This window comes from Macrotis lagotis, chromosome 3, assembly GCF_037893015.1.
Source record: "Macrotis lagotis isolate mMagLag1 chromosome 3, bilby.v1.9.chrom.fasta, whole genome shotgun sequence".
Classification (NCBI taxonomy): Eukaryota; Metazoa; Chordata; class Mammalia; order Peramelemorphia; family Peramelidae; genus Macrotis; species Macrotis lagotis.
The window spans coordinates 285,631,829-285,701,724 of record NC_133660.1 but is presented as its reverse complement, the minus strand read 5'-3'; the positions used below and the strand labels follow the sequence as shown (position 1 = coordinate 285,701,724).

At 38.6% G+C, this 69,896-nt stretch overlaps 1 protein-coding gene across 1 annotated transcript; it reads left to right on the top strand.

Annotated features, from left to right (window-relative positions):
- The first annotated feature begins 40,968 nt into the window (after positions 1-40,968).
- Positions 40,969-69,659, top strand: LOC141516641 (steroid transmembrane transporter SLC22A24-like). Its single transcript, XM_074227647.1, has 10 exons — positions 40,969-41,730; positions 44,095-44,198; positions 52,833-52,987; positions 53,065-53,233; positions 56,498-56,615; positions 59,054-59,169; positions 60,680-60,894; positions 63,246-63,348; positions 67,557-67,763; positions 69,409-69,659. Exons 1-10 carry the CDS (start codon positions 41,329-41,331, stop codon positions 69,473-69,475), a joined length of 1,656 nt encoding a protein of 551 aa, XP_074083748.1. The 5' UTR covers positions 40,969-41,328; the 3' UTR covers positions 69,476-69,659.
- The last annotated feature ends 237 nt before the right edge of the window (positions 69,660-69,896 follow it).

Here is a 69,896-nt window from a genome sequence, read left to right as displayed (position 1 = left end):
TCAAGGAATTTATAGTCTCATTGGCAGAGACTATTTAAATAACTAAGTACATACAAGACAGATATAAATATAGATCTAGCTGAGATAGAGACAGATTCAATGTAAATAGGAGGTAACAGGCAAGTCATTTGAGTTTTATGGATCACAATTTTCTTCATCTTTAAAATGAGGGGGTTGGATTAGACTGGTTTCTAAAGTCTCATTTGGTTCATGATGTAGTGGAAAGGGATTTAATTTGGTGTCAGAAGGGTCCTGGATTAGAATCTTGCCCCAGATATTTCCTAGCTTTGTGACTCTGGGGAAATCATTTTGCCTCTCTGGGTCTCAGCACTCTCTTTCGTAAAATGGAGGTGATAACACCCATGGTGCTAACTGTTGAGGGTCTTCAAGGAAATAATGTCTGTAAAGGTCTTTCTAAATCTTAGCAGGATCTTCATGCCAGCTCTCTTGGCTACTGTTGTTACATCACCGAGAGGCTACATAATTTTTGGAGGAAGACAAGGGGGTGATTTTGTTGAATGGTTAACAAGATGAAGCCATTTCCTTTTGCTGTATAAGATATTATTATTAGAGGTTGCTTCAGGGCAGCTAGGTGGCACAGTGGATAGAACACCGGCCTAGGAGTCAGGAGGACCTGAGTTCAAATTTGGCCTCTGACACTTAATAATTCCCTAGCTGTGTGACCTTAGGCAAGTCATTCACCTCATTGCCTTAAGTAAATTTAAAGAAATTGAGATTGTTTCGTGGGAATTCACCTTGTAGTGTACCCTGGTAAGTCTTCCCATGACCTATGTGTATGGACCAACAGGCACCAACAACATGGGACCAGAGGATTAAGGCTTTGATGGTTTCAGTGGGTCATTGGTTTAAACCTGAAAGAGACCTAGGAGATCAGCTAATTCTTTATCCACCCATTCATTCATTCATTCATTCATACTTATTTAAGGCAATTAGGGTTAAAAGACTGGCCCAGGGCCACAGGGTCAGTAAGTATCTGAGGTCATATTTGAACTCAGGTCCTTCCAACCCTAGGCACTTTACCACCTAGCTGTCCCTTATTTTACAAATAGGAAACTAACCTCACTTAGGAGTTAGGATTGACCCAAGATCACCAAACTAGTAGAGTCAGAGAAAAAATTTGAATCCAAAACAATTTGGAGGTCAAATCTGGTGTTTTCTACTCTATATGCTCTGCCCCTGCCCCTGCCCCTGCCCCTGCAGTTTATTTCATCTGAGCTTTATTTTCCAAGTGAGGAAGCTGGAGATCTAGAGTGCAGATATAGAAAGAGACTTTTTCCAAGGTCATCTAGTGAGGAGCAGTACCGGGATTTGAACTCAGAACTGATCTTCATTCCCTCTCTCACTCTCTCTGTCAGGCATTTGGTTGATGGGGAAAGGAGAAACAGGGGAAACTGCTAGAAGTTCTGAGAGTCCAGGCAAAATGTGTGCAACCCCAAAATCTATTTTTCAAGAGCTGTGTGTGGGCCAGGCCTGAGGATGTTTCTAACCTGTGTGAGTCTTTGTGTGGAGGTGGGGATGGAAGATGCTGGGCCAGAGAGTTATAAAAGTTCCTCATTTTCATAGAAAAGATCTGGAAACGCAAGTGAATTAAGGCATGTGAGACAGTGCTTTGTAAACTGTAAAGTGTTCTCCTCGGAAAGAGTTGTTACTATATTTAAACCTGCAAGCTCCATTTGCATATGTAAGAAGGCACATTAGTGCCACATTAGAGAGGAGGGAGAAAAGGAGAGGGATGGGGAAAGGGAAAGTGAAGAGAGAGGGGGTGCAAGAGCCAGTGGGATGGAAAGAGGAGATGGGGGAGGACAAAGAAGATGGTGCAGGGGCAGCTTCTTGGGCTGGAAAGACCATTGAAACTGGGGGCAGGGGGCCTGGGTATCAGTCAACCAGTAAATATTTAGTAAGTGCCTACTATTTACCAGACACCTAGGACATGCTGACTAATCTCTCTCAGCCTCAGTTTCTTCTTTTACAAGATGGGAGGTTTAGACTAGGTGAGGAAACTCCCTCCATCAAAGCAGGGCAGCACTTGCTCTCTAGTTCATGGTCTTAGACAGTTGCTCAGATCAAGAAGAGAGGAAGGGATTTGCCCAGCCTGGGGTAGGAGGCAGGAATAGCATCTTGAAGATGTCCATCACCAGTCATCTTGACTTTAGTGTTGCTACTGCCACTCTGGAAGACAGTGAGGTTGATGATTTCCTGCAATTCTGCCTCATTTAAATCCAATTCATAAGCCAGTCAAGACATCAGCTTTGTCCCCTTCAAAAACAAAGCACCACCACCTCCACCACCACCACCACTTCTACCACAACACCACCTCTTCCTCCTCCTCCTCCTTCTCCTCTTCATCCTTCTCCACCAGCACCATCTCTATCACCTGCAGCACAACATTACCACTACCTCCACCATCACCACCACCACCACCACCTCCACCATCACCACCACTACCACCATCACCACCATCACCACCTCCACCATCACCACAACCACCACCATCAACACCACCATCACCATCACCACCACCTCTTCCTCCTCTTTCTCCAGTACCACTACCACCTCCACAATTATTCCCACCTTCTACTCCTCCTCCAGTACAACCACCACCATTTCCATTACTACTTCCCACTGGTATTTTTTTTAGGGACTTTTTTTTTGCAAGGCAAGGGGGCTAAGTGACTTGTCCAAGACCACACAGCTAAGTAATTATTAAATGTCTGAGGGAGGATTTGAACTCAGGTTCTCCTGACTCCAAGGTTAATGTACCACCTAGCTGCCTCATTCCCACTGGTATTTTAAGTTTGATGTTCTAGGGCAACAGTTCTCAAGGTATCATCCAAGGATGCCTAGGGGACCTAACATAATGGTGCTCCCTACATGGAGTGCTGGACTCAACCAATTGGGCTTGTTCCAGAGTCCCTAGTTGCTCTTTGTCTCTCTTTTCTCTAGCATAGACCTTGTGAACATCAAAAGGTCCTGAAAGGCTCCTAGTGAGAAGGTAATGAGAACCAGCAACATCTGCCAGTGACTTTCATTCTAGGAGTGGCCTGGAGCCAAGGGAGGAATCAGAGCCAACCAATCAAAATTTATTAAAGACTTACAAAGTATTAGGCCCTATGCTAAGGGCCAGATTATTAAATATAATATTATTACATTCTAATATATTATTAATACTATATAATAATTTGTCACATAGATACATATAACCTAGTGTATTATATAATGTAACCCCTGTCCTAAAGCCCATTGATGGGTATGGGACTCTCTCCTTATTGGTGGAAATGAAAGCCGGGCAGAAGTAAGATAGACTCTTCAAGCTTCAAGTCTTCCCACAGTCTTCCTTCAGGAGCCTGAAGTAGGTTTGGCCTCTTCCATTATCTCTCTCTCAAAACTAGAAGCAGACTTAACAGCTGGAGAGCCTTGAGAAGGACTCAAGGACTCTGGTTTGAAGAATCCCCAAAGATGGGAGTGGTTGAGAACCGAAATTCTTGTCTCTCATCAATTCTGTCCTGCCCTTCATGTGGGGTGGGACATTCATTTCCACCATAAGGATACCAATGGGGTTACATTTATTACATTACATTATATTGTATTATACCATATTGCATGATATTGTGTCTGAATTAGTAACATTTTCCCATTCCTTTTTTAAGCTTAGACAATTAACAAAATAAATGAAAATCTAGTCTTGATTTGGAGCATTTGCAGATTTCTGAGACATAAAGGTTCAAATTGAAAACTGAACAGTTTCTCCTTAGAGCAGGCTCCAACATACTCCATGCACTTCCCCTTTTGGTAAGTTAAGTTCCCCAAGGACCAAACACATAAAGGGCTCAGCTCAGAGTAGAGGGGAGGTAAAGTCCCCCAAGCCCCCATGAATCTCATGAGTTTTGAGGAAGGAGAACACTGGGAGCTCAGGGGATTAGGAAAGGGAATTTTGTTGTTTGATGTAGAAGCGATTTAACATAACCTGGATCTTGAATGAAATCAGGAATTCTAAAAGATGGGATTAAGGACAGCGTTCCTGACTGCCATCAATATGACATGGGAGAACCCTGTGTTTGGAAAAGCGAGGAGGCTGAACCATAGGCTCTAACAAGAGAAGCAAAGTCTAGGTATCACAGAAAGGTTGATCAGGGCATGGTTATAAGAGTTAATTGCCAAAGAGAGGATTTCACATTAAGCACGGACAAATACAGCATTATTAAACATTCACGAGGCATTAGGCACTGTGCCAAATGCTGTGAATACAAATACAAACATAAAGAGAGACATCCCCTGCCCTTGAGGAGCTTATATTCTAATGTGAAGAAAAGAATTCTTCAAGGGATCCTGAAAATCAGGTTATAAAATGGATGGAGATCCTAGCCTGGAATCAGGAAGACTCATCTTCATGAGTTCAAATTCAGTCTCACACATTTACTAGCTGTATGATCTTGGGCAAGTCAATTCACTCTGCTTACCTCAGTTTCCTCAGCTGTAAAATGAGTTGGAGAAAAAAATTGAATTTTAGTATCTTTGGCAAAAAACTGCCACATGGGTTCACAATGAGTCAGATACAACTGAATAGCAACTTTTATGAAGTAATACTGATCCCAACTGGGTTTGACATGGGCACGATTGGCATCTTACTTCCTTGGCTCCAGGGAGGAGCTCATTAGTCACACGGAAAGGTCACAGGGGTAATAGGCATTGTTATAAGAGAAGGAATGGTGGTTGCCAACCTGCTTTTGAGGTTTACCGAGAATCAATTTATCAGCAGAACGGTAGGTGAATAGAGAGGCCACCGTAACAATTCAGCCAAGAGGTGATGAGAGTCTGTGCTAGGATAAAAGTGTGAAGAGAATAGGATGTATTCATGAGTTTCGGAGAAGCAATGCTGTGTTTTGGCAACTGATTGGTCTTGTCTGGTGAGTGAGAATGAGGAGTCAAGGTTGCCTCTAAGCCTTTAAGCTGGCAGATTTGGGTCATTAGGAGGTTGTGGTACTAGGAAAATTTGGCAAGGGAAAAAGAATGTTATGGGAAAGTTCAGGGGAGGGAAGAATTTGGGGACAAAAGATAAAAAGTTTTATTTTGGATGTATTGAGTTTGAGTTGCTTGAGAGATTGAGATGAAATATTTAATTGATCTGAAGCAAAAGAGAAACTGAGTACTATACACATAATTATTATTTTTTTTTAGGTTTTTGCAAGGCAATGGGGCTAAATGACTTGCCCAAGGCCACACAGCTAGGTAATTATTAAGTGTCTGAGGCCCGATTTGAACTCAGGGACTCCTGACTCCAGAGCCAGTGCTCTATCCACTGTGCCACCTAGCCACTCCTAGATTATAGAATTATAAATTGAGAACTGGAAGGTCATCTCCTCCAACTTCTGCATTTTACAGATGCATTTATGACTGCTGGGGGAGAAACTGAGTATGGAAATTACAAGAAGACAGAGTCTTTGGGACAAGAAGAAAAGATGGAGGGAAGCCCAGATGGAAATGGGGGCCTCTTCTTGAGTTCACTTTCCTGCTTCAGTAATGATGTATGGTGAGGGGCTACCATGGTCCTCCTGTACAACCTTGTCAATGAGCAGCTACATCAAGAACCACCCAAAAAGAAAGATCAAAGGATGCTTAGAAGAGAAATCGAGGCATTGGGAATCATTTTACACATCCCTGAAATGAGTTGATCCTTACTCCCTTGGAGGCCACAAGTGGGAAAGTCTTACAGTGATTCCTGGATTATGAGGAGGAAATGTCTGGGAAGCAGGAGTGTTCCCTAAGGAAGTATGGGGAAGCTCTGACTAGGCCCTTTTGTTTATTTCTTTTTTAAATCCAGGGCTTAGAGACTGACTAAGGACTGCCAAGGTCGGGAGGAATTACACATGGAACCCCACCTTAGTTGTTTTACTATATGATGGTTTTTATTGCTTGTGTTGCTTCTTTGGCAAAGAGCAAAGTCATTAAATATAGCAATCCTTCTGGGACTTGGTTAACCCTTTTTATGATGTCCATACAAGTAGAATTCATTAAGACCCAGGAAATGAAGAAGGGTGAAGTTTTTCAGGGGATAGGGATACAACCAAGATTTAAACTTAATAAATCTACACTAGCCACTTTCTTGAATAAGGTGATGAGTGGCCATCCTCAAACAGGAAGACCTTGGGAGTAGGAGCAATGACCTTCTCAGAACAAGAGAGAATTTGGCAGCTTCACCAATGGAAGCCTTCTGATTTTGGGTGGAACTTTCAATTTCCAGGAATGAATTTGACTAGAGGATTGTTCTTAGGAATTGGATGTGATAGATAAACTATGGCGTCTGAATGCAGAACAAAGCATTCTGTGTTCACTTTTTAAAACTTCTTTTATATTTTTTCATTTATTCTTTCTCATTTTTCTTTTCTTCTACCCCTCCCCCAGTTCTAATTCCTTTTTCACAAGATGACTAATATGGGAGAATATTAAACTTGATAGTAGTTGTACAATTTTTACTAGATTGTTTGCTGCTATGGGAAGGGGAGAAAGGAGTGGGGAAGGTGATATAAGAATGTGGAACTCCTAAAATTGCAATCAGATGAATGTTGAAAACTACCTTTGCATGCAATTGGAAAATTAAATAAATAATACAAAATGAATTAAACAAAAGAATTGGATGTGATCAGCTTCCTCTTGATTAAACTTGTAGAATACTTGGACAGTTAGGCAGTGCAATGGATAGAGGACCAGATTTGGAGTCAGGAAGACCTGAGTTCCAATTCAACCTCTAACACTTATTTGCTATGTGACCCTGGGCAAGTCACTTAACCCTGTATGCCTTAGTTTCCTCATCTGTAAAATGAGTTGGAGAAGGAAATGGCAGGTCATTCCCTTTTTAGATAGTTATAGTAGGAAATTGTTTCCCTTCTATCTACTTCTACTTTTACCCTTAGGGACCAACCAGAACAAGTCAAATCCCTTTTTCAAATGATAGCCTTTCAAATACTTAAGACTAGATATCTTGTCCTAACCAATAGGGGGTATAGAACCAAGAAATAGCTTTGACTTTAGAGTCATCCCATCATCTCTGATGTGAAATCTTTTCAGGACTGCTCATCCACCTTTGGTGTCTACCTGCCGTCCCAAAGCTGCAGCATGTAGCCCAGTAAAACCCTCTTGGTTAAAACCATCTTGGCAGATGGACTAAACTTGTTTGAGGGTAACTGATGGACCACAAACCTGTGGCTGAGTTAGGGGCATGTCTATCCCAAACATGTGACTTTTCCACTAGAATGGGCAGATGAGAACAATTTGTTCCACTGGCCATGAAAGACGCTGAAGCATGGTCTTTGGAGCACTTAGAGCTTGGTCAGACATGCAAGATGCCAAAGTTGCCTAATGCATCCTGGCTATCACCAGTTGGGTTGTGGCCATTGTTGGAGCCACAGATGAGAGTTGGATGGCAGTTGGATAACAAAGGAGGATGAACAGCCCTATACGGATGGCTTCAGAGTCAAAGCTGCTCTATGCTTTATATCCCTTATTGGTTAGGACAATATATCTATTCTTAAGTATTTTTTTTTAGTTTTTTTTTTTTTTTTTTGCAAGTGGCTTGCCTAGAGGATTGTTAAGTGGCTTGTCCAAGGACACACAGCTAGGTGATTATTAAGTGTCTGAGGCCGCATTTGAACCCAGGTACCCCTGACTCCAGGGCCGGTGCTTTATCCACTACGCCACCTAGCTGCCCTATCCTTAAGTATTTTGAAAGTTATCATGTGACTTTTATCTAGCCACCAGACTGCGATGACTCTGGAAGAGAGTGAGAATGAAGACCTTGCACAATTCTGCCTCACTTAAATTGTATTCATGTATAAGACAAACTATCACCAGTGATGTTATTGGCCTTCCTCCAAAGGAGGGACAAACAGCAGCAACTACAACAAAGGACCCGGGATCAAACACAGCCCTTGGAGCTTCTACTAGTATCGCCTTGGACAAATTGGTTTATCTTCCTGGGCTTGAGTTCTTCATGTGTTGCATGCAGGGTAGTAGGATGGAGGGTACGAGAGATTGCGGGGGGAGGACAGTGGCGGCAGATGACGCGGCTTCCTGGGTCCCTTACTGCTCTATACTTAGGGTCTTTTCTCCTTTCTAGTCTTCACTTGACTTAAACCCTTCCTAAAATGTGACATCTGGAACAGATGTGCTGTGACTTTGCAAAATAAAATAGGATCGTCACATCCCTAGTCCCGGACACCAGGCCTATCATGCATGATAAATGTCTTTAAATATTTAAGGAAGTCATGTGGAAGAATAATTAAATTCATTATTTTTGACTCTGGGGGGAAGATCCTAAAACAAAGGGCAGAGGATAAAAAGATTAAAAAAATAGGTTTAATAAAAAAGAGAAGTCATCCTCATAGTTGTCTTTGACTCTTTGTGGCCCTATTTGGGGCTTTCTTGACAAATACTGGAGTGGTTGGCCATTTCCTTCTCCAGATCATTTTACAGATGAGGAAACTGAGGCAAGCAGGGTGAAGTGACTTGCCCAGTAAGTGTCCAAGGCCATATTTGAACACATGAAGATGAATTTTCTTGAATTCAAGTCCAGCGTTCTATCTATTGCGCCACCTAGCTACCCCTCATTATACCATATTGTTTTCCCTATAATCTATCCAGCTGGACATGGACATAGAAAAAACATTTCCAGTTTCTAAAATAAATCCTTGGAAGTCTACATTTAGACTCTCATAGGGGAAGTGAACCTTTATTTCCTAAATAGATGTTGCAGCTGTTTAGAGATAAAAGCCCATTGTGAAAACAGTAGGAAAGAGTCCACTTGGGGAGAAGAAATGAGACTGGGCAAGGCCTCCGAGGAGAGAGTTTAGGGCCATCAAGCTGTGCGATGAGATTGCAGGTAGTGTAATGGAATAATACAGCTCTTGAAGCTTTTCAAAGAAAACCTTCACTTTATTAGAGGCCATTCTCCAACTATCTTTTAACTTATGTTTTATTCCCTTCAGAGAAAAGGCAGCAAGAATGGAACTAAGATGGAGCAATGGGAGCTGTCCTCCAGGGTCAAATGTAGAATTTAAAATCCTTCTTCTGTATAGTAACAACAGAGATTAGTATCTAATCAGCAAGAATTATGAGTTAGAATAATAAACTCTTAGGATGAATTCATTCTATCTCATCCCTATTATGATCTCCAAAGAAGTAGCATTGACCAAAGGTCTCTCCCCTTACCCTAGTGTGGATTCTAATACCTTTTTTTTGGCAAGGCAATGGAGTTAAGTGACTTGCCCAAGGTCACATAGGTAATTATTAAATTCCTGAAGCTGGATTTGAATTCCTGTCTTCCTGAATCCAGTGTCACTGCTCTATCCACTGTGCCATCTAGCTACCCCTATTTACAGGAATCTTCAAAAAATAAAAAGACCAGAGTATGCTAAAATAGAATTTGAACATTCTAATAGAAAAATTAGTCATTAAACACTATTGAGTTTGTTCTTTGACCTTTCCCCTCAAGTGTTCTCCAGGAATAATCAGAGAATTCATAGTCATCTGCCATAATTCTTTCTGAAAATGGAAAGAGAGGACTATCCTTAGGTGGGTCATAATGTCAGTTTCTTCAGGAGGAATTTTAAAATGAATTCTACATTTGTTTACCTCTCTTATTCTATTTTCTGGGCTTTTCTTCTTTTACCTTTTACACATTTTCCTAAAGGTAAAAGTCTGGGAAGGATTATAGATAAATATTTCTTATTATTTCTCTTGAAATAAAAAGAAATTTTTTAATATGCTTCTACACTATGATTCAGACATTGGGGGATACAATATCCCCATTCCTTCCCCTTTCACAAAAGGTGAGATCTTTGATTTTAATATGCTTAAAATGGAATCTTTGTTGCTGTTCAGCCATTTCTGACTTCAGGAGCCTATTTTTGGTGTTTTCTTGGCAAAGTTGCTAAAATAGTTGATCATTTCTTTCTCCATCTCATTTTACAGATGAAGAATGGAGGCAAACAGGGTTAAATGACTTACCCAGGGGCTTTTGTTTTCAGAGAACCAATGACATCATGGGGTGAAGTCTTGACTTGTATGTGATTTGGAGCTGTGCAAACTCATCTACCTCACTTTTCTTTTCCAGAGTCATTGGAGACCAGTGACAAGATAAAAGTCAGAATGACTGACAATGATGCGGGATGCAGTGGATTATGTTGGCATCTTCTATGTTTGACTAAGCTCTAAGTATTCATCAGAGTCTGCTTCCACCTCCTTCATGGGCATTGGAACAAATTGTTCTCATCTGCCTCTCCTCCAGGGAAGTCTTCACATGTTTTTGGTAGCCACCTCCCTTCACTCACCAATGAATCTGAGGCCTACTGGTTCCTCTTAACCTGGTTTTAGCTCATCTACTGGGATGATTTACTGGTGTGTGGATACTGTGTATGTTATAACTTCTTGGTTCTCAAAGGTGAGAGTTAGGTGGCAAGGAGACACCAAAGTTGTATGAGCAGCCCAGAAATGGGGTCAGGAAGCCCTCACACCTGGGTGCTAGACCTCCCCGAACACCACATCTATCCTAAGGTCACCCAGATGGTAAGTGTCTGAGGCCAGATGTGAACCCATGAAGAGGAATCTTCCATTTCCAAAGCCACTCTTCTGCACCAGCTACACATGCTCACTTAAGCAATCAATCAACAAATTTGTTAGGTCGGGCATTGGGATTGGTGCTAGAGATGTAAAGACAAAAATAAAACAGTTCTTTCCCTCAAGGAGTTTCCATTCAATCAGAGGAAACAATATATTAGAGGACCTGGAGTCTATCCACAATGTGCCCTTGTGCCCCAACTCCACAACTATCCAGTCTGGAGATGCCAAGGGATCTGATGCCTGGAGAGCAGGGATGACGTGGATTGGAAGTGCCTTAAGAAGGCTTAGCTATGATTAGATATCCTCTAGCTGCTACTGGTCTGCCAACCATGTGGTCAGGAGAAGTTTTTTTTAATTGTCTGCACAACCAGAATTGGATTCAGCTGTGTTCTTAGTGGATCTGTTGGACTCTAATGATATCATTGAAAATAGCTAATGGCCAACTTTTCTGTAGTATTTATTCTGTGATAGTCACTGTGCTAAGCATTTTTTTTCTAAATTAAAAGAAAAATTTTTGAGGCAACTGAGGTTAAGTGACTTGTCCAAGGTCACACAGTTAGTATTTGAAATTAGTTTTGAATTTAGTTTCTTCTGACTCTGGGAATCATGATGCTCTATCCATTTGACTTTGACAATAAACCTGGGAGAGAAGTGCTATTATTATTTCCATTTTACAGAGGAGAAGAGTGAGGCAAAATATAGGTAAAGAGACTTGCTGTGAATGACTGAGGTTGGATTTAAACTTAGTTTCTCCTGACTCCAGGGCTGGGGCTCTGTCCACTGGGCTACCTAGCTGCCCTAGCTTTAAGGGGAGAGGCTTTAATTAAACATCTAAACTTCCAGTTTTAGGTAAAACAAGAACTTCATCCTGATCTCCCAGCAACCAGTTCACCATTGTTGAGTAGAGGAGCAAGGACTGAGCTTTGAGATCCAGTGCAGGGTGACTCAGGGAAGGAGTCATCCTACAATCTTGCTTTATCTGTACATCATCTTGGTGGGATCCTGCTATGGAGAGACTGAGCTGAGGGTGGGTCTGCTCCCCAGGACACTGGTGTGGGTGAAGGGAGAAGGTGGGGAGCAAGTGCTTTCAAGGTATTAGGGAAGGTTTGCGCTTTGTTCTTGCTATATCATGGAAGTAAATATCACTTTCTAAAAGCTAATCCATAGTCAAAAGGGTAGTGGAGCCAGGAGGAAATTTTGTTGATGGGGGCTTGAGTTGGTGACAGGGGCAGATGACAGAATAAGGCCAGAGTATATATGTAGGCATGAGACTTCATACAAAGTAGATACAAGGTAATTTCAGCAGAGAGACTAACATTATTTCCCAAGACATTTCTTTTCTTTTTAGTTTTTTTAAACAAGGCAATGGGGTTAAATGACTCACCCAAGGTTACACAGCTAGGCAATTATCAATTATCTGAGGTCGAATTTGAAGTCAGGTCCTCCTGACTCCAGGACTGGTGCTCTATCCACCTAGCTGCCCCTCACATTATTTTCTTCCATCCTTTTGAAACAAGCCACATGGAACAGATGCTCAGTTTCATATACAATTATCTTTATTTTTTTCTTGAAAGAAATAATGTGCATTACTTTCAAAACAATAGTCCAAAAATTCTCTGTCCCTTTCTGAACTTTGTTTTTGTTTTCTTCTGATTTTAAATGATTTATTGATACTCCCTTTCTTTCTCATTTGCATCTCTATCACAACCTACTAATTTACCCTTCTCTACTCCAAAGAGAAGGTATCCCTTGTAATAACTTAGGATAATCAAACAAAACAAGGCAATATATTGGCCATATCAGAAAACAATGCCACATTCTGTATTTCTGGGGGCAATTAGGTGGTGCCAGTGTGGATAGAGCAGCATCAGGGAGACTTATCTCAGTTCAAATTCGGCCTCAGATTCTTACTAGTTGTGTGATCATGGGCGACACGCTCAATCCTGTTTGCTTGTTTCCTCATCTGTAAAATGAAGAGAAGAAAATGACAGATCACTCCATCATCTTCTCCAAGAAAACTCCAAATGGGATCACAGAGTCTGGCATACCTGAAATGACTAACCCATAACAACCTCTCTGCTTCGTCATGTTCCAAATAACAATTGATTGAAACATTGATTAGAATTTTGTAATCTCTCACTGTTTTTTCCTTTACATTTTTGTGTCTTGCTGTAAGTTTTTCCTTGTGATTCAACTCATTTTGCTCTTTTCAAGTTTCTCTAAATCTCTTCTATTTATGTTTTCTAATAGTGACAGAACATTCCAACACATCTATATTGCATAATTTGCTCATTGCTCAGCTCTCCTCCAATCCATGGACATTCGCATTGTTTCTAGTCCTTTGATTTGCCATATATCTTTTCCTCTATCATTGATCTCTTAGTACTGGTATCATTATAATTTTGGTAAATTAATAGTTTTCCAGAATGGCTAGACTAATTCACAATCCGTCAATAAATAGTGCATCACTGTGCCTTTAATTTTTTTCCCTATGAAATAGCCAACACAAAGGGAACAAAAATATTTCTGTGAAGTTTGGGCATTGCATAGAAGGATATGGCACTAACTCACATCCTTTGTTGGACTTTGTCGCCACCTGCCGGTAATCACGTTTCCTCACCCCCCCCCCCCCCCATTCTTTAACCATCTGGGATCCTGAAAGTGATGCCCTTTCCTTGTGTTTTTTCTCTGCCCTTCTTCTTCCTTCTCTCTGTCCCACAGTTCTTCCTTTTCTAAAAAATGTAATATATTTAAGGCAATGAGGTTAAGTGACTTGCTCAGGGTCACACAGCTAGGCAATTATAAGTGTCTGAGGCTGGATTTGAACACAAGTCCTCCTGACTCCAAGGCTGGTGTTCTATCTACTATGCCACCTAGCAGCGCCTTTATGAAGGCCCACTCAAGGTCTGAGAGCAAGGAGAGGACAGTTATGAGCCTACTATTGGTTTCCATGAGTCGTAGAAGAAGACTGGGCCAGTTTTGGGAGGAAATCTCACAGAGGAACCAAGATGTAATTCAATCAGTCAATTAGTAAGCAACATGGATAGGGTATAGCTTCAAAGTCATGAAGACATGGGTTCAAGTCCTGTTTCTGACATATACTGCTTATATGATTATCACCATGTGAATATATCAATGGTGTCAGTGATGATTTTAGAAGATGTAGAACAGGGCAATCTTCATTCCTCATTGGCATTATAGCAGAATATAAGCCCCGTTAGGAAAAATACTCACATTTTTCTTTGTAACTTCACTACTAATTTGTAATAAGTACCTATTGTTTGGATTAGCAATCAGACCTGTGATTTCATTCTCATGGGCCAGTTTCTGGACGAGGAAATGAAATCAGTTTAGAGCATTAAGAGTTCGACTTGCCCAGGATCATATCGTTGTTGCTGTTTGCCCTTCATTCTCGATTCTTTTTTTTTCAAGGCAATGGAATTAAGTGACTTGCCCAGGGTCACACAACTAGGTACTTATGAAGTGTCTGAGGCCAGATTTGAACTCAGGTCCTCCTGACTCCAGGGTCAGTGCTCTATCCACTGCACCGCCTAGCTGCCCCTTGTCCTTCATTCTCAAAGACCACCATGACATCAGGGAGGTGATGTCATGGCAAGCATGTGAACTGGATTTGAGTGAGGGGCTAATGTGATAGGTCACCAGTCTCACTTTCTCCTCCAGAGTTATCTGGGTCCAATGACCAGATATGAATCAGGATGATTGGAGATGGCCCTGGATGTGAGGCAGACAGGGTTAAGTGACTTGCCTAAGATCACAGAGCTATTAAGTAACTGAGGTCAGATTTGAACTCAGATCCTCCTGACTTCAGAGTACTCACTGTGCCATCTAGCTGCCCTCAACAATTGCTAGCATGTCCACTGAACCCATGTGTTCTGCCAAGGTTCTTTCTGTATGGGCATGTCAGTGTCTGGGTCAAGAGAAAGGCTAACAGGATTTATATAAATGGTAGCAACTTTGGAGATCATCTGGCTCAGTGACTTTTACATGGGAAGTGACTTGCCAAATCACACAATTACTAAAGTGGCAGAAGTGAAATTCTCTTAGAATTGCTTCAAAAATTCTGGACTCTATATGCCTCCCTTCCCCTCCAAATTTGATATTTTGATATATACTCAGAGACTAGCCACTGAGTCTAGCTTGCTATGACCTTGCACAGTGTTCACGATATAATTCCCCATGTAGAAAAGGGAACTGTTTCTAGGAACATTGTGATAACATGGAAGGGAAATGCCATTGAAAGACTTTGGCGTATAGGCAGATGGATGGAACTGGTCCTGGCTGTGATGACGCGGAGCCTTTTGGATTGATTTTGCCGGAATAGCTAGACCTAGGGCTGCTCTCAAAAGGTACTGTTTGACCAAGTCCTCACCTCTTGGCTTGATATCTTAGCCTGCTAATTGTTGGTATCCAGTGAGAGGATGATGCTGTAAGGGGAGAGGTCACTAGATGGCACCCGCCTTCACGGAGTCGCCTTCTCGTGTCTTGATGTCTCCTGAGCTTTCCCCAAGTTTTAATGTAAGACTAGTGATGAGATCTGGGAGATGCTCCCAAAATGATGAAAAGTGTAACAACTATTTTCTCTGACTTATGAATGCCCCACTTCCATGGTTCCATCAATGAGGAATCCTCATGTGAATAAGATTCACAAATTTGTTGTTACTGGCCATGCAATTTATTGGCATAATCAAGAATAACAAAACTCAAGCTAGGAATAATCCAATAAGCCGCTGTGTTGTCTATGAAGGAGCTGAGAAGGAAGGCTAGGAACCAGGTGGAACCAAATGAGTGTTGATTATTCTGAACAGTCATCAAAAAGGGAGGATGACAGGTAAATTTGAGTATTCTTGGGACTAAAAGTGACAATCAGTGATAAGAAAATCAGTTACAGAGAATCAGTACAGAGAAAAAAGAATGAAGTCCCCAGTCTCATTTGTGATTGCCAAAGGAGTAAGGGAGGTGAAAAAGGAGATGTCACACTGCTAAGAAGTATCTGAGATCTAATTTGAACTTAGGTCTTCCTGGCTCCAGGGCTGCTGCTCTATTTGCTGTGGTGTTATTGAGATACCCATGTTCTACTGTTCTTTATTCAAATAATTATTTATTTTAAACTTGTTCTTTATCTCTTATTATTGCCTTTTATCTTTCTCTCATTATTGCTTCTGTTCAAATGGTGCCTTTGCTTATGGTCTTCATATGTGCATGTCTTGTTTCTTTGTAGTATGTTTTTTATTACATGATTATAGTCTTTTATGATAGTGGCTTTTTATTATAGTCATTTCAAAACAAGTCTTGCATAATACACATTTTTTTTACCAATTCAAATATTATTCCCATGTATTACTCTTATCCATTTAATAATTTTTATGCTGTGAGACCATATACCCAATACCCTGGGATCAGAGCTTGACCCCAACATAAAGATAAAAATAGTAAAAAAAAAAAATAGACCATTAAAATGAGTGAAAAACAAAGAAAGAACCTCACTATGGATAGTTGCTATGGTGATAGAGAAGACCAGAAACTCAGAAGATAGCTACTAGTAAAGCTCCAAAAAAAATGTAAAAAGTCACAAGTCCAAAAAAGAGGAAGAGTTTTTGGAAGAGTTTAAAAGGACTTTTTAAAAAATAAAATAAAACAAGTTGAGAAAAAATTAGAAAAGAAATGATTAATACAAGGAAATCAAGAAATTTATGAAAAGAAAATCTAGAAAAAGAAAAACTACTGTAGAAAATAACTCATTAAAATTAGAATTGGATAAGGGAACCTAGTAAATTGATAATAAATGCAGAAATAAAACAAAATCAAAGAATAAAAAAAGAAGAGGATGTGAAACATCTCATTAGAAAAACAACTCACTTGGTAAATACATTGAAGAGAAGTAAGAATTGTTGGATTACAAGAAAATCATGATCAAAAAAAGCTAGATGCTATACTTTAAATAAAAATAGAAATAGAATTGAAAAAGTCCATCAATCACCATCTGAAAGAGATCCTAAGATTAAAATCAAAGAATATTTTAGTTAAGGTCTCCCAGAACAAGGAGAAAATACTGCATGCAGTTAGAATGAAAATAATTTAAATACTGAGGAGCTACAGTCAGGGTAATACAAGACTAAAGAAGGGCAGCTAGGTGGCCCAGTGGATAGAGCACTGGCCCTGGAGTCAGGGGGACCTGAGTTCAAATCCAGCCTTAGACACTTAATAATTACCTAGCTGTGTGACCTGTATGCAAGTCACTTAATTCCATTACCTTGCCAAAAAAAAAAAAAAAAGACTAAAGTACGTGGAATATGATACTCTTAAGAGAAAATGAACTGAGTTTGTAATCAAGACTAACCTACCCAGCAAAGCTGAGTATAATTCTGCAAGGAAAAAAAAAGAATTGTTTAATGAATTAAAGGACTTTCAGGCATTCTTGAGGAAAGACCAGAACAGAATGGAAAATCTGACTTAAAAGGATCAGGAAAAATATAAGAAGGTAAATATAAAGTATTTTATAAGATTAAATTGTTGTCTTCTTATATGAGAAAATATTTAATTAAAAAGAGATAAGAAGAAAAACTACATCAAGTTAAAAGTATCATAGATAATTAAGTAATATCAGTATTAATCATATATGTACCAAATGCTACAGAATCCAAATCTATTCATTTATTTATTAATTAGGATTTTGCAAGGCAAATGGGGTTAAGTGGCTTGCCCAAGGCCACACAGCTAGGTAATTATTAAGTGTCTGAGCCTGGATTTGAACCCAGGTACTCCTGACATCCAGGGCCGGTGCTTTATCCATTGCATCACCTAGCCACCCCAGAATCCAGATTTATAAAGAAAAGTTAAATGAGCTAGAGGTGCAAATAGATAAGTGGAAAAATAATAGAGGAGAATTTCAACCTTTTCCTCTTAGAACTAGATAAATCTAAACAAAAAGTAAAGAAGAAAAGGAGTTGAATAGAATTTTTAGATAAGCTAGGTATGATAGATATCTGGAGAGAACTGAATGAGAATAGAATGGAATATACCTTTCCTCAGTGGTACCTGCTACTTCACAAAAATTTACCATAGATTAGGGAATAAAAACTTTATAATTAGATGCAGAAAACCAGAAATATTAAATACATCCTTTTCAGATCATAATGCTATAAAACTACATTAAATAAGGGACCATGTAAACAAAGATTAAAATTTGATTGGAGACTAAATTACTTAATCTTTTATTTTTGTTGTTGTTGTTTTTGCAAGGCTATTGGGGTTAAGTGACTTGTCCAGGTTCACATAACTAGTAATTGTCAAGTGTGTGATGCTGGATTTAAATGCAGGTCTTTCTGACTTCAGGGCTATTGCTCTATTCATTAGGCCCCTAAATGGCCTAATCTTAAAAATAAATGGGTCAAAGAAAAATTCATAGAAACAATAACTAATTTTATGAAAAGGAATGGCAATATAAAGACAACTTGCCAACACTTATGGGATTCAGCAAAAGAATAATCAGAAGAAAATTCATATCCCTAAATGCTCACATCAATAAAATAAAAAAAAAGAGCAGATCACTGAATTGGCATGCAATTTAAAAAAGAGGGCAAAAAAACCCCAAATTTAAAATCCCCAATTAAAGAAAAAATTGGAAATCCTGAAAATTTAAGGTATGATTAATAAAACTGAAATTGAGAAGACCATTTAATTAATAAATAAAAGTAGGAGTTGGTTTTATGAAAAAATAATGAGAATCTACTTATTCAGAGCCATCATAATTAAACTACTGAGGTAGAAAAATAATGATCAAATTCATTTGGAAAAACAAAAGACAAGAATATCAAAGGAGTTAACAAAAAATGTTAAGGAAGGTGATCTAGCAGATAAAACAGATCTTAAACTATATTATACAATGGTAATTATCAAAACTATCTGATATTGGCTAAGAAATAAAATCCTGGATCAGTATGATAGTGTAGCAAATGATTATAGTAACCTCATATTTGACAAACAAAAAGATTTAAGATTTTAGGATAAGAATATTTGGTAAAACCTGTTGAGAAACCTGGAAAGGAGTGTGGCAGAAACTAGGTACCTATCAATATCTTCCAGCATTTTCCTCAGTCAAAATGGACCTAGACAAAAATATCTTTAAAGGGAGGTAGCACAAGAAAATTAGAACATGAAACATATTGCCTGTCAGATTTATGGATAGTAGGAGAACTTTCGAATAAAAAAGAAAGAACATTGTGAGACATAAAATGAATAATTTTGAGGACATTAAATTAAAAAGGTTTTGGATAAATAAAACAAATGTAGTCAAGATTAAAAGAAAAAAACAGAAAATCGGTGAAAAAAATTTTTTTTTGTTTTTTGTTTTTGCAAGGCAATAGGGTTAAGTGATTTGTCCAAGGTCACACAGCTAGGTCATTATTAAGTGTTTGAGGTCATATTTGAACTCAGGTCCTCCTGACTCTGGGGCTGGTACCCTAGTCACTGTGCCAGCTAGTTGCCCCAAAATGTTTTATAAAAAGTTTCTCAGATTAAGATTCAGTATCTGAAATATATAGAGAACTTTGTCAGATGTATAAGATTAAGAATCCTTCCTCAACTGATCGTTAAAGAATACAACCAGGCAGTTTTTGGAACAAGAAATCAAAGTTATTATACACACACACACACACACACACACACACACACACACACACACAGTCAAATGAAAGTACCCTAAATCATTATTAATTAAAAAAATGAAAATTAAAACATCTTTGAGGTATCATTTCCTATCCACCAGATTGGCTAAAATTTTAGAAGGGGAAAATGACAAATGTTGGAGAGAATGTAGGAAAATTGGGGCATTAATACACTGTTGTTGGAACTGTGAACAGATTCAACTATTTTGGAGAATAAACTGGAATTATGACCAAAGAGTTAAAAATTGTGTATTTTCTTTGACCCAGAAATACTATTAAATCTGTTTCCCTAGAGGATCAGAGGAAATGGAAAAGAACCTGCATTTTCTAAACTATAGTGACAAAGGACTAGAAATTGAGGAGATGTCCATCAATTGGGGAATGGTTAAACAAGTTATGATAACTTATTTTTTTATTTTTAATTTTTTAGATTTTTTTTCAAGGCAATGGGGTTAAGTGGCTTGCCCAAGGCCACACAGCTAGGTAATTATTAAGTGTCTGAGGTTGGAATTGAACCCAAGTACTCACTGCGCCACCTAGCCACCCCATAAACAAGTTATGATAAACTACTGTGCTGTAAGAAATGATGAGCAGGTTGATTTTAGAAAAACATGGAAAGATTTGTATGAAATAATGTTGAGTGAAATGAACAGAACCAAGAGAATGTTATACTCAGGAACAGCAATATTGTTTGAAGAAAATAATGATTAAGGTAGTCTGAGTAATATGAATATTCAAATTAACTACAAAGGACCCATGAAAGAAGATGCTGCCCACCTCTAGAGAAAGAAGTGACATATAGAGGCATACTAAATATAATTTCACATATAATCTATGTCAAATGATGACCTTTAGTGCGGACCTGGGAGGGTGACAGATCTGAATTCAAAAATATAAACAAATAAATTAAAATAAAAAATAATTCTTAAAATAAAATGATTATTAAAAATATTTTTTATGACCTCTGAGAATAATAAGTTAATTTTAAGAAGAAGGAACTCCTTTTGTCTGCACCTGGCAAGGTGGGACCAGCCCACTCACACCTGGGCTGGGCTTTACAACCTCTCTTTCCAAAGTTACCTCTTCCTCAGTTTGTCTTACCAGGCTGTTTCTCTTCCTTTAATCCTCATAGCAAAAGGTACTTGGGAGTCAGTGCCAGTCTTTCTACTTCAAAAGATAATGCAGATCTCCTTTTTTTTATTCTATTCTTTTTTTAATTTTTTTTTCAGGTTTTTGCAAGGTAAACGGGGTTAAGTGGCTTGCCCAAGGCCACACAGCTAGGTAATTATTAAATGTCTGAGGCCGGATTTGAACGCAGGGACTCCTGACTCCAGGGCCCGTGCTCTATCCACTACTCCACCTAGTCGCCCTCCTTTTTTTTTTTAACCAGACCTGTGAATAATTCATTACTAATTAACATCAATACTGGCTCTGCAAAATATATGGGCATATGGAGCTGCCTGGGGATTTGTTCATGGTCTTACTGTTTATATGTGTCAGAAGAGGGGACTCAAGTCAAAGTCTTTTTTATTCTATGGCCAGTTGTCTACTCTCTCTATTAAGAACTGTCCCAGAAGTCTTAGGGCAGAGTTAAAAGTTAAAACTTGGGGCGGCTAGGTGGCGCAGTGGATAGAGCACGGGCCCTGGAGTCAGGAGTCTCTGAGTTCAAATCCGGCCTCAGACACTTAAGAATTACCTAGCTGTGTGGCCTTCGGCAAGCCACTTGACCCCATTGCCTTGAGAAAAATAATCTAAAAGTTTAAATTTATCATGTGATGATTTTCTGGGATATGGTGATTCATGAAAAAATAGAGATAAAAGACAGCCTCCTTCCCATTCTGATTAAATTTCTGGAATGTGTGATAGGGCAATGTGGTATGGGAAGAATCACAAAGACAGTCAGTAATCATTAATTTCACTGTTGATTCTCCTAATGTGTACTCTTTGTCCAAAGAAAGATTTAATACATGACTGGAAGGCCTGAACATTAATCTGGAGCCCTAACTAGGACAAGGTAACTGAAACTTTGGCTCCAGGATACTAAAACAGAGAAGGCTAACCATCCCAGCTAGAGCATTTACAGCAGAAACTATTTAGCTTAGCACCTAGGAAACAGGAATAATTACCAGATGGGACTTGTTCTTATCCTCCCCACCATCCCACACCTCCTTGGCTTGGCCATATTCTGCCTTCCTCTGCCCTCCCAAGCACTGGTATTCCACAGTCTCTATCTCCCCCACTCAGTTGGATTTAGTTAAAACTCCTCCATATGCCTCTGATCTGGCAATATTTTAAACTACTGAAGGCCCTAGAATAAAATGATTCCATCCATCAAGACTGGTTGCCCTCCTTTTCTTTTTCTTCCATGAACTTGAATTGAGAAGATGTCATGGGACTCAAGGCCCCCAAAACCAAACCCCTGGTGAGGTTCCAAACAACTCATTTACATTCTCTGCTTGGAATTCTAAATATGGGTTCCCATGGAAACCATTCCACATGATTCAAGTCATCCTCCTCAATTCTCACACCCAATCACTAGGGCAGAAAACCTGGAATGTCACTAAGGTATGGCCATATAGGTCATGGAACAAGCCACAGCAAAGCCAATTAAATCAGGAATTTTTAAACATTTTGGATGTAATTCTTGAGGAGAAAGAGATTCTGCTGGATGTGGGAGGGAAAGCCTACAGGGAAAGACATTTGGAGACATCCCTGGGAATTTTATTTTTATTTTTTTTTAGGTTTTTGCAAGGCAATGGGGTCAAGTGGCTTGCCCAAGGCCACACAGCTAGGTAATTATTAAGTGTCTGAGGCTGGATCTGAACTCAGGTACTCCTGACTCCAGGGCTGGTGCTTTATCCACTGCACCACCTAGCTGCCCTCCCTGGGAGTTTTAAATAAACCCTAGAGCCTGGGCCTTGAGGTTTGCTCGCAACTATGATGGATCTTCTCTGTCCAGAAAATAGGTGTAGACTCTTAGCTGTAGTGGCTAGGATCATGGTGCTTAGAACTGAGAGAGACTTTGGAAGTTATCTTGACAAGGAAGGAGAATAGATCTAACCATGTCGGAATCAGAATTGGAATTTTGGTCCAGTGCTCTGTTGCCCAGATAGATTCTGGGGTATCAGGAAGGGGCAGAGAAGGTGGTCCTCCTGACCTTAATCAGAGGCTCCCAACCTGTGTCTCAGCAGCCAGGCAATATCAGTAGAGTTAGGGTAAAGGAGGGGATCTGCTAGCCTTTAGGCTATGTACAGTTTGGCTCCTCGAAGGATGAGATGGATAGAGAAGACAGAGAAAAGACCCTTGGGAGAAGAATGAGTATTAAGTGACTGTTCTGTACTAGATATTGGCTAAACTCTTATCTGATCTTCACAATAACCTTGGGAGGTAGATGCTAGGAAGAAAAAAAGAAAGGAAGGCTGGAGAAAGCGAGAGAAAAAAAGAGGGAGTGAGGGATGCAGAGAGGGAAGAATGAGTGAGAAACAGGCAGGCAGAGAGGGAAGACAGGGCTGCAAGATGGAGGAAAGAGAAAAGATGGGAGGGACACAGAAAGAGTAAGAGATAGAGAGGGAGAAAGCAATGAGAGGGAGAGGGAGAGAAAAAGGAAGAAAGTGGGAGGCAGAGATAGCAAGTGAGTGAGTGGCAAGGACAGAAGGAGTTCTGAAGGCCCTGAGAGAAGAAATGGCTTTTGAGGTATTTTTAACTGAAAATTTTTTTATTTTAAAGATTTTATTTATTTTGAGTTTTACAATTTTTCCCCTAATCATACTCTCCCCCCCCCCACCAGAAGGTAATTTGCCAGTCTTTACATTGTTTCCATGGTATGCATTGATCCAAATTGAATGTGATGAGAGAGAAATCGTATCCTTAAGGAAGAAACATAAAGTATAAGAGATAGCAAGATCAGACAATAAGATATCAGTTATTTTTTCTAAATTAAAGTTAATAGTCCTTGGGCTTTGTTCGAACTCCACAGTTCTTTCTCTGGATACAGATGGTATTCTCCATCGCAGACAGCCTAAAATTGTCCCTGATTGTTGCACTGATGGAATGAGCGAGTCCATCAAAGTTGATCATCGCCCCCATGTTGCTGTTAGGATATACAGTGTTTTTCTGGTTCTGCTCATCTCACTCAGCATCAGTTCATGTAAATCCCTCCAGGCTTCCCTAAATTCCCACCCCTCCTGGTTTCTAATAGAACAGTAGTGTTCCATGACATACATATACCACAGTTTGCTAAGCCATTCCCCAGTTGAAGGACATTTACTTGATTTCCAATTTTTTGCCACCACAAGCAGGGCTGCTATGAATATTTTTGTACAAGTGATGTTTTTACCCTTTTAATTTAATTGTTTTTTAAAAAATAAAATTAAATACAAAAATAAGAAAATAAAAAAATTGGCAAGTGTATAGCAGAATATGAGAGAATTCAAAATATATAGCAATATATTTCCATTTCAAGAAAGCCTATATAATAAATACTACATATTGTGTTCAGAGTTGTCCATCTTTTCTTTGCTTCCTTGTAGGTTTTCTTTTGTTCTCTGCTGTGCGCATTTGACTTTATTCTCCGCATTGCCCCACCCCAAAGAAGGCTACAGTTAAGCATGGTTATATTCATGTGTATATATCTATATCATCTATATCTATGTCTATCGATGTCTATATCTATATCTATATATCTACACAATGCATATATGTTCACAGATATATATATATAAATATACACATGCATATTCATTTTCATAGATATCTACAATTATACATGTATACATATATAAATATGCATATACACATATACATATATAAATATGCATACACACACACACACACACACACACACACACACACATATATATATATATATATATATATATATAAAACCTTACCATGTTTATCCTGTTTCTCTGAAGGTGCATAGCATCTTCCTTGATAAGTCTTTTCATATTTTTCTAGATTTTTCAAGGCAATGAATGGGGTTAAGTGGCTTGCCCAAGGCCACACAGCTAGGTAATTATTAAGTGTCTGAGGCCGGACTTGAATTCAGGTACTCCTGACTCCAGGGTCGGTGCTCTATCCACTGTACCACCCTGTGTAGCTCATTTTTATGAATATTTCCTGAAAGCAACATGTTGAGTTCAAATTAATAATTGATTATCTGTTTCTATTTTATGGGTAAATCCATCCAATTCACTTTCTAAGTTATAATTACTTGCTTATTTTCCTCCCTCTTATTTTCTTCTCTTATCCCTTCTGCCTCCTCTGCTTAACTTCTGCCCACCACTTGCCCTCTTACTCCTTAACCCATCCCTTATCTCCATCACCCTTATTTCTATCTGAATTTAGAAGACTTGCATACCTTTACAAATATATATATGCATAAATATACATAGAAAAGCATATATATGTGTGTGTATAGTTCTCTCTTTATCTTATTTCTATTAATCTATCCTTTTGTTCCTGGCATTTTTCCTGGAATTATCAGGCAGCAAACACCTTATTGACTGTTTCTTGACCCTTTCTGAAGCCATCCTGGCTCTCAGGGAGATCACCATCTTCCAGGTGAAGGATCAGCCTATTGAGAAGGACTCCGGCAAGAATCTCACCAGAAGTGACTAAAAGAGAAATATTCCTGTGATAGTCCCAGGACGATCTATTCTGTTTACCTTTGTAGAGATGGACAATGGAGGCATCCTTGAATTCCTGAGGGATAATCTTTTCATGCTATATAACCTGGAAAATTTCAATCAGCTTTTGGATGAGCAATGGACCCCCCCCCCACCTTGTAGATCTCAGCTGGAATAGAATCAGTACCAGGTGCTTTATCAATTGAAAGCAGCCTAATGGCATTCAAAACTTCTTCTTCAGTGGGAACTTAAGCCAGGGACAGTTTGATTTCAACTTGAGGTAAATGGTCAATGGCTTCTGCATTGATTGATGATGATCAGTTAAGAGCCCTATGGAAGTGTTCAGCTCATCTCTCTAGGATCATTTCCCTACTGTTAATCAATGTGAATCTATCAGCACTGATCAGTACAGATACACCTTGAGTGTATAAAGGCCTATAAATAGCCTTCAGGGTATCATAAAAGCACCTATGATGTCAGGAGCAGAATAGATGTCTGTATACAACATTTGTAGATCTGACCATGGCTGTTGTTAAAATCAGTCATGAGGTTTTATGGAAAATTATATCAAAATTTGGTTACCTGGAGAAGTTCATTAATATTGTATATCAATCTTATGACATCATGCTTGCCTGGGTCTGGATAGTGCATGATGCTCTTGAGCTTTCCCAGTCATCAAAGGAGTGAAACCAGGATGTGTCCTTGCTCCTATGCTTTTTATTTTATTTTATTCATTTATCTATTTATCTATCTATTTATTTATATATTTTTAGGATTTTTGCAAGGCAAATGGGGTTAAGTGGCTTGCCCAAGGCCACACAGCTAGGTAATTATTAAGTATCTGAGGCTGGATTTGAACTCAGGCACTCCTGACTCCAGGGCCGGTGCTCTATCCACTGTGCCACCTAGCTGCCCTGCTCCCATGCTTTTTAGCATGATGTTTTCAGCCATGTTTCAAACACCTTCACTAAGGATAAAGATGGTCTCAAGGTCAGCTACTACACCAATGGCAAATTCTTCAACTTGAAAAAGCTACCAGCCAAGACCAAAGCAGAGGGAGTGTTGGTGCATGCTCTTCTGTTTGCAGATGACTGCACTCAATGCAGCCTCTGAAGCTGAGATACCACAAAGTATGGATTGATTCTCTGCTGCTTGTGCTAATATTTATCTAACAATTAACACCAAGAAAACACAGGTACTCCATCAGTCAGCATTACATTATCTATATATGGGACCACCGATTACAGCAAATGAAGAGTACTGTGAACTAATAAAGTTAGCTCAGTATTGGGAAGACTCAAAAAGAAAGTGTGAGAGAGAAAAGGTATTAGACTGCTACCAAACTGAAGGTCTACAGAACCATTTTGCTGACCTCTTTACTATATGCCTGTGAAACCTGGACAGTCTACTAATGCCATGTCAGGAAACTGAATCGCTTCCATTTAAATTGTCTTAGAAAGATTTTGAAGATCACCTGGCAGGAGGTCCTTTCTTGAGCTAAACTGCTTATCATTCTGATATTACTAGAGAAGGCAACTACAATGGGCTGGACACATTGTTAGAATGCCAGACATATGCTTGTCAAAAAAACTATTTTAAGGAGAACTCACCCAGGGCAAATGCTCAAAAGGGGGTCAGAAGAAGCAATACTGGGACACCCTGAAGGTCTCTATCAAGAATTTTAAAATTGATTGTACAGCTTGGGAGACACTGGCACAGGACCGCCCAGCATGGCATGCCCTCATCAGTGAGGGGACTGAGTTCTATGAGGAAGGCAGAATTAAAACAGCCCAAATAAATGTCACATATGTAAGTTTAGAGTACCCAGCCCAGGTGTTCACATGGATTATTTGTGCCCAACCTGTGGTAGAATATTCCAAGCTCTTATTGGTCCAATAAGCCAGTTGGAAACACTGTAATTTGCCTCAAAACTACTAATGTTATTTTGGTTTTCTTTGATAATGAAAGACAAGGGCAAACCAACATATTCCCTTTTGTATTCCTCTCCATCCTTTCCCCTCACCCACATTTCTTTATAATTTAGAAGATTTTCATACCCTTCGAAAGGTATATGTTGTTTTCTCTTTAATCCAGATCTAGTGTGAGTAGGGTTCCCTCTACTTATTCTCTTATTCTCTTATCCCTTATCCTCTCCCCACTCCTTCTCCCCTTACCTTCTTATTTCTTTCTGAATTTAGAAGACTTTTATAACTATATCTATCTATCTATCTATCTATCTATCTATCTATCTATCTATCTATCTATCTATCTGTATTGTTCCCTCTTTAATCCATTCTCATTGAGAGTAGTATTCCAGAACTTTCAGTCTCTCTCCCTCATCTAATTTTTCTGTATCAGTTCTTCTTATTTTTACCTTATCCTACACTGTAATTCATACGCAACTCTACTTCAATCTTTCTTTCAAGCTACCCAATTACTATTAACAGTCTTGGACATATGGTTACATTTCCATATATAAATAGTAAACAATTTGTCCTCATTGAGTCTTTGGTTTTTACTTTATAGTTCTCTTGGATCTTGTATATAACATTTTCTATTAAGTTCAGATCTTTTTGCAACAAAATCCTGAAAGTCTGGCAATTCACTAAATGAGTGGTTTTTTTTCATTCAGGATTCTGCTTTTCTTTTCTGGGTATGATATTTTTGGCTGCAACCCCAGTTCTTTTGCTGTTTAAGATATAAGACTCCAAGACTTGCAGTCTTTTAATGCTCATAATCTTTTCTCTTTATCCTGGTGGTTTGAAATTTGGCTATTATATTCCTGTATTTCTTCCTTCTAAGATCTCTTTCAGGTGTATCAGTGTATTTTTTCTAGTTCTACTTTCCCCTCTTGCTCTAACACTTCAGGACAATTTTCTTTAATTATTTCCTGTATTATTGTATCAAGTTTCTTTTTTTTTTAAATTGTAGATTTCAAGTAGTTTGATTAGATTTATATTTTCTCTTCTTGATCTGTTCTCCAGGTCAGTTGTCTGGTCAGCATAAAGTAGGTGTTTAATAGATGCTTGCCATGTAGAGAAGTTATTACTGGCCAAAATTTGGTATCAAAGCACCCAGGTTTTGCTGCTGACCAATAATGACCCACAATGAAGACTGGAATTGAGGATGGGGAAGAGAACACTGACTTTGCCTCCTTAGTTTATCTTTTGGTCTTCTCACATACATTTGCAGGTAATTCAGAGAGGATTTTGAGAATCTGTAAAATTAGCAGAATCTTAAAATAACTAGCTGTAATAGCAGGTTTTGATTAACAAAGAAGAAAGACCAAATCCATTTTGAGGATAATTTGACAGACTTTGGCTCTATGAATGTGATTGAGGGGATGATTAATTATTCAGTAAACATTTATTAAATGCTTGCTATGTGCCAGACATATGTATCTATTTAGCACTGTGTCAAGTAGTGGAGATGCAGAAAAAAGCAGAAGGTAGTCCCTGTTCTCAAGGAGCTTAAGCTTACAATCTAATGGGGAGACAATATGCAAAGAAATATGTACAAACAAGCTATTTATAGGATTAATGGGCAATAATTAACAGAGGGAAGGTTTTAGGATTGAGTGGTTAGAAAAGGTTTCCTATAGAAGAGGATTTAAATATTTATATCCTCATTATCAACTTAAAAATTAACCTGCTATAATTGGTCAAACATTTAATTAATTCTTCCCTAAAAAACTCCTAGATATATTGAATTTCAAGTTCTGTCTGCAGTTGCCGAAACAATGCCAGACTAAATGATAACATGTTCCCCATTCCATTGTAGAAGATGAGATTATAGAGGGTCTTAAAGGAAGCTAGAGAAGTCAATAGTCAGAGTGGAGAAGGGAGAACAGTCTAGGCATGGGGGGATACAGAAAGAAAAGGCACAAAATCAGGGGTTGGAACCAGAAGAACCAGTGTCATTGGGTCAAAGAATACATGGTAGGGAGTAAGGTGTAAGAAGACTGGAAATGTAGGAGAGGTCTAGAAGGGTAGAAAACGACAGAGAGCATTTTGGAGTCAATAGGAAACTCCTGTATATCAACACAATTTCAAAATGCTCTTCAAAAAAGACATTTAAATATTTGAAGAATTATTGTCAAGCAAATACAGTAAAAATGATGATGGTGCCTAAATTATTTTATTTGTTCAATGCCATTGCAATCAAATTACAGAAGTAGAAAAAAAATCTCAACAAAATTCACATGGAGGAATAAAAGATCAAGAAATCAAGGGAATCAGTGAAATAAAAAATGAGAATGAAGGAAGGGAGAAGAGCAGCACCAAAACTCAAATTATAGTGCGAAGTTGTAATTATCAAAACAATTTGGTGCTGGGTAAGAAATAGAGAAGCTGCTCAGTAAAACAGATTAGGTCCCCAATATACAGAAGCAAATGAGCACAGTAACTTAGTCTTTTTTTTTTTTTTTTTGCAAGGCAATGGGGTTAAGTGGCTTGCCCAAGGCCACACAGCCAAGTCTTAAGTGTCTGAGGCTGGATTTGAACTCAGGTATTCCTGACTCCAGGGCCAGTGCTCTATCCACTATGCCACCTAGCCACCCCAGCTTAGTCTTGATAAAGACAAAGATCCCAACTATTGGGGCATGAAGTCACTATTTGATCAAAACTTTAGAAAAACAAAACAGCAGAAACTAGGCAGAGAACATCTCGCACCATATACCGAGGTAATAGAATGAAATTGGATACATGATTTAGATATAATGCGTGATATTGTAAACAAATTATTGGAGCATGGAAAAATTATCTGCCAGATCTATGGACAGGGAAAGAGTTCATGTCCAGACAAGATAGAAAGATTTATAGGAAATAAAGTGGATAGTTTTGATTACATAAAATTAAAAAGGTTTTGCAAACAAAATCAATACTTTTTAAACAAGAAGTAAAGCATGAATTAGGAAAATAAAATCTTTTCAGTGAGTTTTGCTAATTCTCTTTTCTAAAATATATAGGGAAATGAATCATATTTACAAAAATAGGAGTGATGCCTCAATTGAAAAAAATAGTCAAAGGATTTGAATAGGCAGCTTCCAATGGAAGCACTCAAAGCTATCCTAAGCCACATTAAGTAATGTTCTAAATCACAATTAATTAGAGAAATGCAAATTAAAACAACTCTGAGGTACAATCTCACATCTTTCAGATTGAGTAAGATGACAGAAAAGGAAAATGACATGCTAGAGAGGATGTGGGAAAACAGGTACATCAAAGTCCTGAAGAAGAAACTATGAACTAGACTACTCTAGAAAACAATTTGAACCTATGCCCTCAGACTATTAAACTGTACTTAATCTTTCAGTGAGCATTACTCCTACTAAGTCTATAACCCTAAAGAGATCAAAGACAGAGGAAAAGAACTCATATATATGAAAGAATATTTATAGCAGCTCCTTTTGTGATAGCAAAGAATAGTAATCCGAGGCTTTGCTGATCAACTGAGGGATGACTAAACAAGTAATGGCATCTGAATGTGATACAGGACTATTGTGCAGGATAAAGGGGAAAGGTTTTCAATGAAAACCTAGGAAGATTTATCTGAACTGATGCAAAGTGAAGTGAACAGAGTCAAAAGAATAATTATTCAGTAATAGCAATATTGTAGAGATGATGAATTATGAAAGTCTTAAAGTCTGATCAGTACAATGTCTTAGTAGTCTCAAAGAACTCATGATAAAAATGCTATCCACCTTCAGAGAACTGATAGATTCAGAGTGCAAACTGAAGCATTTTTCTTTCATTTCTCTTTTTTAAAAGCATGGCTAATGTGGAAATTTGTTTTGCACGACTGTACATATTTATAATGAATTTTTTCTTGCACTTTCTATGAGTAGAGAATGGAGATGGGAGAGGGAGAGAATTTGGAACTGAAAATGGAAGAAAATTAAATTAACAAAAAAACCCATGTACTAGGTGATCATTTATTGTTCCTCCCACCTCTAACATTTTATGTTCTAAATTCCCTCTCAGCCCTGACATTCTATGTAGTAAGTTAGCTTCCATCTCTGACATTCCAAGACATTGTTTGATGAATTTGAATCCGCTGACTCAAATAAACTGCATCCTTAGTTCCAGAGAGAACTGGCAGATGTGATGGCTGAGTCATTGTCAATGATGTTGAAAAGGTTATGGACAACAGGAGAGGTTTAGAAACAAAACTAGAGGACAAATATTGTCCAAATATTTTAAAAAAGAGAGAAGACAATAGAGTCTTCAAATTGCAGATCAATGAGTTTCACTTTACTTCCTTCCCTTGGGCTGAAAGAAATCAGTTTCATTAGTAGAAAATATGGCAGGCATGGACAGATAGTCATTGACTTGAAAAAGAACTGGGATGGGACAGCTAGGTGGCACAGTGGATAGAGCACTGGTCCTGGAGTCAGGAGGACCTGAGTTCAAATTCAGCCTCATTCATTTAATAGTTACCTCTCTGTATGACCTCGGGCAAGTCACTTAACCCCATTGCCTTGGCAAAAAAAAATAACTGGGGTTTTTTAGTGAACTAAAAACTCTTCATGAGTCAGCAGTGGGCTGCCAAAAAAAAGTGAATGTGATTTCGAACCACAGAAGAGGTTTATAATTTCCAGGAATAAAGAGACGATAGCCCTTCTGTCTTTGGCAGTAGCCAGAACCCATCTGGAGCACTGTGAGTTTTATATTGGTCACCCTGAAAGGCCTCAATAAGCTGGAGAAGATCTAAAAGAGAGCAGGCAGGACCTTGAAGGCCCTTAAGTCTGTGACATATGACTATCAGTTGAAGCAATTGGTTATGTTTAACCTGAAAGCTCTGGCGAGAAGGGCTCTCGGTATTCAAAGACCCTGTAGGGCGGGATGTACAGGATCTTCTGGGTTCAGAGGAGAGAACGGAAAGTTACAAAGAAGAAAACTTGAGCTTAATGTCAGGAAAAGCTTGCTTCCAATTGGAGCAGCCCCAGAGCTGTTGACTTCATGCAGAGGTTTCATGATGACTTAGTGAGGACCGTGTAAGGGGACTCTCTTCAAGAACGGGCTGAACTGGAGGCTGCTGAGTTTCTCTTCCAACTCTCAGATTTAAGGATTCTGGGATTCAGGGAGATGAGTTTTTTGGTCATTTAACCCATGCCCAGAGTGCTCCTTTCCTTCCTCCTATCTTCCTCAGCACTCTTCTGATCACAGCACTAAACTGTTGTTCAGTGGTTTCAATCATGTCCAATTCTTTTTTTTTTTTTTGCAAGGCAATGGGATTAAGTGGCTTGTCCAAGGCCACACAGCTAGGCAATTATTATTAAGTGTTTGAAGCCGGATTTGAACTCAGGTACTCCTGACTCCAGGGCCGGTGTTCCATCCACTGCGCCATCTAGCCACCTCAATGTCCAATTCTTTTTGACCCCATTTGGGGTTTTCTTGACAAAGATGCTGGAATGGTTTACATTTCCTCTTCCAACTCATTTTACAGATGAGTAAACTGAAGCAAACAGGTTTAAGCAACATGCCTAGGGTCACATAGTTAGGAAAGATCTGACATTAGATTTGGAGATGAGAGTTACTGTTTTGGCCAATTCTGTATTCACTGGGCCATCTTGATGCCCTGCTGAGTCCATGTATAGTAGGTACCTAATCAATATTTACTAGTTGACTGATTTAGTAACAAGCTTTGAGAATCACCCGAAATGGCACTGGTCTGAAAGTCAGCATTTCCTACTCTACTAAAGTGGCCTCCAAGGGCTATAAGGGTCTTCCTATCAAAGCCAACAAACACCCTTACTTTTTTGGAGGGGAGGTTTGTTTTCTTTCAGCAGAAATTTTAATAGTTTAAATCTTTTAAAAAAATTTACTTATGGGGCAGCTAGGTAGCACAGTGGATAGAGTAATGGTCCTAGAGTCAGGAAGATCTGAGTTCAAATCTGACCTCAGATGCTTAATAATTACCTAGCTGTGTGACCTTGGGCAAGTCACTTAATCCCTCTGCCTTGTAAAAATAAAGAAAAAAAGAAAAAATTTACTTATTTTTCCAACTAGATTGTGAGAAATTACTTAGTATTTGATCTCCAGGATATGAGAGGCTGCTGTTAGGATCTGTCAGAACAGTACATTACAAAGGCAGGAGTCTCTGGGCTATTGATTAGGCTGAAAGGGCACAAGCTACCTGCAGGAATGTAAAAGGGAAACAAAGGGAAAAGTGATGAAAGAGATGACCCTGACCAATCACTGACCTGGAAGGTCCCATCACTCATTCTGAAGATGTCAAACTGAGATTAGGCTGAAACTCCAGCTAGTCTTGGGTTGACTTAGGGTCCCTGACTTTTCATAAATGTGTTTGCTTAAAAAGTCTCAAGCATATTAACTTATACTCCCTCTATAATTGAGACTCATCAGCATAACATGTGCTGGATTACCAGGGAGGGGGGAACATGATAAGGGGTGTCATGGAGAGGACGAATTTTTTAGATTGTACCCCTCATGACGAGGGCCTATCAGGGCTCAGAAGGGAGGGGGACAAGTCTTCTAAATCTATATAAGATTGAACATTGTAGCAATTTGGGGTGCTCCCTATTTGGGGGATACCCTTTCCTGCAAGAATGTTTAATGAAAGAATACTTCAGCCAATCGAGGCTGTTTTGTTATTAGGAGCCATGTGACCCTGTTGCCAATTTTTGAAGATTTAGAGATTGAAGACAGAAGATTTAAGGCCACTGAAAGGTCGAAGGAATTCTTAGCTCTCTGGGATGTTAAAATTGCTGAGGATTTTATTATGACAAAATAGAGTTACAAAGTCCATTGGCCAAAATTAGTAAGAAAAGCAGTAAGCACCCTGAGGACAGACCAAAAGGGGCTATGATTTCTTTCATTTCTAACATATCTGCAATGATAGTTTTCCACAATCATTTTTTGCAAGGTTTTAAGTTTCATATTTTCTCCCTTCCTCTCTTCCTTTCACCTCTTTCTCTGACAGAAAGCAATATAATATAGAATTATACACGTATAAAACTATGTTAAATATAATCACCCTCTCTGGTGATTCTCAAAGCCTGTTACTAAGTCAGTCAATTAATCCAGACTGATTAAGCACCTACTATGGACTCAGCAGGGCATCAAGATGGCCCAATGAATAGAAAACAGTCTTTATCTTCAAATCTGGTTTCAGATATTTTCTAACTGTGACCCTAGTCTGAGAGAGAGAGAGAGGGAGAGAGAGAGAGAGAGAGAGAGACAGGCAGTGATGGGGTTTGGTTTAACCAGGCCACATGGTGAGGCCCATGGTGCTCCACATGGATTAATGGGAGGCTGGAAGAAGCAAGAGAGCTTGAAGGGGTAGTGCTTCCTATTAAATGCCCTTCTATGTAGATTGGACAGAGGGTGGCACTTAAGGAATGGTCTTACACCTTGGGCCAGGTATCTTCCAATGGTCAGCTATGTACTGGTCTTTCCTGTCCCAAGGTGCTAGACCCCCAAGTTCAATGTGTCATTTCTTCCAGGCCAGTTAAGTGAAGGGGAAAATGGGAGATAAGATACACAACAACAGGGTCAAGGGGCAACAGGATATAATGAGCAATCTAGGTCAGTTTACTTCTCAGGGGCAAACAGCCTTTCACAGTTAACAAGATTTTAACATCATTAAAGTTACATTCATAATTCTCTACAACATTTCCCTGCATGATCCCCACTTTGGCAAAGTGGCTATGCTTTCTTTCATTTCTAACATATATGCAATGATAGTTTTCAATAATCATTTTTGTGCAAGGTTTTGAGTTTCACATTTTCTAGCTTCCTCCCTTCCCTCCTCTTTCTCTGTCAGAAAGCAATACGATATAGATTCTAGATGTATAAAACTATGTTAAACATAAATATGTATTAATCATGTTGTGGAAGAAGACTCAATCAAAATGTGAAAAAAACCATTAGAGTGGAAAAAAGCATAATACATAAGACAACTTTTTTATCAAAATATTTTAAAATTTTATTTTATTTTTTATTTTTAAATCCTCCCCCCCAGTGACATGCAAAAACAAGTTTTAACATTCACTTCCAAAACCTGAGTTCCAAATTCTCTCCCTTCCTTCCAATTTACTCCCCCCCCCCCCATTGAGAAAGCATGTTCCTTGGTGCAGATTAAAAATGTGTAGCCAAGAAAAATATTGCTATGATAGTCATGTTGGAAAAGTGAACATAATCCCTGACCCCCCAAATAGAAAGAGAAACTTCAAGAAAAATGAAGTGAAAGAGAAAAAGTATGCTTGTTTGTATTCAGCTCTGTATAAGCCAACCTTTAAAAACTGAAGGTAGTAGACTGTGTTCCACACTCAAACTCCAGAGTTCCTTTTCTGGATACAGACGACATTTACCATCACATGTCTTTGATCATTCTGATGCTGAAATGAATAAGTCCATCATAGTTGATCATTACCCTTGCTATTAGTGTGGAGAATGTTCTTCTGGCTCTGCTCATTTCAGTATCAGTTCATGTCTTTCCAGGCTTTTCTGAATTCCCACCCCTCATGATTTCTTATAGAGTAATAGGTTCCATCACATTCATATACCACAAGTTGTTCAGCCATTCCCCAATGGATGGGCATCCCCATCAATTTCCATTTCTTTGCCACTACACAAAGAGCCACTATAAATATTTTTTTACATGTGGGTTTTTTACCTTTTTGGCAAAACCCTTATGTATGCCTCCATCCATCCTCCATTGTCCAGGAAGGGAGAGCAATGATAACACTCAACTTCTGTTCTGTGTTCCTGGTGATGAAGAAGCGAATCATGACCCATCAGGGACCTGGGGGTTGTGGGGTGCCAGAAATTCCTGATGAAGAATTGTATCAGGAATAAAATTTCCAACTTGGGAGCTGATGTTTCTCAGATTCAGTATGATATAATCTATATTATATTGCTTTCTGTCAGAGAAAGAGGAGGAGGGAAGGGAGGGAAGGAGAAATTGTGAAACTCAAACCTTGAAAAAAATGATTATTGAATAAAAGTAACATAATGCCAAATTAGATTGGATTCCTTGATTCTGGACTGCCACCTGTTGCCAGCCCAGAGCCAACTTGTGATGAGAAGGAAGGCAGAGGAGGATCACTTAGTTGAAAAGAAGAGGCAAATGGGTAGGGAAAAGGCAATTAGTTATTTAACATCTCTGTTTCAGGAACTATTTAAACTGCTTTTAAAACAATATCTCATTTAATCATTTACAAAACATTTAGTTTTTTTTTCTTTGACAGGTTTTCAGATCTCATGCCCAATTTCAGTGTTGGGGAGGGTCTCAAGGGTTGTAACCATAGAAGGTAAGGGGCAGAAAACAGAGAAAAAAATATAAATCTATTCTAGGAAATACAAAGATGGATTTCTTTCCTATTAGCTCTTTACAAAGAGGTTTCCCTGATGGAATCATGAGGGAAGTTTGTCATTGATGGGTGGCTTTGAAAATCCCATGTTTGCCAATTCTGGACACATTAGAGGCAAAAAGCAATTGTGTGTAGTGTGATATCTCTAGCACTGGGTAGCTGGGGAGAGAGGGAGGGGATTTCTCTCTATCTCTCCTCTACCTTCCCCCACTTTTCTTAGCCATGGAAACATAATAGAAATGCCACATCCAAACTCATTCAACATTTTTGGAGAACAATTTGGAATTATGCCCAAAGGGCAACAAAAACATGTATACCCTTTGATCCAGCAATGCCACAACTGGATCTATACCCTGGAGAGATTATGAAAAAGGGTAAAAACCTGTACAAAAATATTCATAGCACCCTGTTTGTGGTGACAAAGAATTGGAAATTAAGTGAATGTCCTTCAATTGGGGAATGGCTTAGCAAACTGTGGTATATGTATGTCATGGAACACTATTGTTCTATTAGAAATGAGGAGGGATGGGATTTCAGGGATTTGCATGAACTGATGCTGAGCGAGTTAAGCAGAACCAGAAAGCCACTGTCCACCCTAACAGCAACATGGGGATATTCAACCTCAATGGACTTGCTCATTCCATCAGTGCAACCATCAGGGACAATTTGGGGCTCTCTGCAATGGAGAATACCATCTGTATCAAGAGAAAGAATTGTGGAGTTTAAACAAAGACCAGACTATTACCTTCAATTTCGAGGGGGAAAAACCTGTTATCTCATTATGTAATTTTGCTATCTCTTATACTTTATTTTTTTTCTTTAAGGATATGATTTCTCTCTCATCACATTCAACTTAGATCAATGTATACCATGGAAACAACCGAAAGACTAACAGACTGACTTCTGTGGGGGTGGGGGGAGGGAAGCAAGATTAGGGGAAAAATTGTAAAACTCAAAAAACTCAAAATAAATGTTAATTGGTTAAAAAAATACCACATACAATAGAAAAAATATAGGTACAGTTGGGGCAGGGGAGCTTCCAAAAGTACCCCTGGCAGAAGAGAAGAGCTCTTGCCTTTGTGAGCTGAGGTGAGTACAGCAGAGATGCTGTCCCCAAGGGGAGGAGTGAGAGGATATTGGGGGAGGTCCAATTGGTGATTTGTGATATGAAATCAGAGAGCACCAAAACAAGTCTTTGAAATAGCCACAGATGACATTACCCTTGAGAACTCCCACAGAAGACATAGTCTTATAAATATGCTTCAGGTGACTGGGAGCCAGTTATGGAAGAAAAGGAAAGAAATAGAATGGTGTATGAAGAGAAGTGGGAATGGCTATGGAAAGGTCTATGAGTATGGCCTCAACTGAGAGAGGTCAACAACCATTCCAATTCAATGTATTGACCATTCCTTCTACTCTTCAAAGACCAGAGTTGATGCTGAAACTTCCTACCTTTGGGACAATGGTGGAAATGAAAACACTTATAGATCTAATTGTCAATATAGTCATCCGGGACTGACCTATTGGCATTCAACATTGAGTCATTTGGTTAAAGAGCTGCCAGTCTGATACAGGAACCTAGCTATATTTTTAGTCCAATTTGGCAGAAATGCTCAGGAACATTCCAGCTGAGGTTTCCATGGCCTTCAGGGAAGATTGTCAAGAATTTTCACCCTACTGCCTGGCACTAGTAAAATTTTCCAAGGAGTTGTTGCTAATGATTAACAATCAGGGAGAGCAAGTGACACCTCTTCAACCCATCAGAAAGACTGAAGAGGTCATCAAAAGACAACAGAGTCAGGTGGACCCAAGGAGACATGTAAAGACAGACTCTGGTTGAAACCATACAAGGTCTTGCTTGATGGGAGAGGTCATTTAAGTTGTCTAGAGGACTGCTCAGTGGACTTATCCACCAACTGCTTCCTCCCCCCTGCACCTGTTCTCCAAGTGAACCAGAGGGCACCATCTTTGAGATCTTTTTTTTTAGGTTTTTTTTTTTTTGCAAGGCAAACGGGGTTAAGTGGCTTGCTCAGGTCCACACAGCTAGGTAATTATAAAGTGTCAGACCAGATTTGAACTCAGATACTCCTGACTCCAAGACTGGTGCTTTATCCACAGCGCCACCTAGCCGCCCCTCATCTTTGAGATCTTAAACTACCTCAAGGACAGGAAAGTGCTTGGAACACTTTCTTGATTCTTCTGGGATGAACTGGTTTCCTCAATTAAATGTAATAAAGTTTAATCAATATAGTACAGAGGGCAATACTGAATTCAGATTAAAGAGGATTAAAAGATGATTATTTCAAACACTGGGGAATGTGCTTGGTAAAATATTGATTTTTGGTAACTCAGCATCTGCTTCAGGGCTTGAACAGATTAGCTCATGGTCTTTACAGACAACAGGGAGGGAAACTAGTCTCATCAGATACTCTAGGCTGGGGTAAAACCTGAGTTCAAATCCAACCTCAGATAATAACTGTATGACTTTTGTTAAGTCACTTCATTTCTCTCTTCCTCAGTTCTCTCATCTGTGAAATGGGGTCTGTAAAATATTTTGCAGATGAGGAAATTGAGTCAGCAAGGTGGAGTGATAACTTTGGAGAAGTTTATTGTCTTCCTGGAGCGTGTATTAAAACATAACAGAAAAATTTCCAACACTCATCAAGAAAAATGATCTAGACTCCCTCATGGTGAGATCCATGTGACCATGAATGGTACCCAATTAGCTAAGAGGACAATTTGTTGGTTGAGAAAAGAAAGAACATGAGTATAAAGATTTTTTTTCCTAATTAATTTCTCACAGAAGCAATAACGCCTCTAGAACAAACTTGGTAAATCGCAGGAAGAGGTCCTCATTTTGATCAGGAACTTCCTCTGATCTACCTATTTTGTAAAGGGAAGGAATGTAGAACATAAAAATAGATTTGGGAAGTGAACATCCAATTAAGAAGAGGGCATCTGAGAAAGGAATTAGGACTTCCAGACCTTGGTTTAAAATATAAGAATGACAGGCTCCTGATCAGGGTTCTCGCTTTGCTTCTTTTAATTGTTTCTTTTAAATTTTTTTTTTATTTATAGCAATGGGGTTAAGTGACTTGCCCAAGGTCACACTACTAAGCAATTATTAAGTGTCTGAGGTCAAACTTGAACTCAGGTCCTCCTGACTCCTGAGCCAGTGCTCTATCCACTACACCACCTCCTTGATTATTTCTTTTTGTCTTTTCTATACTTGCTATCTTATCAATTTCTCTTTAGATTTGTGAGCTCCTTGAGGGTAGGGACTGCCTTTTGCCTCTTTTGTATCCCCTCTCTAATAGGCACTTCAAAAATGTTTATTGACTAACAACTAAAAAAGAATTGTAAGAACACAAAGATCTTTAAATTCAAAAAGAATAGGGATGGCTAGGTGGCGTATTGGATAAAGCACTACGCTTGGAGTCAGGAGTACCTGGATTCAAATCTGGTTTCAGACACTTAATAATTACCTAGCTGTGTGGCCTTGGGCAAGCCACTTCACTCCATTTGCCTTGCAAAAACCTAAAAAAAAATAAAATAAATTCAAAAAAGGATAAAAAGATTTCAAAAGGGAAGGGGGGAGTGTTCTAGAACTAAATACCAGATAGATAACATAATAAATAGTTAAAATGAAGAAGACTAACTGCTGGAACCATCATAACTCCAGAGCAGAAAAAATTCAAGGAACCAGTAGTAAAATCCATGATTTCAGGGGTTTTTACACAATTATCCAAAGTTTAGAAAACAAGAAAAAGGAATCTGATGTAAGGAGGCAAGCCCAGTCCCCTAAGTGCAGGGCAGTTGGTCTTTGAAAGATCAGGACCCAGTGAAATCAAAGGGGCCTATGAGGAAGGGGTTTTTTTTTGTTTTTGTTTTTTTTAGTTTTTGCAAGGCAATGGGGTTAAGTGACTTGCCCAGGGCCACACAGCTAGGTAATTATTAAGTGTCTGAGGCCAGATTTGAACTCAGGTACTCCTGACTCCAAGGCTGGTACTCTATCCACTGTGCCACCTAGACACCCCATGAGGAAGTTTTAAACTACTGTAGATATTTAACACTTATTGAAGTGCCACAAAATTCATGAATTGAATGGGAAGCCCTAAGTCAGAGTTCAGGTGAGTCCAGGAAGAAACCATGGGCCCTAAGGGCTTATCAGAGAGGAAGACCTAGGCTGAGGGAAATTCCCAGGAAAGGAGAACTCTTTTCACCCCTGCCCCTCAAGATGCCCCTCAGATCTATCCATGGACATCATAACATGGCATAAACAGTTCAATAAAACTGAAAATGATCATGTCTGATGTATTAAGTAACAGGCTGACCCCAAGATTCCCCCTAGCTCCCTTATCTCTATAGAAAAGTATGGAATTGGGATCTAGGTCTTTGGGATCAGGGTTGCCCTTTGGATTACATCTGTGTTTAGGGAGTGAGAGTGAAACTCCAACAGAGTCCACCTAACATTCATTCCCCCAAATTGCCTGTCACTGATCTGGGAGCTGACCCTCCATGAGCTTCCTGCAGCTCATCCCTTGTCTGTCAGCTAACTCAACCATATTAAAAAGTACCCAGCTTCAATCTGAAGTTGATTTTTAACCAAAACATTATGTAAATTTGTTTGTCATACTCGACACAGAAAACTGACACTACTCTGTCTGGCTTAGAGTGAAAACATTTTCTTTCCATTTTTCTTTCTAGGTTTCTTGTGAAAGTTGAAGTTCTACTGGGGATCCTTTGGGCACAAAGAATGGACATTTAGATGCCCAAGTTTGGTGCTGATGTATCCTTCCAGCCAATTACTAAACTTGGGCAAATTTTTGTTGGTGATCGGTGTGAAGAATTTTAGCATCTCTAATTCCACACAGACACAAGAACATTCTGCTTTCAGTGCTCCATCAATGTGAAAAGAATAATTCTGGGTGAAGTGTCTACTCTGATCTCAAAAAATACATCCTATGTTTTGTTGCAGTTAAATGAATACTTTCCTTATTCAGTAATTCTCCAAAGAAATTCTCTTCTTGAAATTAGCATCCCAATCCTGATGGCCTTTGAGGATCTCCTACCTGAAGTTGGAGCTAGGGGAAGATTCCACGTCCTTCAGGACATTTCTTTGGGTATCTCTCTAATATTTGTTGGTTGCCATTTTCTGATAGAGAACTTTACAGCCTTTGTCCCCGAGCACCGGTGTCGAATTCCCTTTCTTGACAATACCTCGGCTTTGTTCAATGTCAGTACGAATCTTAATTTCAGTTCCCTCCTAAAGCTTTCCATTCCCCTAGATTCCAAGGGGAAGCTAGAGAGATGTCTCCGGTTCTCCTGGCCACAGTGGCTACCCTTGTCTCCAAATGTCACAGGTCAAAATCGAAGTCAACTGGAGACAGAGCCATGTGTGGATGGTTGGGTTTATGACCAAAGCATCATCACTTCTTCCATTGTAACTGAGGTAAGAGGTTCTTCCTGCTGCCCTCTTTCCTTCCCAGGAAGATTCATTTTTTCTTTGGAAAAGGTAGCACTGATTTGAAACTTGATTTCCTTGCGGAATGATAGAATAGTCTTTCTCTTCTCTGCCACTCTTCCAGTTCAGTTTCCTTTGTGATAAAATTTTAGGGAAGAATTCATTGACTGGGTCCTGCTGCCAATTACATAATCAACAATGCAGGGAGAGCTATTCTGCAGTCTCATCTGTAGTGGGGTGGGGAGTTAGAATGCTTAGGACTGCAGCATCCTTATATAGACTATGAAATAGGCAGTATGGGTACAATGGAAAGCAGGATGGAAGATGAGGATTTTCACATTAGAAGGGGAAACATAAGAATGTCTGGCTGAGGAAGGTCAGATTCAAAACTAGCTTCAAATTTATGCCTTGGCTATTAAATTGGTACAATGGAGGCTCTGTCCTCTTCTTATCATAGTGGAGAAAGAATTTAAGGTTAGGATTAGAGTTAAGATAGGGTTTTTTCCTATCACAGTTGTTAACAGAATTTTATTGAACTGTTCTCTAATCTGGGGGAAATGGAGCATGTCAGGGACAGGTCAGTAATCAAGTAGCAGTCATATTAATTAGTTTCACTGTAAGGAACACAGTTGCAAATCAGGAAGGAATTCTCTTGATCAGAATTCCACTTTGCTATAGGGAAGACAGAATATATATATGAATCACAAGTGAAAAGAGAAGGGAAAAGTGGATCACAACATAATTCTTTCTAAGACTTGAGAGGCTTTTCTCCTGTAAACCCAAAAGGGCAAGAAAGTACAGGCATCCTCAAGTCCTGTGAGCACAGTAAGCTGGTTGTTCAGTCTTAGGAATACTTTATTATTTTGCCTGGGTACAGAACAGGTTATACAATTTTTAAAATTTTCTTTACTTCATACGGGCAGGCACAGTTCAGTACAAGCCTCTCAGGGTGGTTGACAAATCAAATCACTTCAACTGTATTGTTCTCAGTCAGAGCCTGAGAAATTAAAATTATTTGCATATTTATTGCACATATATTGATTAATATGAAAATCAAAATCTCCTTTCCACACAACTTCATAAAAGCAGCAAGATTCTTTTTTTAAATTTGTTTTTTCACATCACTGCAATTGTCTTGTTGTAAAAAAAACATACACCCCCCCCACATACACACAGAAAAAGAAACCTCAAGAAAAATTAAGTGAGAGAAAAAAAAAGTATGCTTCAGTCTGTATTCAGCTACAATCACAGCTCTGTCTTTGGGATGGGGAGCATTCTTTATCATAAGTCCATCAGAGAAATTTCTTCATTATTTTTTCCCCCATAGTTGCCATTGCTAGCTCTGTTTCCCTCCATCCTATTCTTCCCCATCCCCATTTATTCTATTCTCTCTCTCCTTTAAACCTGTCCCTCCTCAAAAATGTATTATATCTGACTACCTTCTCCCATGATCTTCCCTCTCTCCTATCACCTATACCACCTTTCCTTCCCCCTGCCCCTTTCTCCCATCCCTTTCCTTTTCTATTTTCCTCAAAGGTAAGATAGATTTCTATACTCAATTGAGTGTGTCTGTTATTTCATCTCCGAGCCACTTCTGATGAGGGTGAAGACTCACTCATTCTCCCTCCCCCTCCCCCTTCCACTTCACTGCAAAAAAGCTTTTTCTTACCTCTTTTATGTGAAATAACAGCTCATTCCAGATCTCCTTTCCCTTTCTTCCAGTACATCCTTTTCTTGCCCTTTAACTCCATCTTTATACTATATCTTCAAATTCAGCTCCTTCCTGTGCCTTATCTGTATATACTCCTTTCAACTGCCTTAATAAATGAGAAGATTCATATAAGCCATCAATATCATTTTCCCATGTAGGAATACAAGTATTTCAAAATCATTAAATTCCTCATAATTTGTCCTCCATGTTCATCCAATCCATGCTTCACTGAGTCCTATATTTGAAGATCAAACATTTTGCTCAACTTTGGTTGTTTCAATAGAAAAATTTGAAATTCCCCTTTTTAATTGAATGTCCATCTTTTCCCCTGAAAGAGTATGTTCAAATTTGCTGGGTAGTTTATTATTACTTATAATCCAAGCTCTTTTGTCTTCCAGAATAACATATCTATCAGGGCAATTTTCCTGGAGAATTTCTTGAAAAATGAAGTCTGGGCTCTTTTCCTGGTCATGACTTTCTTTCTTTTTTTTTTTTTTTTCTGGTCATGACTTTCAAGTAGCCCAATAATTTTTAAATTATCTCTCCTGGATCTGTTTTTCAGGTCAGAAGGCAGCAAGATTCTTGAGTCCCATATTCTCTTGCCTTACTTTAATATCTGATGCTCTCATCTTTTCTTTCAGTGGAATCTGGTGTGTGGCTTCCAAACTCTGAAGTCCTTGTCTCAGTCAATATTTTTTGCTGGGAATCTGGTAGGGTATGTTACATGGGGCTTTCTCTCAGACAGGTGAGTTTCACTGGAACATAGATATTTCTGAAATCCAGGGAACCTATGTCCTAGAACTATAAGTTGGAAGATGATACTATATATCACTTAGTCCATCCCATTCATTTGACAATGGTAGAAATCAAGACCCAAGGCAGTAAAGAGATTTGTCACATAGCTAGAGTAAAAAGAAAAATTTGAACCAAGGTCTCTCTGATTTCTGATTTCAAGTCTATCATTCTTTTTTTTATACAATAATTCTATAAGAATTTTATTTTATTATTTTATTGAATATTTTTTATATAATCTTTTTGAGTTTTAAAATTTTCCCCCAATCTCACTCCCCCATAGAAGACAGTTTGCTAGTCTTTACATCATTCCCATAGTATGCATTGATCTAATTTGAATGTGATGAGAGAGAAATCTTATTCCTAAGGAAGAAACATATGGTATGAGATATAGCAGAATTGCATAATAAGACATTTTAAAAAAAAAATAAAGGTAATAGTCCTTGGTCTTTGTTCAAACTCCACAATTCTTTCTCAGGGTACAGATAGCAATCTCTGTCACAGATACCCCAAAATTGTGCCTGATTGTTGCCCTGTTGGTATGAGCAAGTCCATTAAGGTTGATCATCACAACCATGTTGCTGTAAGGGTGTACAATATTCTGGTTCTGATCATCTCACTCAGCATGAGTTCATATAAATCCTTCCAGACTTCCCTGAATTCCCATCCCTCCTGGGTTCTAATAGTGTTCTATCACATACATATACCACAGTTTGTTAAGCCATTCCCCAATTGATGGACATTCCCTCAGTTTCCATTTCTTTGCCACCACAAACAGAGCTGCTATGAACATTTTTGTACAGGTGATGTTTTAACCCCTTTTCATAATCTCAGGGTATAGACCCAGTAGTGGTATTGCTGGATCAAAGGGTATGTTCTCCAGAAAGGTTGGATGAGTTCACAGTTCCACCAACAGTGTATTAGTGTCCTAGATTTCCCATATACCTTCCAACATTGCTCATTGTCCTTTCTGGTCATATTGGTCAGGCTGAGAGGTGTAAGGTGGTACTTCAAAGATGTTTTAATTTGCATTTCTCTAATAATTAGTGATTTAGAGCATTTTTTCATATGATTATGGATTGCTTTGATTTCCTCATCTGTAAATTGCCTTTGCATATCCTTTAACCATTTGTCTATTGGGGAATGGCTAATCTTTTTTTAAAAAAATTTGACTCATTGCTCTGTATATTTTGGAGATGCACCCTTTATCAGAGACACTAGTCATAAAAATTGTTTCCCAATTTACTACATTTCTTTTGATCTTGGTCATAGTAGTTTTGTTTGTGCAAAAGCCTTTTAATTTAATGTAATCAAAATTATCTAGTTTGTTTTAAATGATTTTAACCATCTCTTCCTGGGTCATAAACAGCTTCTCTTTCCATAGATCTGACAAGTATACTACTATTTGATCTTCTAGTTTGCTTATAATATTGTTTTTTATGTCTAAATCTTGTATCTATTTTCATCTTATCTTGGTAAAGGGTGTGAGGTGTTTGTCTAATCCAAGTTTCTTCCATACTAACTTCCAATTTTCCCAACAGTTTTTATCGAAGAGAGAGTTTTTATCCCAATAGCTGGATTCTTTGGGTTTATCAAACAGCAGATTATTATAATTGTTTCCTGCTATTACACTTAGTCTATTCCACTGATCCATGACTCTATTTCTTAGTCAGTACCATACAGTTTTGATGACTGATGCTTTATAATATCATTTTAGATCTGGTAGGGCTAAGCCACCTTCTTTTGCACTTTTTTCATTAAATCCCTGGAGATTCTCAACTTTTTATTTCTCCACATGAATTTACTTACAATTTTCCCTGACTCATTAAAGTAATTCTTTGGGATTTTGATTGGTAGGGCACTAAACAAGTAGTTTAATTTTGGTAGGATTGTCATTTATATTATATTTTCTCAGTCTATCCATGAGCAGTTAATATTTGCCCAGTTATTTAAGTCTGATTTAATTTTTGTAATTGTTTTCAAAAAGTTTCTGAGGGGTGGCTAGGTGGAGCAGTGGATAAAGCACCGGCCCTGGAGTTAGGAGTACCTGGTTTCAAATCCGGTCTCAGACACTTAATAATTACCTAGCTGTGTGGCCTTGGACAAGCCACTTAACCCCATTTGCCTTGCAAAAACCTAAAAACAAAAAACATAAAAAAAGTTTCTGAGTCTGCCTTGGCAAATAGACTCCCAGGTGTTTTATATAGTCTGAGGTTACTTTGAATGGGATTTCTCTTTCTAGCTCTTTCTACTGCATCTTGCTAGTCACATATAGAAATGTTGAGGATTTATGAGAGTTTATTTTATATCCTGTGACTTTGCTAAAGTTGCTAATTATTTCTAATAGTGTTTTAGATGATTTTTTTGGATTCTCTAGGTAAACCATCATGTCATCTGCAAAGAGTGAGTGTTTTGTCTCTTCCTTCTCTATTCTAATTCCTTCAATTTCTTTTACTTCTCTAATTGCTGAAGCTAACATTTCTAATATGATATTGAATAGTAGTGGTCATAGTGGGCATCCTTGTTTCACCCCTGATCTTATTGGGAATGCCTCTAGCCTATCCTCATAGTATATAATGCTTGTTGATGGTTTCAGATAGATACTGCTTATTATTCTAAGGAATGATCCATTTATTCCTATACTCTCTAGTGTTTTTAGTAGGAATGGGTGCTGTATTTTGTTAAAAGATTTTTCAGCATCTATTGATATGATCATATGATTTCTGATAGGTCTGCTATTGATATAATTAATTATACTGACAGTTTTCCTAATATTGAACCAATCCTGCATTCCTGGAATAAATCTTACTTGATCATAATATATTATCCTAGTGATAACTTGTTGTAGTCATTTTGCTGAGATTTTATTTAAGATTTTTGCATCTACATTCATCAGGGAGATAGGTCTATAATTTTCTTTCTGTTTTTAACTCTTCCTGGTTTAGGTATCAGCACCATATTGGTGTCATAGAAAGAGTTAGGCAGAGTTCCATCTTTACCTATTTTTCCAAATAGTTTATATAGAATTGGGACACGTTGTTCCTTAAATGTTTGATAGAATATATTTGTGAATCCATCTGGCCCAGGAGACTTTTTCTTAGGGAGTTTAATAATGGTTTGTTGAATTTCTTTTTCTGAGATAGGGTTATTTAGGTATTTAATTTCCTCTTCATTTAACCTGGGCAACTTATATATATACATTTCACTTAGATTGTAACATTGATTGGCATAGAGTTGGGCAAAATAATTCTGAATTATTACTTTTATTTTCTCCTTATTGGTGGTGATTTTACCTTTTTCATTTTTGATACTAGCAATTTGGTTTTCTTCTTTCTTTTTTAAAATCAAATTGCCCAGAGGTTTACCAATTTTATTGGTTTTTTCATAAAACCAACTTTTGGTTTTATTTATTAGTTCAATAGTTTTCTTGCTTTCGATTTTGTTAATTTCTAATTTGATATTTAACTGGGTCTTTTAATTTGTTCTTTCTATAATTTTTTAGTTGTATTTTTAGTTTCTTGATTTCCTCTTTCTCTAATTTGTTCATATAAGCGTTTAAAGATATAATATATCCTGACAGTTGCCTTGACTGTATCCCATAGATTTTGGTATGTTGTTTCATTATTGTCATTATCTAGGATAAAATGATTAATTCTTTCTATAATTTATTTGATCCACTCATTCTTTAAAATGAAGTGATTCAGTTTCCAATTAATTTTGGTTCTATATCTTCTTGTTCCAATATTGCATGTGATTTTTATTGCATTATGATCTGAGAAAGATGTATTCACTATTTCTGCCTTTCTGCAATTATTAGGTTTTTATGCCTAGTACATGATCAATTTTTCTGTAAGTGTCATGTACTTCAGAGAAAAAGGATATTCCTTTCTTTCCCTATTCAATTTCCTCCATAAGTCTATCATGCCTAGGTTTTCTAACAGCCTATTTACCTCCTTAACTTCTTTCTTGTTTATTTTATAGTTAGAGTTATCTAAATCTGAGAGCAGGAGGTTGAGGTCTCCCCCTAGTGGAGATTTGCTGTCTGTGTCTTCCTGTCACTCAACTTCTCTAAGAATTTGGATGCTATACCATATTTAATATTGAAATCACTTTATTGTCTATGGTACCTTTAGGAGGATATAGTTTCCTTCATTATCTCTTTTAACACTATCTATTTTTGCAGCTGCTTTGCCTGAGATAAGGATTGCTACCCCTGTTTTTCTCACTTCAGCTGAAGCAAAATATATTTTGCTCCAAACTTTTACCTTTACTCTATATGTATCTTTGTGAACTGCTGAGGGAAGTTGCATTGAACAAGGGTGATCAACTCACAATGTTGTAACTCACAATGTTTCTTAAAGAACAATAGTACTCCATAGCATTTATATATCATAACTTGTTCAACCATTCCTCAATTGTTGGACATTCCCTCAATTTCCAATTCTTTGCCACTACAAAAAGAGCTGGTATGATATTTTGGAACATGTGATTATTTTCCCATTTTTTAGGATTTCTTCTGAGAATAGGCTTGATATTGGTATTGCTGGGCCAAAGGGTATAAACAGTTTTATTGTTCTTTTATTGTATGGTTCCATATTGCTCTCCTGAATGTTTGGAGTGGTTCACAACTCCATCAACAATGCATTAATGTCCCAATCCTCCCACAACCTCTCCAACATTGATCATTTTCCCTTATAGTCGTCTTAGCCAATATGATAGGTGTGAAATAGTATCTTGTAACTGTTTTAATTTGTATTTCCCTAATCAGCAATATTTTAGGGCTTTTTTTATATGATTATATATAGCTTTAATTTCTTCTTTTGAAAACTGCCTGTTCATTTCCTTTGAACATTTATCAACTGGGAAATTACTTGTAACCTTACAATTTGATGGAATACTATTATGCTATTAGGAATGATAAACAGGAGATACACACACACACATATATGTGTGTGTGTGTGTGTGTGTGTGTGTGTGTGTGTGTGTGTGTGTATTTGCTGGGCAATGGGATTAAATGACTTTCCCAAGATCACACTGTTAGGTTAATTATTAGGTATCTGAGGTAGAGTTTGAACTCAGGTCCTCCTGACTCTAGGGCCAGTGCTCTCTATCCACTGTGCCACCTAGCTGTCCCTGAGAAAATCTTAATGTGAATCTAAACAACCTTTAAAAGACTTTCATAATTGTTCTTGTTTTTTATGCCTATGTTTTCCTTAACAAACTGACAAATAAGGAAATATTTTTTGCAAGATTGCATATTTATAATCTATATTATATTGCTTACTCTGGGAAAGAGGAAGGGAGAAAATTTATTACTCAAAATTTTAAAAAAAAGTTAAAATTATGTTTACATGTAATTGGGAAAGATTAAATATTAAGTTTAAAAAAGACAGAAAAGGGCTTGGCATGCCCTCCCAAACAGAAGCGTGAGTCCTCCCTAGACAAGCCATATACTCATTCATCTGAACTATTTAAAAGAAGAAAGAATGAACAGACACAGAGTTGGATACAGAAATATGCTTTGCTCAGCAGGAATAAAAGGTTGGAAAAGAGATATGGAGGTGATTAGAAATTAGATGGAGAGTAAATTAAGGAAGAGATTAGTTCTACATGTGACTTTTTTGGGTGACAAAGTAATCAAAGGAGGCTCATAAATTTGGCAATGAATAAATAAGTTATGGTATATAAATGTGATGGATACTAATGCATTGACCTATTCTCAGCACAATAACTAACCAGTATTATGTAAGACTAGTGTGGAAATATGCTACCTGCCAACTGATAGAGAACTGAAGAATTCAGAGAGCAGAATAAGATAACTTGTTGGATATAGACAATGTGCAAATTTGTTTTGTTTATACATGTTTAAAATGGATTTTATTTTTCTCATGACTTTAATTCTGGGGTGGAGAGTAGTGCAAGTGGTGATTAATTAAACCAGCTAAAAATTTAAAAAAGAATAATAAGGAAATTTGGAAGAAGAGAAAGTTTGGGAGGATAGATAATGAACTTCATTTTGGGCATGTTGAGTTTAAGCCATCTGATATGTCCAATAGGAAGTTGGAGATGCAATATTGGAAGTCAGGAGAGAGTTTAAGGTTGGATATTAGGACTGAGAATAATACGCATCACGAGGTGCTCATTGGTGGGAGCTGATGAGATCACCAAGTACAATTATATATTGAAAGAGGACACAACTGTGGGGAGCACCATGGTTAATGGCTATGACCTGGATGAAGATCCAGCAAAGAAAACTAAGGTGGAACAGACAGGTAGAAAGAAATCCAGAAAAGTATGGTGTCAAGAAAACCTAGAAAGGATAGAGTATCAAAGAGGTGTGATCAACAATGCCGGGAGAGAGATCAAGGAGGATGGATCTTGAAGAAAAGGTCATTGGATAGGGCAGTAAAGAGACCACTGGGAACACCGAAGAGGGCAATGTTTCATTGGATTGATGAAGTAAGAAGTCAAACTGTAGAGTTAAGAAAAGAGTGAGAGGAAAGGAAATGGGGGCATTCTTTGTTCAACCTTCTCAAGGAGTTTAACTACAAAATGGAAGAGAGATCTGGGATATGAACTATTAGGACATGACAACCATCATAACAAAGAGGATTAAGATTTATTTGAAGGAAGCAGGAAACAGCTAATCAATAAGGAGAGATTAAAAATAAATGGCAGGGGAGGGAAGAAATCTGCTAGAGGCAATCTAGTATAACTGTCTCTTTTAATGAATGGAATGGCTAAGTGATTCTCCCTTGCTTCCCCAGAATGCAGATAAGCTGCAGAATGAAAAACTGATCCCAGGTCATTTGAACCCCCCAAATCACATTCTATTCCATCTAGTATTGATTGGTTGGTTCTCCCCCCCCCCCCCCCCCAGGAAAAGTTTGGAATCATTTTTTTTTTAGGTTTTTTCAAGGCAAATGGGGTTAAGTGGCTTTCCCAAGGCCACACAGCTAGGTAAAAGCTTCGAATCATTCAAAGAACTTTGCATTTCAAATAAGCATTTATTAAATGCCTGCTGTGTAGAATATAGTGTACTAGACATTAGGTGACAATATCATTTTTGTCTTTTCATTGGGTGGGCGGGAGTATGATCTTTTCCTTCATATACACTTGTAAAGGGAAGAAATGATTCAGTGGTCAATCGGCCTGCCCCTCTTGGAATGCTATATGCTCTGATATCTTCATCAAGTGAGAACACCTCTGAGCTATCCCTCTGTCAAAGCTACAGCCTGAACGTGAAAAAGTTCAGAATCTATTTCAGAGTGAAACCCATTAGATAGAATGAGTTTATGTGACAGAGGCAGTAATGTGCCTAGAATGCTTAGAGTACTAGGCTTGGATTCAAGAGAATCTGAATTCAAATCCTGCCTTAGATATCTACGAGATTTGTGATCTTGGGCAAATCATTTAACTTTTGTCTGCCTCATTTTCCTCAATTGTAAAATAGGGATCGTAAGTCTACCTTTCTCACAACATTATTGTGAGGATCAAGTGAAGCATTTTTTGTAAAGCTCTTATGATGTTTAATGATGTTTTGTCTTTCATTCTCAAAGAAGACTAAGATATCAGGGAGGTTCTGCCAAGATAAGCCCATGAATTGGATTTGAGGGAGGAGGGTTGTGTGAAGTCATCAGCTTTCTCCTTTGGAACCATCTGAATCCAGTGGCCAAATATGGATCAGGATGACTAGAAATGACCCCAGATGTGAAGCAGTCAGGTTAAATGATTTGTCTGAGGTCACACAATTAGTAAGTATCTGAGGCCAGTGTTCTTAGTGCAACAACTGGTTGTAGTAGGTGCTTAATAAATGTTTGACCTCTTTCCTTTTTTTATTCCTCACACCATTACATCTTCCAGCTCTTCAGAACCAGCCTCCTGACATGTTATGGGTACAATAAACATATTGTCATTCTTGGCAGTGGTCATTCTTGGTGGCTATCACAGAACTTACAAGAACCAAGGATATTGTTAAGAAGGGAAGGGTTCAGTCCCTGGGGTCAGAGGATCTGGGGGTTAGATACTGTGGCTGATAATCCCTGGGGGACCTTGAAGCTATTTAACTAGTTGGGTCTCAGTTTCCTCATCTGAAGCGAAGGGACTGGATTAGATAGTTTCTTTTTTGTTTGTTTTTAATTTTTGCAAAGCAGTGGGGTTAAGTGACTTGCCCAAGTTCACATAGCTAAGTAATTATAAAGTGTCTGGGACCAGTTTTGAACTCAGGTCCTCCTGATTCCAGGACTGGTGCTCTATCCATTGTGCCACCTAATTGCCCCTGGACTTGATTATTTCTAAGGCCCCAGATCTATGACCCTATGATCTCTACTCCATCAAGTTTGTTGGAGCATCATTCACTTAGGAGGAGCTAAATAATAATTTGTTGTTGAATTTTGTTGAACTGAAAACTCAATTAAACCCAGTCGCTACTGGTTTTTGTGACATGGTTCTTGACAAAATAAGGCATAAGAGGAGAAAATGATTAACCAAGTCTGAAATTCAGAAGGTTACCAGGGGTGTGTTGGGTGGAGAGATGATTTTATGCCTCTGCCTTCAAGTCACACCTATCCTATTTCCCATCATGTAGGTTTGGGCGAAAATGGACAATCCTTTCAAGTCTCCTCATGGTGGCTGTCTCCAGTACTGGAGCATTCTTTGTCCAGTCATTCCCTGTTTACTGTTGTTTTCGTTTCCTGCTTGGGTCTTCAATATCAGGATTCTTTCTCTGCAGTGGAACCATGAGTAAGTCTATTTTGGGCATTTGCACTTGAGATCCCATCCTTGTCTGAAATTAATTCTGTGTTGGGGTTCCCTTTCAGTTCAGGAGTGGACCACCAGCCAGTACCGGCCCCTGGTGATAATCATTTTCGGTCTCTGTGTCAGTCTGGGGCACATGCTTCTTGGGGTTGTGACCTATGTCATCCAGGAATGGCGCAAGCTCCAGCTGGTGGTATCTGTTCCCTTGTTCGCCTTCTTACTGACTATTTGGTAAGTACCCATGACATTATAGCTCTCTCTGATATACATATATATATATGTATATAAATATATACATATATGTATTTCTATGTATGTATCAGCATGTATATATCTATATGATAGTTTATTTCAGGATGTTTTGAATCTCATAAGAGGAAAGGAATGTTTCCCATAATGACTTGAGTGCCAATAAGGAATTAAAACCTATGTGTGGATAAAAGTTATTAATGATGAATGGACTTATCCCCCCCCCCCAAATATCCTAAAACGCAAAAGATGAGATAGAAAGTTGATTAAATTTCAAATCATAAGTCATGAATTCAAATCCCACCTTTACCTCTTCTTAGGTGACCTTGGACAAAACCCACCCCTCAGGTCAGACTAAGTGACTTTTAGAATTCCTTCTAGTTCTATAGTTATAATTGTAGGTTAAGATTGAGATTACTCCTAAGTCTAAATCTATGATTCTATGACTTTTTTTAAGTTTTTTTTTTGCAAGGAAATGAGGTTAAGTGACTTGCCCAAGGCCACACAGCTAGGTAATTATTAAGTGTCTGAGGCTGGATTTGAACTCAGGTACTCCTGACTCCAGGGCTGGTGCTCTCTTCATTGCACCACCTAACGGCCCCTCTATGACTTTTTCAATGGGACTGAATAGACAAATTCCCTCTCTGTCTCCTAAGCAATTAGAGAATGTAGACTTTAGAGGAATGGACTTGGAATCAGGAAAATCTCACTTCATATCCTGTCTCGTACATACTAGTTGTGTGAACCCAGAGAGGTTCAGTTTTCTCATCTGTAAAATGGGTAGAGTAAAAATACCTTCCCCCTTGGGTTGTTGTGAGGCTCTAAACATTCCTTTAAGAAAATAAACAGACAATAGCTTCTTGGTTAATACTAGGAAGGAAGGAAGGAAGGAAGGAAGGAAGGAAGGAAGGAAGGAAGGAAGGAAAGATGGAAGGACGAAAATATAGTATCCATGTTATAAATAAAGATATGGTCTCTCTCTCTCTCTCTCTCTCTCTCTCTCTCTCTCTCTCTCTCTCTCCCTCTCTCTCTCAGTATGTAAAAGGGTGAGGGAGGTGACTGAGTAATTATCCACACCCCCATCTAAAATAAGTGATAAAACTCTAGGCCATCATACCAAAATTAAAAGACCCAACCCTCAAGGAGTTAATACCATTAGAGGAGCTTAGAGGTAAGCATATATAAAATCCATATAAAACATGGTTCTGTTTCTAACTGAAACTATCTGTATGACCCTGGGCAAGTCACTATACCTCTCAATGTTCTAGGCAACCCATCAAGACAAAATTGCAGTGGTAGAGACATTTTCATCTCCTTGGAGTTCCCTATTCCAGTGAAATCATAGGTCCAGTCCTCTTTCATGGACCCAATTACAGGAAAAGGATAAAATAAAGAGTAAGAAGATCTGGACTGGCATTCTAACTGTGGATTCCTAGAAGGCTGTCTACCTTTCTGTGTCAAGTGGGTTCCTGAGTGTGCTGGACAGTAACTCCTCCATATACCTGGGTCAATACCTCACCTAGCATGTTTAGGGTAACTGGATCAAGAGAAGTTATTGGAGAAATACTGCTGTATGTTGAAAACCTCTCTTATTACAAATTTGAGCAATGGCAAAAGTGATCACATAAAGGAAATCTTATATAGGTAAAGTGATGAAAATATTCTGGTTTGTTGAATACTTCTGCAGAGTAGGTGTCAAAAATTCCATGCAATACTTTAATGGAAGTCATCAGGAGAATGGAATCATCTGCACAGATGAGGATATAATTTCCTATAGGTAGGATAGAGGGAGAAGATAAGGGGACAGGTACAAGATGAGGATCAAAAAGATTATGGAGAGGAGGCTATGGGAAAATGGGAAAAATGATGAGTGATCAATTAAAAAAGAAAACTTTGGCCAGCTGACTGACTCAGGAAAGAGCAGTATCTAAGTTCTGAAAATGGTTTATTTGAAATAGACAGTGATTTATTTCTCTTTCTTGGTAGAAGAATTATACCTGAAACTTTGACTTGGATTTCTACTCTGAGAATCATTAAATGTCAGAAACTAAAGCATCAATTTTAGAGCCTTAAGGTCTTCTCTGCTTGTCAAGAGGTTTTCTTATGACCTGAACAAACAGATCTATTAATAGTTATAAATCCAATTTAACACGGTAGTTCCTTAAAGCAGCATTAGAAAATTCTTCTTATATTTTAGTACTGTTCGTGACATCAGGAATTGGAGTGATCATTTTTGTATGAAATAAATTCTATAAATTTTGAACAGCTCATTTCTAAGGTTTTTTTGAGCCTCTTATTTCCAAGGAGACTCCTAGCTCATCAAGGTATAAAAGTTTGTTAGGGAATTCTTAAAATGATTTTGCCTTAGCACTAATGATCTGATAGTCATAGAGAGAGTAATCTGTTCTGATGCTCTCCATTGATGGTCTAGAAAGAAATTTGTATTTGCAATATTAAGGGGGCTTGTTAAACACATATCTAATCTTTCTAATAAGGACTGTAGAGATGAAATGTTAGATGAATCCAAGAGGTCTTTGTTTTAACCTCAAAATTGTGATAAGATGATGCTAGACCTGTTGTATTTATTTATTTTTTCTTTTACTAGAGTAGCAAGGAAATGGAGAAGGTTTAGATGATAGCCTGAAAATCCAGGAACCAAGCCATCTCTAACTGAAAAGATCGCTTAGAATGAAGGGAAATGTCCATTTCTTGGGCAGTAATTCAAAACATATTCAAATGTTGTAATTCTTCTATCTACATTTGTATTGCTGCTATATGAAAGGATTTTTGCTGAATTATGCACCTGAGAGTATTACTCTCACGGGTCAGAGGAGAAAGATGAGATTTGTTCCCACTTTGAACTTCCAGGAATGAAATGTTGATTGAAATGCTATGTAATCTATTAACTATTCTAGAAATTTTCCCTGATAGGTCTGTTTGAATATCTATTGGAAATGACAGATTTGAACTAAAAGCAAAATCCTGTTCTGACTTATTTAAAGGGAATCATCAAGAAAGGCTATAGTTGATTAGTATCTCTGGCCATTTTATGAGAGGTGTGAGGCATAATGGAGTGTGAAAGCTTTTACTTGTGAGCTTTCTTTTGCATGTTAATGAATGCAAAATAATCTGTTATAGATTTTTTCTAAAAAAAAAAATCCCTGCATCTGTTGCACACAAGAAATGTGACTTGGAAGAAGGAGAAAATGGAAAATTAATGATACGTGTCCTGTACTATTTCATTAGGTGGTTGCCAGAGTCTCCTAGATGGCTGATTGTCCACAGGAAATATGATGAAGCCTTGAATGTGCTCAGAAAAGTTGCAAAAATCAATGGAGTAAAGGATGAAAACCTGACTGTAGAGGTGAGAGGGGAAGGTGTCAGGGCTTTTCCAATAGCAAAATGATGGGAAATGGCTTTTCAAGTCAAACTGAGTAGCCAGGGGCCTACCAAGAGGAAAATCTAATCTCTGATGATCCTTCTCCATGGACCAGGAATTAATAAGAGATTGGGGGGTGCAGTGGGATACTTTACTTCATGACAAGTAGAGGGAAACAGTGATTGAGGTTCCTGGAGGCAACAGTAAACTTGCCTGTTTGAAGACATCAATATTTGGGACTAGAGGTGTATTAGAGAGGGGAATCAGAGTAAGGGAAGAGATGGAGGTGGGAGGGGTCTCTGAAGCCCTCTACCCTTCTGCCTTCCTCTCAAAACACCTTTCTTCATATTCTTTCTTGTCTTCTCTTTCTTCTTTCTCCTCTTTTTTTTCTTTGCTCTGTGGTTCAATCTGCACACTACCATTCCATTAAGAGACAATGTAAAATGGTTAATGAAAAATTTATATAATAAGTATTCAATGAGATTGTACTTCTAAAGCATGTCATAGTGCTTGCCATATAGTGATAATAAGGGCTTATTTCCTGTCTTCCCCTTGGCCCCATAACAGCCATGACTATGGCTAGGCTACCAAGGATCACCTACTAACATATGCCAAATTTAGAAAGAGAATCCTAATGAAATTTGTATAAAATGAGTTATGCTCTAGGAAGTTACAGGAATACAAGGTGGGCACAGAAGACAACTCCTATTGGGAATGTGGAGAGAATGCTGAAGTTTTCAGATAAGAGACATGAGTTTGAATTCTTCCTCAGTCACATTCTGGCTGACTCATCAGGGGCATATCACTTAATATCTCAGGCCTTTGGTTCCTCATATATATATATATGTATATACATATATACATATACATATACATATATATATATATATATATATATATATATATTGAGAGAGAGAGAGAGAGAGAGAGAGAGAGAGAGATTGATTTTAGGAGAATTTCCCTACATCAAATGTGTATTACCCAAATATAACCACTCCTGCATTCTATATTTTGAATTTCTATGGCACCAAATTCATAAAGAAGCTGAAAGAAAAGTTCCCTGTGTCCAAGCTATAGTCTCAGCCTTCTGTTCTGCTGGAAGGAGGAAGGGGACCATATTATAGAAGCATGCTTGTCTCTCTATGGAGTTACACCCTCTCAGAATCACAGGTCATGAGCCCCCATTAGTATGGCTGCCTTTATTGTCCAGTCAATGAATACAAGCCAAACCAAAGGTATTTAACAAAATAGTATAATAAGAAAATATCAATATTTTCCTTAAAAATTGGTGAACACTTCCAACAGCTGTAATAGACATTATCAACATAGAGAGGACATGTATAGGAAACATAATAAATCTTATATGAGGGTCTCATAGATTACCTAGTCCAACTGCTTCATTTTCTAGATGACAAAACTCTGTGTATGTGTGTGTGTGCGCGTCTAAAGAGGTTTTAAGTGATTTACACAAGTTCACACCTTTATTTAAGGGAGGGATCTGAACACTGTTATTTTGACTCTTGAGTCAGTATTACAGTGTGCTGGGAGAGGCAAACAGACACACATAGACACAGACACAGACATCAGACACAGACACAGACACACAGACACAGACACAGACACAGATACACACACAGACACATAGGCACACAGACACACAGACACACACAGAGACATACACACAGACACATAGACACACAGACACAGACAAACACACATACACATACACACACACACAAACACACTGGGAATGTGTGTGATCCGGACATATTCAGGGACCACATAAGGAAACTCAGAGACTTTCTCATTGAACCTCCACAGTTTACAAATGAGCAAACTCTGGTAGAGGGAGGAAAAAAGGACTTGCTTAGGCCACACAGAGAATATTGTAGCAATGTAAAAATTTAAACCTGAGTTTTCTGACTTCAGAGTCAGTGCAAAAGATGATATTTTTTCCTTCTGTTGATTTTTTAACTTTTATGATACAACAATGTTAGAGCTAAGTTCTGAAAACTACTTAGCCATCTAATTCAGATAGTCTTGTGATGCATTTTCATTAGTGTTTTCTTAAAATGCACTGATGTGCCATGATTACTATATCTGTGTCTAAACTGGATGTCAGTAATTCCATGGAGGAGTACCTCCAGGGGATAGATGGGGCCAAGGTGTGAATGAATGCTGTAGTGATAGACCTAGGCAAAATTTGTTGTCTTTATTGATCTCCCATGATCTGAGGGTTCTCACTGGTTTTCCTCTTCTCCTGTGGTCACAGGTATGGTTCTATGGGGCAAAATGTCATAGGGATAAAGAAAGGTTAGCAAGGTTTTGGGTAATGTCCAATGAGCTCTTATCTGGTCCCAGTCCCTGCCTAGAAACTCTTAACCCAATTATTCTACTCCTGCCTTCCATTCTTTTCCCTAAAGGCTTTGAGATCCACCACAGAGAAGGAGCTTGTTCCAGCACAGACCCATTACACCATGTTGGATTTGGTCCACTTATCTAACCTGCGAACAAGAATTCTGTGTTTGTCCTTTGCGGGGTAGGCTCCCTATAATGTATGATGAATGTTAAAGCCACAGGCACACCCCCACCTCCACATGTCTTGCTTAGACACATTAACTAGGCAGTAAAATAGAAGAAACCCAATTGAAATTGTTCATCCGTCATTTATATAACTGCAGAACTTTAGAGCTGGAAAGGCCTGTGGAGGCCAAAGAATTCAATATGAATATTAGAAAATTCCCTTACCCATATTCTCTCACCTTAACCCCACTAAATTTAACTTCTGACTGAAAACCTCTAATGAAGGGGAAGCCCCTATCTCTTGGGGCAGTTTTTCTTTCAGACAATTCAAACTATTATGAAGCTTTTCTGTTTGTTGTTTAGTTGTTTTAGTCATGTCTGAGTCAGTGACCCTATTTCCAGTTTTCTTTGTGAGGTTACTGGAGTGGTTTGCCATTTTATCAGCTCATTTTACAGATGAGGAAACTGAGGCCAACAGGATTCAATGACTTGTCTATATGGCCAGTAAGTTTCCAAGGTCAGATTTGATCTCAAGTCTTCCTAATTCTTGAACTGGTGATCTACACAGATCAGAGTTAGCACCAACAAATATTTAGATAATTGAAGGTGCTTATCACCCTACTATTTTGTTGCATTTTGCTAGTTTGTGAATATTTTGCCAAACTCCACATTTAATTTCTCCTTTCTGTCCTTCTGTCTGTAGCAAACACCTTCAATAATGTCAGTTTTGTTCCTTTCTCCTTTGATCCTCATTCAAATGGCATCATCACCCCCCCCCCCCCAATTCCCGGACTTGATTATTATTGAATGATTGAATAAGTCATAGTCACCACCTACTGTTTTTTTGTCTCTGTGATTTTAATTTTAGTTCTTTGCTGATATTTATGGCTAAAAAGATAAAGGAATCAAAATGAGTTAGATTTCTAAATATACATTTAAGATTCATTAATGCTCATAAAATCGACCTTGTCCCAACATCCCCATAATAGTTTAAACTTCTACCCTACTGGTGGCTTTACTCTGAACTTTTGATACTGGCATATAGAGCTCTCCATAATCTGGCTCCAGGCTCCATTGGCAGACTCGTTTAATATTATTGTCCTTCTCACTCTCTCCCTTACAACCCAAATGACTTTCTTGCTGTTTTCTAAACTAGGGAGTCCATCTCCCACTCTCTGTCTTTGCATCAGGATTCCTCAGGCCTAGAACCCACATCATCCTCACCCTTGCCTTCTGGAATCCTTAGCTAACTTCAAGGCTTGACGTCAGGCACTGATTCCCATGGAAACCTTTTTTTAATCGCCCCATTCAGTGATCCTTTTGCCCTCTTGAATGTATCTACTATTCATTTAATGGTATTCATGGAGCATGGCCACCCCCAGTAGAACATGAACTCCTAGTACCTGGTACAGACCAGTACCCAACAGGTGCATTCAAAAGACTTACTGATCAGAACTGCATTTAATGGGTTGCTCTGGGCTCCAAGTGTGATGAATTCTCTCTGTTGTCCCCATTGTCTCCTTCAGTTTTACACTAGGGGTGATTTTTTATGGACTCTCTCTGGATCTTCAGTACTTGGGGCACAACATTCAAATGCTCCAGGTTCTTTTAGGGATTTCCACCCTCCTAAGCAGGTTGGGGACCATATTCATCATGAACCACCTTGGTCGTCGAACAATTCTAGTGGCTGGCCTCCTCCTGGCTGGACTGTTCATACCTGCCAGTGTTTTTCTGCCTCAAGGTAAGAGAGAGTAGGATTTGGGCAAAGGGGAGGGAGGAATAGTATAGGATCGGAGACCAGCAGATGTCCAGTGGATATGCAGAGGCAGCTAGGTAGACCAATGAAGAGAACATGGATCTGGAACCAGGATCTCAAATCCAATTTCAGATATTTCCTAGCTGGGTGAACTTGGCACACTACTTAATCTCTATCTTGCCTCCATTTCCTTATCTATAAATAAGGATAATGATAGCACCTACCTCTTAGGATTCTAACCAGATAATATTTGTAAAATGCTTATCCCGGTGCCTGGTACATGGCAAACTCTATGTAAAGATTGGGTATTCTATGGTCATCATCATCATCATCATCATAACCACATCATCATCATAATCATCATCATCATTACCACCACCACCACCAATCATCATCATCACCACCACCACCACATCATCATTATCATCATCACCACCACCACCAATCATTTTCATCATCATCACCACCACCAATCATTATCATCACCACCACCACCACCACCAATCATTATTATCATCACCACCACCACCACCAATCATTATCATCACCACCACCACATCATCATTATCATCACCACCACTACCACCACCACCATCACCACCAATCATTATCATCATCACTAACCCCACCACCATCAGCAACAATATCAGCAGTATTTTCATCATCAACAGCATTAGTAGCATCATAAGCAGTATCAGTGTCATCTTTGAGGAGAAACTTCTTGCCCATTCTTAAGGCTGTCTTGAATGTGGCCTCCCTGGGCTGAGCAGACCTTCCCCCTTCCCCTTCCCTTTTCCCAGTGAAATGGAACTAGGATTTAGAGTCTTAATCCTGCTGTGGGACTATTGGGGAAAAGGTGGACCCTCGTTCCCTTTGATATACTATAAAATTCAGAGCTTAAATCTCTTGAGACAGAAATGAATGGCCATTATGAGCTTCTTGAATGTTAGGACCTAGATGTCAAGCAGATGGAGAACTGTTCTCAAAACTAAGACGTTCCTCCCATTTTCACAGTATATCAGTTGTATATACATAGTTGTGTTCATGTTGTCTCCCCCATTAGAATGTGAACTTCTTTTAGACAAGGCTTGAGCTTTTATCCTTAGCAGGCCCAGGATTCAGCAGTGCTTGACAGATGCCTCCGACATTCTGTCTGTGTAACCCTGGGCAAGTCACTTATCTCCTCTATACAGGCTATAAATTGCAGTGAAACGGTCAATTTGAGTTGCTAAATTGAGTTTCTTTATCTGGGTGTACCCTATTGACTCAGGTAAGGATAAAATCATATGACCAGAGGCTGGAGGGAACCTCAGAGGCCATCTAATTCAAACTCCATTTTTTACAGTTGAAGAAACTGAGACCCATGGAATTGAAATTATTTGCTCAAGGTCAAAGTAGTGAGCCTCAGAGGTGTAATTTGAACTCAGATCTTTTGACTCTAAAGGCATCACTCTTTCCACTGTGCAATGAACCCTCCCCAACTTTCTCATTTTAAAGAAGAGAAAATAAGCTCAGAGAGGAGAATCAATTTGTTCAGAGTCAATTAATGGTAGAACCAGAACTCAAATCCAGGCCAAGACAGATGAGTAGAACAATAAGAATGATAGATAGATGATAGATAGATAGATAGATAGCTGGATAGATGTCAAGATAGCTAAATAGCTAAATGGATGAATATGTGGATGGATGAAAGGAAGGAAAGATATAAATAGATGCATAGATGGAGGGGGGGAATAGGAGATGGAGGGGCATATAGATAAATAGAACAAATAGCAATAAATGATGTATAAATAATTATTATATGAATTGAGTTTAGGTTTACTGAGTTTCTTGAAGAGAGTAATCCAGTTGGATTCATTTTTAAATATCCCTCAAGATTTAAAAGAATAATATTTATCATTTGCTAGATGGATCAAACAAATAAGAGTTAACAATTTATAGAGCACTTGAAGGTTTGCAAGTTGATTTACATGTATCATCTCATTTGTTTCTCACAATAACCCTGGGAGATAGATACCAAGGTTTCCATTTTACAGATGAGGAAACTGGACTGAGAAAGGTTAAATGACTTTCTAAGCATCACCCAGCTAATAAGATTTAAATTCAGGTCTTTCTGCGTCTAAGATTAATGTCTATCCCTACACCACCTAGCTGCCCCAATGATAAATATTATTAAGATAAATAAATGAATAGATCAGTAGATGAAAGGGATGAATGGGTAGATGAATACACTGAAGGAGGAATACATAGTTGAATGAATGAGTGCAATGAACAAATCAATGCTTCTAAGACATGGTGAACTCTGGTTTATTGAATTTTTTTTCTTTTGGTTATAGAAATTTTGCATGTGGTTTTGTCAATGCTGGCAGTCAACTGTATTGTGGTCTGCATTTCCTATAATGGTGTCTATGCCACTGAACTCATACCCACAGTGGTCAGGTAGGACAGAACATTTGGATATAAAGAAGTAGATAGACATTGCTATTTCTTGGGAAAGTGGGAAGTGGGAGAGACTCAATAGAGTAGATGCCCCAGGACATATGCTCAGGAGGTTGTCTATGTCTGGGGTGTTTTCTGACAGAATTTGGCTCTCATCACCCACACCAATCTCAACTCCTCTCAAACTTAGGTCATTTTTTCTTGCCACTTCCTGTAATACTTGTGTGTGTGTGTGTGTGTGTGTGTGTGTGTGTGTGTGTGTGTGTATGTGTGTGTGTATGGGTGCCAGGGAAGATTAGATTTTCTGGTGTGAGGACTGCCAATCCCTTTTAAGGGGTACTTTTCACCTTTTTTTTTTTTTGCACCTATCTACCTCTCAACTCACATTTGTGGTTCCAAGAGGCTGCAGTATGTGCAGCAACCATACCCTAGGGGGTTGAACCTTTTTGACAGATGGTTTTAACTAGTAATGGAGGTGTCTTGAATGCAATGGTGAGTGAGGGAGGTGTCTACTGGAAGCATGTGAAGACTTCCCAGTGGATGGGTGAATAAGAGAAATTTGTTTCAATGATCATGAAGGGAGCTGAAGTAGGTATTGTGGAGTGCTTAGAGACAGTGGTGAGACAGCAAAGATCTATCAAAAACAGCACAATATCCTGAGCTATTACCAATCATCTTGTTTTTTGTCTTAACATTGCGTTCCAATGACTCTGCTTCAATTAAATCCAATTTATTTGGAGAGTGAAGACAACTCCATGCAACTCTGCCTCACTTAAATTCGATGTGTTTGTGGGTCAAAATACATCATTCATACCAATTTTACCATTCTTATATACTTTACAATCCTATGATGTGGGCAAGTTACGAAGCAGCAGTTGGGGAAACATTGTCTCACTGGACATAAGCAGCAATGAGATTCACGGAAACTTTTGTGAAGATTATTCCACTCATCTCATCCATGGCACAAGGAATGTGTGTTCATTTTTGGACAAGAAATCCAGTAGAACTGAAAGATGAACAGCTCTTGTTACACGAGAACTCAGTGGGTATTGCATTAAAATAGCCAATCTGAATGAAGTAAGGCTGGCAAATAAAAACCAGCTTATTGAAGATGGAGATGGATACAATGTTTTTCTGGAGTAGCTTCAGTGACTGGGAATGCCATGAAACTGGCATAGGTTTCATAATCACAAAAAAATTTAATCAACAAATTTGCATTCCTCTGAAAAGGAGTAAACAACAGACTCACAACAATGTGATTGTCACTTGCAGGGAAGTGCCATGTCACCAATATCAGTGTGTTTGTTCCCACCAGGAAGAAACTTGATGAAGTAAAAGATAAATTTTATAAAGACCTGAGATTCTCATTATCAATATGCCAAAAGAAGACAAGCTCATAATTCTGGATGACTTTAATGCCAGAGTAGGCCCAGACTTTCAGACATGGTAGGGAGTCCCTGGAGGAAAGGAGTAAGAAACAGTAATAGCAATAGTTACATAAGTACTGAAGACTTGTGTTTCTCATGACTTTTTCATCAGTAAAAGTCTTTTGTTTCCTTAAACACATTAAAACTCACTGGATGTACCTTCATTACACACATTGACATTTAATGGATTATATCATTGTAAGGAGTAGAAACAGACTGAGTGAGAATAACAAAGGCAATATGCAGTACAGAACACTGTATGATTTTGAAAGGAAAGAGCATTGGGCTAAAGAGATGAAAGTAAATCCAGGTAGATATGAACCCAAAAGATCAAGTCCAGGTATTTACCCTTAGAACACTAGATCTGGGAACTACAGATGTTGATGATCTGACAGGTATCCAGAAGAGGACAATCAGGTTGGTGAAGGGTCATGAGCTTATGACCCAAGAGGAACAAATTGAAGGAACTTGGCATGTTTAGTCTTAGGAGAAACAGATTCCGGGGGAACACAAAAACTGAATTTTTGTATATGAAAGGTTGTCTTGTGGAGGAGGAAGTCACTTTGTTTTGTTTGACCTTAAGCAAAAGCAGAACAAGATGGATATTCAAAGCACATTTAACCTTGATTTCAGGAGAGGCTTCCTAACAATTACAGTTATCTCCAAATGGGCTGGTGTTGGGCTGCTTCAAAAGGTGGTGAGTCCCTCCTCCTGGGAGGCCTTCAAACAGATGGTGGACTACCATTTGTTGAGTGTATTATAGGGGATTCCTTCATACATGAGTTGTATTAGATGACCACTGAGGTCCTTCTCAGTTCTCAGATTCTGTGATTCTGTGCAATTCCAAGCCAGATTCATGTATTCAACCCAAGTCTTTCTGACTTTAGGTCTCATAATCTATCTTCTATATATCTATCTTATAGAAAAGGGAGGAACTGAGAAAGAAGGAAAGATAGAGAGGAAAGAAAAGAAATGGGAAGAAAAAGAAAAAAGAGTGAGAAAAAGGAAGAATAAAGGGAAAAGGGAAGGAGGGAAACAAAAAAAAAGATTCCATTATAGACTCTGAAAATGAAGACAAGGTTGATCCTTCTTTAAAATTTTCATGGCAACATTTGTTTTTGTTGGGCAGTCTTCAGCTGTGTCCAACTCTCTGTGACCCTTTGGGCCTAGGACATCAGACTCTTCTATTCTCCACTTTCTCTTAAAGTCTAAATTCAGATTCAATGTTTCCTTGATGCTCTCTACTCATTTCATCCTCTGCCATTTTCTTTTCCTTTTTCCTTCAATCGTTCCTGATATCCCAACATTAGGGGCTTTTCGCATTATGTGACTAAAGTATTTAAGCTTCAGTTTCAGTATTTGGACTTCCAGTAAATAGCCTTATTATTATAATTTTTTGGTGTTTGCAAGGCAATGGGGTTAAGTGACTTACCCAAGGCTACACAGCTAGATAATTAATAAGTGTCTGAGGTCACATTTGAACTCAGGTCCTCCTGACTCCAGGGCTGGTGCTCTATCCACTGCGCCACCTACCTGCCCCTAATTAATTTCTTTAAGTATTGACCAATTTGATCTCTTTGTTGTCCAAGGAACTTAGTGACTACAGTCATGAAACTAAAAGACCCTTGCTTCTTAGTAGGAAAGCCAAGGCAAAGCTGGATATTCAACTTTCCTTATAGTCCCACTCTCACATTACTACTGAAAAACCATAGCTTTGAGCAAGGTGATGGTTTTTGCTTTTCAGTCAACTGTCCAGAAAATTTGGTGTAGCTTTTTTTTTTAGTTTTTGCAAGTTAAGTTTAGTTTTTGGAGTTAAGTGACTTGCCCAAGACCACACAGCTAGGTCATTATTAAGTATTTGAGGCTGGATTTGAACTCAGATACTCCTGACTTCAGGGCCGGTGCTCTATCCACTGTGCCACCTAGCTGCCCCACCATAGATTTTTTTCCAAGGAGCAAAGATTTTTTAATTTCATGACTTCAGCTCTGTTTACAGTGATCTTTGAACTCAAACACAGGAAATCAGACATTGCTTCCATTTCTTCTTCCTCTCTTTGCCAGGAAGTGATGAGACTAATTGCTAAGATTTTAGTCTTCATGTCACCTAAACTTCTCCCATTCTTCTTCTGTCTGCATCACTGTCCCAAGCCATCCATATAGCAAAGAATATTTTTTAAAGGAAAAAGAACAAAAGAGAAAGGAGAGAAAAAAAAGTGGAAAACTGATTAACACACTAAAAAGTGGATCTCTCAGCTCTTCAAAGGGGTAGGGAGAGAAGGAAGTATGTCTTTTCATAGTTCTACTTTGTGTCATTCTTTCTAGTTGCTTTATTGTCTTCATTGTGTATGTTGCTTTCTTAGCATTTCTACGAAATAGATAAGCCAATAATTTGTAACCTCTAGGAGTTTACACTCTGCAAGGAGTAGAGATATGAGAGAATGGTGCTACCCATCCCAGGCTGCCATTAATGAAAGAGTTTCATTCTTTCTTCATTCAGTTATAGATACCAGAAGGAAAAGAAGAAAAATAAAGTTACTGGAGCAACATCAAACCAACACATCTGCTTAGTTTTTGACATGATAACTTTGATATGGGGATGATGCAAAAGTTTTTTTTCCATTTGTATAAATTCCACAAAACCCCAAGTTTCCTGCCATTGGGAGGAACTTTACTACTCCAGAAATAACTTCAGACTTTACTCACAGAGAGTCAGAAGAAGCGATAGTAACAGAAGTAATAGGTGTTACGTCTGGTATAATAAGATCTCCTTTGCCCTTATAGGAACAGGTTCAGAGGCCTCACTCTCCTAGTAGATAGGGTTGGGGCAATGTTGGCACCACTGGTGGTTACACTGAGGCACTACAGTCCATACGTCTCACCGATCATCTTTGCCATCATGGCCATCACTGCTGGCCTTGTGATCTTCTTCTTCCTCCCTGAAACTCAGAATAAACCAATGCCTGACACCATGCAAGAGATAGAATATGGGTGAGTACTGCCTGTGGTCTCTTGGAAAAGTCATTTAAATCATCTGAACTTTCTTTTCCTCATCTGTAAAAGGGGAATTGGACTAGAAGAAGAAATGAAGGTATTTATTAAGTAGTTTGCCATACTAAACACTTGGAAAACAAACATATAAGCAATAGGTACCTACCTGAAGGAGCTTCCATTTTACTGGGGAAAGAAAACAGAGATGAGAGAATCATGAATGTGAGAGTGTTTTGGTCTGGGGAGTCAAAGGAAGAGTGAGTAGAGTACAGGGGAATTGATTACAAGGCCTTTCCATGAGCCATTCCATGAGCCACCATGATAGTGTTGTTTTCAGTACCTTTTCAGAGGTGGAAAGAGGTGTGTGAGGATAGAGGGAATGGGGTGGAAGGATATAGATTATAACATTAACAAAAAACTTAGGAAGACGGCAGAGCATCAATCTTCAAGCTTCATAGTTTTGATGATCAGTCCTATCCTGTCTAAGAAGTCTGTTTATTATTCTAGGAAAAGGGTATGAATGGAGCATGTGTCATTTGTTTAGATGATAAGCTCCTTGAGGACAGGGACTATTCCTGACTTGATCTTTCATCTTCAGTGCCCAACACACTACTGTAATGCCTTCACACAATAGGAACCTAACAAATCTAACGTTCTTTCCATTCACATTGAGGGGATAGAAGGAGCGTGAGAAGTCAGTCAAGTATTCAAAAGAAATGATCAGAAAGGTAGAAGCACATCAAGAAGAAAACAGGATCTGGGAAACATGGGAGAATAGCGAGAGAAGAATGGAGAGGGGCTCTTTGATGCTTACTGATTTTTAAGGTATCAGAAAGGGGATGGAGAGTCTGTGAAGGAGATAGTGAGAGTTCAGAGGTCCTGTGGTACCATGGAAAAGTATTTTATTTGGACTAAAAAGGGCTAGGGCTAAGTCCCAGCTGTTTGATTATATCCATGTAACTTTGGATGTTAGGGGTTGGACATCTGAGCTCCTTCCCAGCTCTGACAACCCATCTTAGAGGTCAGCAAGTCTAAACCCCTCATTTACAGTTGAGGAAGCAGATCCAAATTGGGGCAGGATCTTGCTAAAGTAGCAGAGCTGAGATCTGTTCCCAGTTCATAGAAGCAAATGTTTGTGTAGCAGAATTGAAATTTGTCAAGGGTTTGGATGTTACATATTATCATACATCACAGAAGTGGTTGGGACTTCAGAGAGTCTAATGTCCTCATTTTACAAATGAAGAAATAAAATGATTTGGCCACAATAACATAGGTAAGAAGAGTCAGAAGCAGGGCTCTTTCCCTAATACATTATTGTTTTTTTATCTCCAGTTACCAGGACGTAGAAATGCCCAATAAATGCTTTTGAATTGGATTAGATTTTGAGATGAAAAGCAGTTTTTTTTTTTAATGAAGGCAATACCACAAAGTGGTACCCAAAGACATAGGCTCATTGTATTCAATAATCACCAAGGGCCTCCTGGCCATCTCAGACAAGATTTTTGCCCCCTAAAAAATGAAGTAATATTTGGAAAAACATTTAGCATGATGGAACATGATGGGAATAAATGCTTATTCTCTTCCCTTTCCTCCATTACATACTCTCACATTTGTTTCTTTTTTTTCCCCATTCATTCACGGGAAGACATTCAAGAGAAGAAGCAAGACCAAAAGATAAGAGGGACACCACAGTGAAAATAAGCCAATTTTAGTATTGCTTCGAGAATCTGATGGAAATAAAAAACCCTGGGCTGTCTGTCCCCGTCTCCTAGTGGGAGGCAATGCATCCAACCATTACAGCATCAGTAGTCCTGCTTGGACTTAGGTTTTAGTAGGGGTGAATCAGTCAACAAACTCTGCTCTCCAGGAGCTCACATTCTATAGGGGGGAGATTACACAAACCTTGAAAAATAAATATTATATATACTTAAGATAAAATAAAATAAAATGTGTCCGTTTACTTGAAGCTGCTCTGAATCCAAGACTTTGCCTTTATCATGCCACTGTTCTAGCCAACCTTGTCTTGCAAGCTCCTAATGATGTGTCATTGCCCAGACTCTGCTACTTTGCCTGGGTTGGACCTGGGTTTCCCTCAGACAAGCCTTAGGCTGCAACTCCAAAGGAAAATGTTCT

Coding starts and splice junctions, on each gene's coding strand:
- LOC141516641 (XM_074227647.1), top strand. CDS start 41,329: ATGGCCTTTGAGGATCTCCTACCTGAAGTTGGAGCTAGGGGAAGATTC. Junction 63,349..67,556: donor CTCATACCCACAGTGGTCAG/GTAGGACAGAAC, acceptor TTGCCCTTATAG/GAACAGGTTCAGAGGCCTCA. Junction 67,764..69,408: donor ATGCAAGAGATAGAATATGG/GTGAGTACTGCC, acceptor ATTCACGGGAAG/ACATTCAAGAGAAGAAGCAA.